The 72,089-nt window shown below is 42.2% G+C and overlaps 2 protein-coding genes across 2 annotated transcripts; one reads left to right on the top strand and one right to left on the bottom strand.

The window, feature by feature from the left end:
• The first annotated feature begins 3,825 nt into the window (after nt 1–3,825).
• GPR26 (G protein-coupled receptor 26) lies at nt 3,826–10,704 on the top strand. Its single transcript, XM_075258611.1, has 3 exons — nt 3,826–4,673; nt 6,504–6,617; nt 10,033–10,704. The coding sequence occupies exons 1-3, from the start codon at nt 4,006–4,008 to the stop codon at nt 10,262–10,264; spliced, it is 1,014 nt and encodes a 337-aa protein (XP_075114712.1). The 5' UTR covers nt 3,826–4,005; the 3' UTR covers nt 10,265–10,704.
• A 4,794-nt stretch (nt 10,705–15,498) lies between these two features.
• On the bottom strand, nt 15,499–57,647 carry CPXM2 (carboxypeptidase X, M14 family member 2). The gene is made up of 15 exons (XM_075258357.1): nt 57,334–57,647; nt 56,729–57,059; nt 47,969–48,067; nt 43,495–43,604; nt 42,901–43,040; nt 31,590–31,674; nt 30,292–30,442; nt 28,383–28,471; nt 28,084–28,207; nt 26,213–26,409; nt 25,816–25,995; nt 24,991–25,288; nt 23,282–23,421; nt 22,859–22,958; nt 15,499–16,574 (listed from the first exon to the last, which is right to left on the bottom strand). Exons 2-15 carry the CDS (start codon nt 57,039–57,041, stop codon nt 16,324–16,326), a joined length of 2,277 nt encoding a protein of 758 aa, XP_075114458.1. The 5' UTR covers nt 57,042–57,059; nt 57,334–57,647; the 3' UTR covers nt 15,499–16,323.
• Between the last annotated feature and the right edge of the window lie 14,442 nt (nt 57,648–72,089).

Below are 72,089 nucleotides of genomic sequence, written 5' to 3'. Positions count from 1 at the left end.
TGTATATAGTGCACTGTGTATATAGTGTACACTATATATAGTCTACAGTGTATATAGTATATTACTTATATCTGTCCTGTGCATATAGTGCATGTGTCAGTAGTGTTCTCTATAGATATGCTTGGTGCAGGGAGAGGGAGTAAATAATCTGTGACATCATCTATTGTCGGTAGTGGTTGAAATGGTGGATCTGCAGTGTTATCTATAGAGGTGTTATCTTCTATTGTAATTCTTTCTGTAATGCCAATTCTGTAGAGATTTTATTTGCAGCATTTACAAGTGTCAGTCTATTATTAGGCTTAGTGGCCAGGTTGAATATTGCGCAAAGTAGTACTTTTTTATATAGATAGATAGTGACATAGAAAATTAAAAAAAAAAAAAAAATCATCAAAAATTCTTAAATATGTTTGGAATAAAAATGGTTTAGGCCAGGGCCGCACGTGGCGGAAACCCATGAATCCCATGCCCACTTTGCAGTAAGACCCACATTACAATGTCAAGGTATACTATATCATTATGGTTGCTGGATGGTTCATCTGCCAACACCCAGCAATCCTGATACCATAGGGACAGAAATTCTTGCACGCTACTGTGGAAGAACCCTTTTAAGATTTAAGTTCACCTGTAGTCCTATGTAAAGCCAGCTAATATATTAAGAGTCCAAATGAGCTCCTTATCTGTTACATCTGTAGATAAAGGTTTGTATGGCGGCACAGCACAGTTATGGCAGCACAGCAGAGACTGATGGTTATAACATTTATTGGCAATACTGGACATGATCCGACTCCTGACAATTCTATATTCAGTTCTATCAGTCGGTACAAGATATATTATTGTTTCTGAAAGATTCTCCACTCCTTCCATCTGATACCAGTGGGTTTAATTCCCCGCTGCCCTATTACACACAGTGGCACCATGGATCCCACTGACTGCTGCTATTTGTTGATTTAGCTGGCATATAACAACATGCAGAGGCAATTTGGAGCCATGCTGTCCGATGTAATGCCAACTGTGTGATGCAGATGGTAGCGCGGTCCTGGCACTGATGAAGCAGATTGAGTGATGCATGATGTCTCTGGGGGGAACGCTTCCTGTCACATCATAATCTGGTGACTTTGCAGTCTTCTTTGGAAGCTGCAGTACTTCTTATACTTAGATCTGGAGTTATGTGCGGGAGTAATTCCATTATACACTGATCGGCCATAATATTACAACCACCTGTTGTAGGTCATTCCTGTGTTATAGACCAGCTCCAACCCATTGAGATTCGTGGCAACCCGTGGACTCCTCAAGACTTCTGATGGTGTCCTGTAGAATCTGACACCAAGAAATTAGACCCTTTAATTTGTCCTGTAATTTGCAAGGTGGGTCCTCCTTCCGCTTGATTTTCCAGCAGATGCTCATTTGGACTTGGATTTCGGAGGGTATCTCCTTGAAAACTATCATGCTCTTCAGACCATTCCTAGACCATTTTTGCAATGTGGCAGGGACATTACCCTGCTCTGCCATTAGGGGACACCACTGCCACGGTATACTTGGTCTGTGCTAATGTTTAGGTATTGTAAGTGGTACGTGTCAAAGTAATATTAACGTGAAGGCCGGGACCCAAGAGCAACACTTCAGAGGCAAGCCAGTTTGTATTCTACCTATAGTGCATCCTGTGCCATCTCTTCCCCATGTAAGCATTGCACTAAGGGTCAGATCACACTGACTTTTTTGCAGGTGGATTTTGAGGCGGAATCCACCTCAAAATTAGCCTGAAAAAATGCTTCCCATTCATTTCAATGGGACTCACTAGCAGTTTTTTCTGCTTTTTTTCATCTAGCGGACAAAAAAAGCGACATGGCATATCTTCCACTTGTAAAACACAATGGGACACTGAAAAAATGTGGCACTTTTTTTGCAAAAAACAGCATCAAAAACAACTAGCATTTTTTTAAAGAGAAGTTTCCAGGTCCATACCGTGTGCTGGAGCAAAAAAAAAAGTGTGAAAAAAAAACCTGTTTCCTAATTTCTGAAGCAGAATTTTTCAGCTTGCAAGGGGTTATCCACTTTCTAAAATCCTTAGGACAGGCCATCAATATTAGATCTGTGCGGGTCTAAGACCCAGGGCCCCTGCAGATCAGCTGCTGGAGGACAATGTGGCTCCCAGTAAAGTTTATATGCTCGACGTATGATGTGTAGCAGTGAATTTAGGCACCTAAAACCGCAAATACAGCAAGTGAACAGCATGTAAACATTAACAGGAGCTACACAGTCCTAGAGTAACTGTTCTGGGAGTCTCAGGTGTTGGACCCTCAGAGATCTAAGATTAATGACCCAGAAGCTCTCCAAAAACGAATCAAAGGTGTACAGCAGCAGGTTTAGGCAAGTTCTGTGCATCTTCTTAGTTCCTTTGATCTAATGGCCACCAGTTATATGGTTCTTGTGCGGTTCAGTCCCTTTCAAGCGAATGGGATTGATCTGCTATACCAGGTGCTGCTGATATATAATATACAGCTCTGTGCCTGATATACAGAAAAGAGGTGGCAGCATTCACCTGAGCACTGCTGTTCAGTAAGGGGGCCCAGGGTTGTTTCCCAATGCTCTTATACTGATGATTTATTCCAAAGTTCAGTCTTCAATACAAAAATCTTAGAAAATGCCTTTCATACCACAACCGGACTACTGCCCATGTACAACTATAAAGAGCACCTCTAACTCTGGAGCACCGAGGATACCCATAAATTACACAAACAGCAGCTCTGAATACATTCATTGTGTAATGCCTCTTCACCCCTGCAGGGGCGCTGCAGGGAAGTGAGCACTGGCTACTGGGTTGGTCCAAACTTTATAAGTGGGAAGTCCCAACATGAAGAAACGTTATCACTTGGAACCCAGACAGAACTCAGTTGTGTATCCCTTTAATATGTATACGTATAATTGTAGAACTGCAATGTCCAGATCTCCCTAAGCAAGTAGATATCGATATCTGGTGACTAGATGCAGACCTATAGCTATGTAGATGATAGATGCAGACCTATAGCTATGTAGATGATAGATGCAGACCTATAGCTATGTAGATGATAGATGCAGACCTATAGCTCTGTAGATGATCCAGCACTCAGTCAGGTGTCTGCTGGGAGTGATAGTCTTCCTAGTCCCTGCACATTGAGATGGGGAAAGTATCTCCATTGTAAGTCTGATGCATCTTGCTCTGAGATATTATATCCTGCACAGACCTATAGCTATGCCTGCTAGGAGTGATACTCTTCTTGGTCCTTGCACTTTCTGGTGGTAAGCTTGTAGGGCTCTTGAATCTTGCTGTGATTTTTTACAGAAATGATATACGGATCTCTGGCTATGTAGATACTACAGCGCTCAGTCAGGTTCCTGCTGGGAGTGATAGTCTTCCCAGTCCCTGCACTTTGAGATAGGAAAGCTCCCGTGTCTCCATTGTAAGGCTGATGCATCTTGCTCTGAGATATTATATACTGTACAGACTTATAGCCATATAGATACTGCAACACACATTCGTGTGTCTGTTGGGAGTGATAGTCTTCCTGGTCCCTGCACTTTGAGGTGGGGAAAGCCCCGCTATAGGACTGGTGTATCTTGCTATATATAAACACACACATATATACACAGCAGTGAGATATGATATATAGATCTGTAGCTATGTAGTTACTACAGCACACATACATTCAGGTGTCTGTTGGGAGTGATAGTCTTCCTGGTCCTTGCACTTTGAGGTGGGGAAGGCTCCTCTGTAGGACTGATGTATCTAGATAAACCCTCCCCTATCTTCTCTCCACAATAGGCTCCATGTCTGGTTGTGCAGGGAGGGAGTCAGATGCCATGAATATTACATAAAGCTGTCACCTGTGCTGCTGCTGCTTCCTATGGACAGGCTCCTTGTGTCAGTGCCTTCACCTCCAGGAGCACCTGTACCTGTGGGCTAGGGGCAGAGGGCAGGATGCGGTCGGGCTGTGGACCCCAGCATGTCTGATCTTGTGGGCTCCAGCAATGGAGCTGTGGGGGATTTTTGGCTGCTCCCTTCTGGTTGCGCTTATTGCGGCTGCGGCGCTGTCCAACGGCATGGTGCTGATCTGCTTTCTGGGCTGTGCGGACATCCGAGGGCAAGTGCCAGGCTTGTTCACCCTCAACCTCACCCTGTGCAACCTGCTGCTTACTGCCATCAACATGCCCCTGACCCTGCTGGGGGCTGCCCGTGGTCACCAGCTGGGGGGTGAGGGGCTCTGCAGGGCGGTGGGCTTCTTGGAAACTTTCCTGACCTGTAACTCTATGCTGAGCATGGCAGCCCTGAGCATGGACCGATGGGTAGCTGTGGTGTTCCCCTTGAGCTACCACTCCAAGATGAGGTATCAGGATGCTGCTGTCATTCTCCTCTACTCCTGGATCCACTCCTTGTCCTTCCCTACTGTGGCTCTATGTCTGTCCTGGGTGGGCTTCCACCACACCTATGGTTCCTGCACCCTCTACAACAAGAACCCTGAGGAGGGGGCTTCATTCTTGGCTTTCATGGTCCTGTTCCACCTGCTCAGCTTCTTTGTGTCCTTCCTGGTGTTATGTGTCACCTACCTGCAGGTGCTAAAGGTAGCTCGGTCCCATTGCAGGAGGATTGATGTGATCACAATGCAAACCCTGGTTCTGCTGGTGGATCTGCATCCCAGGTATCACTGCTATCCTCTATCCTCTATGGAGGGTTCCTTAGTAGATGTCACAGTGAAGGTCTAACTGATCCTTATCCCATGTTATGAAGGAGTTAACAGAGCACATGTTTTCTGGCTGCATTAACCATAAGTAGTTGGCATAGTGCCTGGTATGTAATATTTCAGATGTAAGTAGCTGCTGGGTCAGGTCATAAGAACATTAGGAAAGATTGGTAGCTAGAAAGAAAGACAACTTGGGAAAGCAGCTCCACTGGGTTATGTAAGGGCTGCATGTTAGCTGCCTGACTACAATGCTTAATATAGAGGCAGTGCTGCTGTCAGTACTAGGTGGATGTACACTGGGAAACTTTGTCTCTTATTAAGTAAGTGGATAATGGATGAGGTTGTAGATTGATGTGTGTTCTACTGTAGGTTTAGGTAAAGGTAGGAAGATGTTGGTCTGAAGTGGGGATACAGCAAGATGAATAAACTAGCCTTAGAATAGCATAGTATGTATTATCAGTAAAGACGTGTGTAGTGGAGAGTCATACAATGAAACACGTGTCAGGTCTACATACAGCAATGCATCTATGTGTAAGTGGACAAGGTGTGAGTCCAGACAATACTGAGGAATAACATCACAGTTCCCTGCAACTTTCTAAGTAGTATATCTATCCTATCTATCTATCTATCTATCTATCTATCTATCTATCTATCTATCTATCTAGTCTATCTATGTACCTATCTTTTCATATCTATCTATCTATCTATCTATTCAGTCTATCTATCTATCTATCTATCTATCTATCTATCTATCTATCTATCTATCTCATATCTATCCATCTATCTATCTATCTCATATCTATTTATCTATCTCTCATATCTATATATGTACTTATCTTTTAATACCTATCTAGCCATTGATCTGTCTATTCTATCAATCTATCTAATTGTCTATTCTGAAATTTCCCCAAGGTGGGACTATTAAAGGATTATCTTATCTTATTCTACTTATCTCTCTACCTATATCTATGTATCTCATATGTCTCTTTATCTTTGTACCTATTTTTATAGCCATCAATCTATCCATTATATCTATCTGCTCTATTCTATCTTATCCTATCAACTATATCTAATTCATATCTCTATTGATCTATCTCACAAGTATTTATCTATCTACATATTTGTAACTATAATTAAAATTGTCACCCAGAATTATAATTTAAAGATTATTTCTAATAGCACAGGGTAAAAGCATTACATGGAAGCCACTGAAAAAATAGACTTTTGGGTCCTTCTATATTACAAAGTTGCAGCACCCAGCACATCTATGCATTTGTTCGGGGACATCTCCACAAGCAGAATAAAAGTGCATTTGCCTTTAAATTGCATTAATTTCCTCAGAGATTGTTCCCTCTATTATTCCATAAAGAAAGGAATAGTTAGTTTAGAAAACAAGAACTGTTCCTGCCCACAAAATGATTTTTAGAACATATTTGGTAGATTATTGAGAATTGTAGTGTGTTATATACCAAGCAGAACCTTCTATCGTCATGCACCTTACTCTCACTTTATCTTTTGGACATGTCCAGTTCCAGTATTTGTATGTCTCTTTTTTATGTTTTTATTCTCACTTTGAATATGAGGAACACAAATAGAAAATGAAGATCTTGTGGACAGATGAATGAATTTTTCCGAACCAGGGATCTTTACAATAGTATCTTTGTCCCAATACACACTCTATAAAACCCTCTACTCCTTGGTAAAGCTTCTGCTTCTATAGTTTAGGCTTGCTTTCTCTTATTTCCTGTATATATGTTTCTTACAAATGCATTGCGGTTTTCCCCTTAGTGTCAGACAAAGATGCCTGGAGGAGCAGAAGAGGCGGAGGCAACGAGCAACCAAAAAAATCATCACATTTATTGGGACATTTCTTCTTTGTTTCACGCCATATGTAATCACCAGGTAGGTGTGAGGAGCACTTCAACTACCCCAACACCTCTAATGGGCTTATAATATATAATGCAAGGGGGAGTCCACTTTAGATGTCATGATGTCGCACTAGTTATTAGGAGATTCTGTGTTAATAGAGGGCGAGTCCTGGTCCAAGCAAAGAACATCTACAAAGAGCACCTGTAGCTATAAAGGACCCCAGTATGTTTTTGCACTGCAAAGATATCCTATTGGTTTCAATGGGTATGTTGTAATGCTTGATTCGTCCTGTGGTGGTGCTGCAGGGGAATAAACACTGACAGGTCTCTCAGAGATAACCGCCAATCGCTTAGGGTCCCGGCCTCGGCACACCAGTAGACCCATCAAATAAAAGGGGACTGTCCACAACATACAGCCCCTTACTAATTTAATTTCCTATCATGTGACATAGAATTTAGAGGATTAAATGAACACACCCTCTTTTTACAACAAAACCAGTCCAGTAGTCATATAAAGCATGATATCTCCAAGAGAAGTTGTGGATAGCCATATAATACTTCTGATATGGAGTTACATGATGGCCATTGAAATTTAGTCTACCAAAGTAAGAGCTAATACTTTACTGTCTTAGTAAATAGTCACCCTGAGCTGGGTCGCCCCCCAACCCTATACAACTCCAGGTTCTCTAAGTTTTTTATATGTGTATGTGGCCAGCTGTGTATTCAAGGGAGCGATTACATGGTTAAAACTACCCCTTACCTCTTTTAGGATAAGTTTGCACCTATAAAAAGTCCAAGAGCTCCAACAAAGTGATTGAACAGAGCACTCCTTAATCATTATGCATCTATAACTACTCTCTCTGATTAGGCAGATTGCTCCATATTACCAGCCTAGTTTTGTTCACAATATTCTTCTCAGGTTAACAGAGGGGGTATGATGTCCTTTACATGAGGGTTCTCCAGTTTTCTAGGTGTTTATGGTTTTCCCTTCATGACTGAGCAGGGTACCCTGCCAAATCATACATAGAACTGTGCAGGCAAAGTAATAGATGCAGACTGCTCTGTATTTCCAGCCAAATTTTGTCCACACTGGTTAATAGAGGGGGTATGATGTCCTTACACCCTTTAAATGTGGACTGTCCAGTTTTCTAGGTGTTTGTGTCCACGGATAAATTCAAGATGACAGTTACATACTTAAAACCACCTGCTACTTTCTGCAGGAGCTATCTTTGTAGAGGGAAAGCTTATTTATGTGCTAACGCTCCTGAATCTATCTGCTAAATCATAAAGAGAACTATGAAGCCTCAGTGTTACAGTTGCACAATCCTCTCTCATATCTCCATGTATTAATCTTTATGATCAATGCAGGAAGGAAACAAGAAGCTGAACCAATATTGCCCTACTAACACGTGTTTGGGACTGGGAGACAAGTGTTCACCCTCATGGTACAGCAGTATTAGTAGGACAAGGAGGGTAGGAAAGTGTTTTAGGTTGTTAATATAGTCATCATTGTTAACAGTATGCAGCTTGCATTCCCTTCCTGAAACTGCCATACAGTGATTGACATAGTGCTAACGTCCCAGTATGTGAACAGGTGTTGACCACCCTGCATCATCTGTGAACTTTACAAATATTCATGAAATGAATCTCACAATCTCACTCTCCAGTTTTTGTTTTAGACTAAACTAGTTAGGTCCGAACCACAAGTGCTGTTATTATTCTCTGGGGTCTCTTCAAACCCCAGACTATAAAAAAACAGAGGCCCAGGGGAAGTGTGGAAACATTGATGTTCACCTTTCCTCGTCTCTCCTGTGCTCTATCACTGTTGTCTTTGGTCATCTTCCGGCCTCCTAAGTGACACCAGGGGCCCCAGGTGATTGGGCCTCAGCAGTCTTGCGGGGCACATGATGTCCCCCAAAAAGCCACAAGCCTTTTGAAGAGAATTGTGAGGAAGCCCAGGAAAGTTGAGGGAAGGTGAGTATTAGTTTACACACCTTCCTTGGGCCTCCACTTATATATACTCTGCCACTTCTACCACCTATTATCTTATTAATATTATAAATGTGAAAGTTTGTGTTTGGATGTTTGTTACTGAATCATGCAAAAACAGCTGAACGGATTTGGATGAAATTTGGCATATAGATAGTTTGTAACCTCGATTAACACATACTTTTTTATCCCAGTAAATGACATGGTTTCACCACTGTTATGAATTTATGTTCATATACTACCGTGTTTCCCCGAAAGTAGGACACCCCCCGAAAGTAAGGCATGCGGGGGAGGTTTTGTTGAATTGCCTAATATAAGGCACCCCCGAAAATAAGGCATGCCCAAAAATCATTGCAGCCGGCTGAACACTGCGATGTGCTCCATGTGCAAAGGAAAGCCGGCTGCTGTCTGTGCTATGGTATCCACTGTCCCTGCTGCTGTAGGATGAGCTCTCCCAGCTCATCCCAGAGGCAGCAGCCGGCTTTACTGTGCACACGGAGCACAGAGTACAGCATCCAGCGGGCTGTAATGCCAGTGAAGTGAGGCTCTCCATCACAACCACCGGAAGCCTCGCTAAGCCCCGCCCACTGCTGCCGGGACAAACAGCAGCAGCAGCGCTACTATGAAGATGGGAAAGTTAAGTAGGATACCTTCCCCCCTCCCCTACACTACCTACAACTGGCAGTCATGCCAGCGCTCCGCTAAGGAAGTGTCGGCATGACTGTCGGTTGTCATAAGACGTCCCCCGAAAATAAGACAGGTCCTATATTTAGGATGACAATTTAATATAAGACCCTGTCTTATTTTCGGGGAAACACGGTATATTAAACTGCAGGAGATTTCAGCCATTTGCAGTTTTGCTGATAAAGCCGGCTTTGTTATCTCTCTATGTAAGCACACAGATAAATCAGAAGATGCTCAGACACTGAGATATGAAAACCCCTTTCATCCAAATTGCCAGATGTAGCAGAGCTGAATATGCACAGATCTAGCACAGCTGGGTATGCTGTGCCTATGCAGAGATGTAGAAAAGTATTGAGTGCCCAAAACGTACACGTACTGGTGGAAAAGAATATCTCATACAATGTCATTTATAGAAGTATATTAACATAACAACATGTGTCAAAAAAATAAAAATAAAATATATATATATTTATATAACTTTTGCGATTACCCTATCAAATACCTAATGACAAAGGCAAAACTGCAGCTATTTGTCTCTATTACAGCGCAAGCAATATGACGGGTGAAATTTTTTTTTATCCCATTCATTTTTTTTTTTTTTTATTCCTCACCCATTTATCATTTCTCTTTGGACCCAATTCTGATATTGAATATTTTTTTAAAAATACTTGTAACAAACCCAATATGCTCCTGTTTGAGGTTTTAAAAAAACAAAATTCTAATTCTGTTTTCGGTGTAATAATCTCCTGTACTCATTTGTTCTGTCCACATTTCAGATTGGTTGAGATCTCCTCTTCCACCACCATCAGTCCTCAGTGGGGTATTATCAGCCGGTGTTTGGCCTACAGTAAAGCTTTGACAGATCCCTTTGTATACTGTTTGACGCGGAATCAATACAAAAACTGCTGCCGGGACATGGTCAACAAACTCCTCAAACGTAGTTCTGGTAACTCCGTACAAAGGGCCAATTCTTATACAGGGAACATGGTGCCAACAACCACTGAGTAGAAGAATTCTAAAACATCAAGAGGACCAACGTTTGTCCACTAATGTAAGATCTGGTATAAAGAAAGGACAGCTTCTTACTTTCCACCTGCTGAAGTTTATTGCCTTAACTTATTACGAGGGTTTGGATTGCCCTTAAAGCCTCTAGGTTGCTCTTTGTAATATTCAAGAGCCGCCTCAATCCTATTTCCTGACGTCTACAATTCCAGCTCAAAATTAATTTCCAGGACAAGAAGATAAACATATCAGATTGAATAAGGGAACCAAGTGTAAGTGAACCACATCTGTCAGCAGAAGGTCAGCGGACCATGAAGAGATCGGAGCTAGTGCTCAGTAGATGTTGATCTGATGATCTTTTCGACAATCATGTACATACAAATAGATGTCACATATTTGGAACATGTGTCATTATAAATTTTACTATGTAAACCTCAATTCTTCAATGGAAATTATTAAAGTCTTAGCTTTTTTTTAAAAAAGATAATATATTCGACTGATGATCTACAGCAAGTTGGATGAGCTTCTTAATAAAGTGCATATAATGGAGGTACCTTCCTCAAGTAGCGGTGATACACCCCAAATGGTGTACAGGATGCAAATTTGTCAATATTAAAGAGGATTTCAACCCAAAGTTGGGTTGTACATTTATTTCCTAAAAGTTTACCTACTCATGGTCAGTACTGACATCAGTAGGGTCTCACAAGAGAACAGGGTTGTCAAACTTCAACATGCCCACAGTCTAAATACACATTTTCTATAGGTTTTCCCAAAAGCATTAGGCTTGATAACTTCTAAACCCTAACTTCAGTGTTGGACTCGCCCCATCAGAGTACCAGAAGATTCATTAGAGGGCCTAGGCTTCAAACACAATAATGGTCCAGCAGAAGGGGCAACACGGTGGCTCAGTGGTAGCATTGCAGTGCTGGAGTCCTGAGTTCGAATCCCACCAGGAATAACATCTGCAAGGAGTTTGTATGTTCTCCCTGTGTTTTTGCGTGGATTTTCTCCCATTCTACAAAGACATACTGATAGGAAAAAAAAATGTACATTGTGATCCCTATATGGGGCTCACAATCTACATTGAATGAATGAATGAATAAATAAATAAATAAATAATGGTCCAGCAGAAGACCACATTTTTTAAGGTACTATGGTCTACTTCCTAGGGGTTGTTGGAGGGTGGGCCTCCAGATTCAAAGTTCAGTCTGGCACTGTCCAACCTTCAAAACTTCCTCACCTTCCAGGAACATATCTTCTCATCTTTCTCATCTACAGGCTCTCTAAAGGTTCAGGAACCTCCATACTCCCCAAAATATATCAAGAGTAAATAGAAAAGAAGGAGGGGGTACCGCCAAAGTTATTTTCACTCAGCATGGAGGACACTAGGTAGGTACTCTATACACGTTTAAGGTCACTGTAACGATGGTAGTGGACCTTTTGAGTCATGATGCTGCTTAAAAGGGGGTATTCCAGCACCTGAAAAATTGAGAATACTACTAATAGCACCTCCATGACCCACTGCCAGGTCCCCACTGCGTCCTTTTCTGGTGTATCTTGATAGACAAGATATCACTGACAAGAGTGGTGACCTGTATGAGCCAGTGACTGGCTCCGAGCATTTCATGTGTCGGGATTGTGTGCCAAAATACAATAAGATTTACATAACTGAAAACAGTTTCTACATCTGCGTGATGGATCTATGGTATGTTTTATGCTTTACTGCTAGTGTAGTGTTAATGCTGAAGGTAAATGTATGTACAACATATTCAGCCTTGACCCTAGAAGTCATAATTATAAATACATTATATAGATATTTTTATTGTATTTGTTATACAATTAAAAGCAAATCAGAGCATTTGTATTAGGTGAGGCAAGGCCTATGGAGGTCAGAAGTCTATGGGCAGTGGTTACATGCAACTTCCTCTTCCGATCTTGATCTTTAGAGATTAGCACAGGATAATGTTACATGCACACAACATGGCACATGGATGATGTCTATTCCTTGTAATGCAGGACCTGTCCCGAGTTTGTATCTGGGCTCATGGACCCATATTAATAAATGAGCATGTGTATGGAGCCATATACAATAATGGGTCAGTGTGCTAGCTATTGCAAATGCAACTAGCACACCTTCATGAGCATGGAGCCTTAGGGTAAGTTCACACCGCCTTAGGTTCCCAACCAAAATACAAGTAGCTGTGACTGGATGCCGATGCAGTGCACCAGCATACAGTCGTGCACTCCTCTCTGCATTAGGCCCAAATGAAGTCGGGAGGGAATGTATTCAGGCGGATGTCGTGAGGCGATTCCGCCTGAAAGAATGAGCATGTCACTTTTTTTCCGGGAGCTGGAAAAAACGGCCCGGAAAAAAGAACTGACAGGCTCCCATTGATATCAATATGGATACAGCCTCAAAATCCTGACCATAAAACCCCGTGTGAACTTACCCTCAGGATGTCTGTGGAGCAGGAAGGTTCTAATACTGATCACTATTACATGGACAGTAATGGGGATATGCTGCCCATTCATAGCCAGGAAAGGATGCCAGTGAAGTGTTCACCTGCTTCATACCTATTGCAACCCTAGATCACCTATTAGTTACCAATCTATCTGCCCCTTCAGTTAAATATTAAATTAAACCTGAGTACTCCTAACACAGTTGCTGCTGATGGTTAGATAGCTCTTGTTATATAGTTATAGCAGAGGAGATGACAATGCACAGCTGTGTACATGAAGAATAATCACAATGACCCCCCCAACAGGCAGAGATGGTACTGGCTCTAGCTGCCCATGTAATGCTGTGCCAAAGCATAACACACAGAAAGCAGGAGAAACTAAAAATCAAGATGGAGTCTTTTAGAAGAAGAGACGAGATTGCACTGCAAGTAGATAGCACAGCATGTATAAAAAGTTCAGAATGGAATATACAAGTGGGTAGGCAGAAATGGAAACATGTACACTGGAGGTTTTCTATAAGATTTACTTGAAGTTTTTTGGAAAAAATTCAGTGACTTAAAAACAAAATCTATAGCGTTCTCATTTCCATTAAGTTTATGAGTTCCTTCTGTGAGCGTAGGAGGTGTTGCTTGAATCTATTTCGCAATATTTTATCTTACATAATTGAGTCCTTAATCTGGCATGAGAAACGCAGTATTGCATCCATTCTCCTTCCTCTATCGGACTTCCTAGTAAAAAGAGGTTAACTTGAGACATAAAAAGTCTGTTCTTTCTTCAGGATGGGAAACCGGATTAGTTCCACACCGAGGTGCGCCAATGCCAGCACATCTGCTGAGAGTTATTTCACAGGAGGGGGAGCTCATTCGGGGTGAAATTCGAGCAGCTGCTTTCTACACGGTGCTAAATCTAGCAGCGAGGTAGAACTATTAAATTTACCAGTGCATCCGAAGGATCCCATGGTAAAGATGTGTAGCTACAGTAGGTTATGTGTGCTACATTCAGTGTATGGCGGTGTCCTATATAAAGGCTAACAAATACCGTAGACACCATTATGACTGCTATATAGCACTATAATGTTATATATTATACTTCTAGGGAATATGTGTTACTGCCTCATTGCTGTTTCTATTGTGTATTTGTAGACCGGAGATGACTCTCGACTTTCTAATTGTCTAAAGTGCCATTTTTATGTTAATTCCTTTCCTAATATTAGTGTATAATGTTATTACACATTAAAGAAGACTGATCAGTGTATTACTGTAAGGACAGCAGGTTACAACTACAGGTCCATTCTTATTGTAGCCAAAATGGTACCAACATTGTGCAATTTGGCTACTAAGCATTTATCTAGTAGAGTGGATACATACAGAGTTATGAGTCCATTGTATTCATAAGGAAAGTAATCCTCCCTATCTGCACGACAGATAGGTTGTTGTGTATAGATGCATCCCCGGCAGCTTATCAACCGTCACCTTGATGGGCAAGGACGGACAGGAGAGATGTAGGTGCCCTCCATTAATTCATTGGGCTCATGAGCTATGCACACACTATATCCTTCTAGTGTTTCTATTAGCCAAATTGCAGCAGGTTTTATGCTATTTTGGCTACTAGTGCAGCACATTAGGCTTACAGATCCACTTCACACTCAGTAATATCTGTTTAGCTCCTAAAGTGATGGCTGCAAGCATCAAGAACTTCATAATTTACCTCTCTATGCAGGTAATTCAGACCTTAGTAGCATCAAAAACAGTGGTTATATGGGCATATTAAAACATAAACTTTAAGCAAACTTTCTTATTTTTTCATAAATAGTGCAAGCAAAGGGAACAAACTTTGCAATAAACTTCACAAAAAAAAAAATGGCTGTCTAAGTATTACCCCTGTCTGTACTACTTAACTGAGTGATTTCAGCCCATACATCACACACAAGCAGTGTCAGTTTACAATGAAGTCTATGGAGAGGAAAGAAGGGAAGAGACAGAGATATGATTTGCTAGAAAGTAAGTCCTGATAACTCAGCTGTGTTGTCAAAGAAGACCATCTCTCTATAGTACGGATGTTTCTCTTCCTCTCCATAGACTTCTATAGCACAGATTTGATTAGCAGCAAAAGGAGGCAAATAAGATAAGAAACGGGTTATTTATTTTAATAACGTTTGGTGAAAAGTTTATCTTCACCTGATTTAAGGGGGAAAAAAATGAAAGTTAAGAAATTTACAGGTTGGCAGGGACGTGAGAGTAGGGAATCGATCAAGTAGTGTTGCTTTTACTTTTTTACTTGTTCAGGCCCTTTTGTTAAAGAAAATTTACCCTCTGGACAACCCCTTTAAGATTCTTACCTACAATATAAAAACTGAACAGAACATTCACTTCACCCGCATAAGTGACTTAAAAGCCATGCTCCGTTTTCCCAGTTTCATTGTCTTTATTTCTAAGATATCAGACATGTATTTTTATATAAAGCACAAGAATGTAAGTTTCATGTAGGAAACGCTGTAAGGCCGGGTTCACACGGAGTTACGTGCCGCGAGATTTGGCACGTGTACGCCGCGTGACCCTTTGCGTGCCGTACACGCTCCCATTCATTTCAATGGGAGCGGGGAGCGTATGCGCCGCGCTAGTTTGCGGCCGTGAATAAATGCACGGCCGCAAACTAGCGCGGCGCATACGCTCCCCGCTCCCATTGAAATGAATGGGAGCGTGTACGGCACGCAAAGGGTCACGCGGCGTACACGTGCCAAATCTCGCGGCACGTAACTCCGTGTGAACCCGGCCTAAGGTGTGGCCAATAGCTAGCAGATTATTGCCTAATGGTCAAGTCCAAATACAATGACTCTAGGATTGCCGTCGGTACTAATTTCTTATTTTTCTCAGATTTTCCAGCTTTCTTGTGAAATTTGACATTTATCGTCTGCACTACCTCGATGATAGCAATTTGTAGGTCTTAGAAGTAATGATGGCACTGGTTTAAGGTGCTTGACTACATTTTTGTAGTCTAAACCATTTTTGGCTTATCCCACAATCCCTTGATCCAGTCGCAAACTTCCAAGCATCACTAAGGCAGGAGTATGCCAATCTTTTTGGAGGAAACACCTTGTCCAGCTAGGTAGCTGGATACCAGCATGGTTTCTTGGTGCATGGAGTAAATTGAAGCAGGTAGGAAGCAATAGACTTAGAGATAAAGAGTTGGGGTCGTCAAAAGCGTAAAGTAATGTTCTAGAGTTCTTGTGAAATTGTAGCTAGAGGTGTTTTATAACACAAATATTTATACAAGATTATCAAAGACTTCTGAAGATATACTCTTAGGGTTCCGATATATTCTAAGTTAGTCTTGCCATATAATCATGGTGAAAGTCTATAATATAACAAGATCTAAGGGTCCTTGAGAAATTCCTACAGCTCTAAGAGGAAGGAGTGTTCCATATCTTTAGACTTGAAGCTAGTGCTTGTCATAAGGTGCCATAACTAGAGGAGGTTCTTAGAAGATCCTATGTATTAAGATTATGGAGATCAAATCCTCACCCGCCTTAGTCCGTTCAACCAAGTGGCCAATGTATGTTGTTTCCAACTTGACTTTTCGCTCTACACCCAAAGCCAAGCCAATTTCTAAGTATGACGACTTTGTCTGACTCTGACTCTCCTGCGTCGCATGGACATGCTGACTGGCTGCTTCCCAAACCTCTCCATGATTTCCCTGATCCGTGCCAGGTTGGACTTGGCTAGGATGAAGTCACACCGTGTGGCTCCCATCTCATATCCCACAGCACAGTTCTTGGTAGAGGGTGTAAAGCCTTCAGCTCGAGCCGTTACCGCATATTCTCCTGGATTCAGAAGTCTCCAATAATCCCCATCGCTGGCTAGAAAGAAAAAAAACAAATGGAAGGAATTTTACAACTTCAGAGTCACTAGTGTCATCACAAAGTGGAGGCACGCCTACAAAAAGTGTCATCCCCTAAGGGCTCGTTCACATCTGCGCTCGGGACTCCGTTCTGCAGGTTTCTGTTTCCAGCACAAAACAGGGGCAGGAGACCGAAACCTGCCAGCATCTTTCAAACCCATTCATTTGAATGTGTTTGAAAAGTGTCCGGCCGTGATCGCCAGTGAGCGTTTTTTGCTCTCCGCGACCAAACCATTTTTTTAAACCAGACACAGAGTCGGACATGCAGTACTCTGTGTCCGATTTAAAAAAAAATGGTTTCGCCGTGGAGAGCATAAAACGCTCACTGGCGCTCCCGGCTGGACTCGGCATGACAGGTTAATAATAACGGAGTCCAGACGCTGGTGTGAACCCAGCGTAAGTCATAAAAATAGGTTAAGACTAGAGATGAGCGAACAGTAAAATGTTCGAGGTTCGATATTAGTTTCGAGTAGCCCCTCAATATTCGACTACTCGAATCGAATATCGAACCCTATTATAGTCTATGGGGGAAAAATGCTCGTTTCAGGGGTAGGCAACATTTGATCAAATTATACTTACCAAGTCCACGAGTGAGGGTCGGGCTGGATCCTCCGAGAAGTCTTCTCCGTGCAGCGTCCCCGCGGCATCTTCCAGCTCTGAATTCACTCTGCCAGGCATCGGGCCTGGGCAGAGCAGACTGCGCATGCCCGCAGACTGCGATGCCTGGCAGAGTGAATGAAGAGCCGGAAGACGCCACAGGGAAGCTGCATGGAGAAGACTTCTAAAGGTAGGAGAAGAACCAGCGTTGATTGGCCGACCGTATAGCATTCGGCCAATCAATGCTGGTTCTGCATCGAACTTTTCCATTCGAATAGCGAGTGGTACTCGATCGAGTACGAGTATTTCGAATACCGTAGTATTCGATCGAATACCTACTCGATTGAATACTACTCGCTCATCTCTAGTTAAGACAACTTCAAAGTCATAAATGTCATAGAAGAAGCCCAAGCCACTTTTATATGTTCCTAAAGAAAATAAATGAAGAGAAGATGGTACCCATAGTATATCTAGGTACAAAGAGGTGTAACTGAATTCAAAAGGATTTTCCAGAACTAGGATATTGATGGCCATCAATATCCGATCATTGGGGGTCTCCAAGAGTTGAGACAAAATTCCATATCACCTTCATAATGCTGATCGACAGGGTTGTAAAGAGTCAGACTTTCCCACCTCTGGTCCCCAAGACATGCCATAATGTACTGTTCCCCCCAGGCCAGGTGGCTGCATACTGGATGGAGCATGTGGGTGTCTCCATGCAAGCTCATGGAAATTACTAACAGAGCCAAGAAATATCCTGGCCACCTTGCCTGGTGGAAGAATATAGACAAGCATAATACATGACACAGACTAGGCTCAACCTGCCCAAATAATTATAAATATGGAAAAGCGCAACTATACAAAACACTAAAATAAACAGATCTGGTGATGGAAATGAAAAGCTGGAGAACACAACAGATCTCTTCATCTTCAGATCTTGGAGCAGCCGTGGGTAAGATATCGCTTCTTCACTTTTGTATGTAATAAAGAAAAAAGTAGAAGAGAGAGCGTGGGTGGTTTACACTAATCCTGGCTGCGGATGCGCTCGGCATGTGGTGGCTGGAAGCGGTCCCAGGATTACTGTAAGTTTCTAATTACTGAACTGTTAATTACATAGGGAAATATACACTTAATCCTGAGCTCCACGGGAGCCTGGTGCCTGCCTTACCATGAAGGGACAAAGAAGCACTTCAATGACACACGTCCACATTCCATTTGTGAAGATATGCAAGCACAAAAAAAAAAAACGGGCATCAAAAAATGTAGCTATTTAAAGACATCCTGTGACTTTGTATCACATTGTGTAGGTGTTTTGATGGAAGACATTGCTGTGTAAGGCACCAAAATTCTCTTACTTTTTAAGGTTCATTAAAGGTTTGCCTCATCGACACAACCCCATTCAAAATGGCAATCCAGCATGATTGTGAGATGGCCATGTATGCCTTGAAACCAACAGGGGTACTAATATGGAAAGGGGTAGCCGAGATGAGAAAATTGCTTTCACCACCTCCATCAAATCCAACTCTTGCTCCACTGATGTCTATGCAGGATTTTTTCCTTTATTCTCCACCATTTCTGAGTTATTAGCTCTTAGCTGCAGCACCAGATATGATGATTAGACTCTCTATTGTCAGACTGGTGGCACTGGTCTGGTGCAGATAGTTTGAGACTGCCAACCTGACCGTATAGAGCCTAGACAGTATATTGGATGATGAAAGTAACTACATGAATTGCTCAGGAATGGTAGGGACTGGAATAAAATTCTAACTGCGCGAGAATTGTAGTATGCAAAGTACTGGAGATGGCCAAAGGTTCTATTTAACTAAAATTAAGCATGCAAGGAAAAAAACTACTAAAACCTACAGAATATAAATCTTATAAAGACCAGAAACAGTGTTACTCATGTACACACAATGGAAACCCAGACGACGGTCGGCGAACTCCATTCTATGGGGTCTGTGAGTAACCACTGTTTTAGTGGGTCAGATTTCTATTCTTCAGGTCCCCCAGCAATCCCAAACAGTGGAGAGCCCCACGCGGGTGTGAACCAAGCCTCATACTTATGTTCTATATAATTTAGGATATTACATTAGCGATCCTGTTTATGGCAAATCTTTTACATGGTCACAATAAAGTGGAGTCAGTTTCTAGAAGAGATCTGGAAAAACACACAATGTTTCCTTGATATGCAAAAATAAATCCTGCGTGCTTTTTTTTTTATTCCTTCACCTTCCCTATTCTTTGACATTAGACGGACATCGGTCACAGAAGGGAATGTATTACGGCATCGCTACAAGAGTCAGGTCTTATTATGCAACAGAAGGGCCTTCAAGAACCGTATGCTGCAGAGGAAGCCGTCCGTGCCAGAGGTGGGGTACAGGCTGGGAGTGGAGGAATATAGCTTTCCATAAGGCAAAGTCATTAATATGTGAGATATTTCCAGAGAAGTTGTAACTCCAGGTCCCAGGGGTTCTGGAGGTCGGAGGGGTAATAAGCTGTAAGAAATGTTTTCACGTGCCAGCACAGGCAAACAGGGCTCCAGTTGTGTATCCTAGCAAATATTAATAAGTGTAGCATGGAAACTGGGATGCTCGGATAGTATAAGAGGCACAGATAAGGAAAAAGTAATGGAGAAGAATTCACAGGGAACTCCATAATAGTTGTACAGATGTTTGGATACCAAACACACACTGCAGATGTTAAAAGGAACCTGTCAGGAGCCCTGGGACACCTATATAGCCAGCATGCTGGGATTGAGGGCCCAAACCTATGTCATTTACTGACACCTGTCTCTGGAATGAGTAAGAAAATGAAGTTATAACTTATTAGCAGATGAGCCTTGGGGTCTGAATTGATGCATGTGCCTGGTGAACTCCTTGCTGCAGTGTGCAAGCTCTATAAAGTGAAGTGTACTGACCTTAACTTCGTCGGGCACAATGTGTCAAAGGGCTGATGTGAAATCCTAGACTTATGTGAGGGGTTGGAGTTGTGCAAAGTTTTCATGGATAGTAATTTAGAATTATAAAAATAAATGTTCAGACAGCCAGCAGCAAATCCAGGTAGGAGCAATATCCTGCAAATATTGGAGGTTGCTAAGAGACAAATTCATGGCCCTAGAGAGCGAGGCGTGCCTCTTAACATACGAGTTTCCTGGAAAGCTATCCAGCCGACCTCCCAAATTGGGCCAACACTGGAGTAAGGCCACATGAGTAATGTTGGTAGTTACACAGTAGAAAGCATATAACCTGCTGAATGGAGAACCTGAGGGGATTTGTCCAATATGGTTTCTCTACTTGTTACTTAAAGGGGCTCTATCAGCAAAATCATGCTGATAGAGCCCCACATATGAGTGAATAGCCTTTAAAAAGGCTATTCAGGCACCGTAAATGTTATATTAAACTACCTCCCAGTTTTAAAATAAAACCCTAAAAAAGAATGTGAATTCACTGACTTCTCAATGTCTAGTACTTTTCTTTATACAAAATTCACTGAAGGGAGAGTGATCCCAAAAAACAAGTACCAAAAATAAAAATAAAACTTCACCTTTATTTTTTTTGCAGATAAAAAACAACAAAAAAGGTAAAAACACATCTCCGGCAAACCAGGCAATGGAAACGCCAGATTTTAACTGGGTGTGCACTAGGTAAAGTTGCAGTAGTTATATGTATGTCTGGGAGCTATGGACTGAATCCTCCATACCCAGTGGTGTAGTTTTTCCGCTATCCCTTCCTGTTGGTGTGGCGTTAGGCCAGTATCCTCAGGGAGGAAGTGGATACTCCCACTATTTGCACTATAATATTGGGTTTTGGAGGTTGATACTATTTTGAATTCAGTTCCAATATACTCCGGACATACTTTGTATATTGTAGGGAGGTAGGATTTCCTAGTATAAGGGCTGAATAGGTGAATTTAAACTACATTTACTCGCCCATATTTTTCCTACCCTCCGAGGGGATGTGGCACAAAGGCTAGTGCACACCCAGTTAAAATCTGGCGTTTCCATTGCCTGGTTTGCCGGAGAGGTGTTTTTACCTTTTTTGTTGTTTTTTATCTGCAAAAAAAATAAAGGTGAAGTTTTATTTTTATTTTTGGTACTTGTTTTTTGGGATCACTCTCCCTTCAGTGAATTTTTTAAAAAAGAATGTGATCTACTTACCCATCGTGCACGGTGGGCGGGCATTCAGGGTCTACTGTCTTCTTCATCCACACCTCCTCTTCCTGCGATGTCCTCGGGTCCCCTCTAAGTCGCGAACTGACATTGCTAAAAAATGGCCTGGGCGCATGTGCAGTAGCATGCTGCTTCTACTATGGCTACTGCACATGCGCCCCGGCCATTTTTTAGCAATGTCAGTTCACGACTTAGACGGGACCCGAGGACATCGCAGGAAGAGGAGGTGTGGATGAAGAAGACAGTAGACCCTGAATGCCCGCCCACCGTGCACGATGGGTAAGTAGATCACATTCTTTTTTAGGGTATTATTTTAAAACAGGGGGGTTGTTTAATATAACTTTAGCGGTGCCTGAATAGCCTTTTTAAAGGCTATTCACGCATATGTGGGGCTCTATCAGCATGATTTTGCTGATAGAGCCCCTTTAAAGTGTCTGTCCAGTCAGGAGCTGAAAAATTATACGTAAGTCTGTACCTATAGGGGATATTTACCTGCTGTTAATTTTCCTTACATTCTGTTGTTTACCATTTTTTAGCTCTTATCTATTAGGGCAGAACTGTCACCTGAGACTACAGAGTAGCTACACAGTGCCCACAGGGAGTCTGAGGTAGTCCAGGACACACCCCTGTCTCCTCATTGGTCCTGGCTGCTGCTCTCTCCCTCGCCAGCCTCCTCAGATTGGCATCCTTGTATAAGCACAAGTAGAGATGGGCACACTTTGCAAGACTCATTTCAGGCTTGGACGTTCAGAAGTTCATGAAGTGGATCCCCTGCCACTGACTACAGCAAGAAGGGCGGAAGACTCTATGGAATAAGACTGGACGCCACAGCGAGCCCAGAAAAAGTGAGTACAAGTGACTATCGGGTGCTGAACATGTATAGAGACTATCGGGGGCAGCACATATACGGAGGCAAATAAGACTTATAGGTATGGTATGGTAGGGAGGTATTTTATTTCACAATACAATTTCTTAATACAATAAATAAGTCATTATGACCTTAAAAATGTCCTACCAAAATGTACTCCCAGAATCAACATATGGTCACAGATCAAGGAGACAGAGAAATAATAGTGGGGAAATAAGTACTCAACAACCAACACCCTAAAGTGCTGTAAGCTCCACCATAGTGTACTTAATATTAATCTTCCAAAAAACTGCAGTAAAAACGTCATTAAAACTGAATGTAACCTTTCTGCAATGCAGTTTTGATAATCTAAAATGCACCCGTAAAAGGAACCCATCAGGATGATACGGGCCACAAACACCCACCGTCCCACAGTCACTTGTTGTAAAACTGTCCACACCCTTTATAAAAAAAAACAAAAAAAAAAAACAAAAAACTTTCTACTTCCCTACTAATCATGCGCAAAACCTAGGGTTGGTTTAGAGTCCCATATCAACATGACAGGTTCTGTTTAAATTGTCCCAACCAAGATGTTCAAACATGGCAATCCCCCCCGGAAGAAATGACTGACCTGTACGTATATCATGACTGATGCCTTCCACGGATATAACTGCATTTCCTATACTGCGTCCATGTATATCTCGCACTATTCCTTTAATTCCACGGTGAACCTAGGAAATCATAAGAAATCAAGACCAGGATTATTATCTTAAATATATTTAAAGAGCAATGTTAGAAGATCCTTCGCAGCCAAGACTGTAACAGATGGTAATTGTCATGTGTAAGCATCATCTAAGCATCATGATGTTGACGCACCCTTGGATTGGGCCTCAGTAGTCCCCCAGAGGTACGGAGGTCATTGTGGCACTGAGGTGGTGAAGTGGGACTAATATCAGGCATTTCGTCTTTGGTTTTTAAAAGATACTAGTATACAGATATATTAGGAATATTCTAAATTGTAGGATCTTCCATTATATAGGACATGGGCCCAAACCTGCTCCATGAAGACAATTAGGGATTCTCGGTTATTCTCCCACTGTTCTGCCAGTTCACTTTCATGCGGATACTTGTCACAATCCAAATATATGGAGATCTCAAAGCAGTTGGTATGCAAGTAGCTAAAATCATTGATACCTGGTGATAGGAACACACAAACCAGTCACATAAGAATACATAAGTATATGCTTAGACATGATTTACGTCACTGAGTGCCATAATATATTGTATTACAATGGGCGGTAAGAGGGGACAATATTTTTCTAAATGAAATGCAGCTGAAACGTAAAGCCTGCCTGATAAAACAGTAGAGAGCACAATGGGGCAGATTTATGAAGAGTGCCGCTTTCATTGGGAGATTGTGCGTACTCTACACTCTGCTGGGCGCCTGCACTGAAATCTGCCCTGGCTTGCAGGGATCATTAGGCAAGTCAGCTGGTGTAAATGACCATAAACCCAGCAGGGTCCAGATTGCTCAAAATTTGCAACTTTTTCTTTTTTCTTCCCTTATGTAGATTGTGAGCCCCACATAGAGTTCACAATGTACATTTTTTCCCTATCAGTATGTCTTTGGAATATGGGATGGAAATCCATGCAAACACGGGGAGAACATACAAACTCCTGGCAGATTTGAACACCAGGACTCCAGCACTGCAAGGTTGCAGTGCTAACTACTGAGCCACCTTGTGGCCCCAAAATTTGCAACTTTTGCATGCCATATAGCCCAGAAAACAGGCATGATAAATTCCCCCACTGTCCCCATAACAGAGTTACCCAGCCTATAGGAAACTATATACAGTATGGGACAGTTGAACTGCAGGGAGCTAGCCTTATAGATCATTATGATGCAAGGAGTCCAGATCTCCAGACCACAGTCAGTCCAGGAAATGTGGGCAATATACAGTATATTTGTCCGTGTGCGTGGGACCTAAAAGCCCAATATTGTAAAGTGACAACATATTGGGGTTCACGACTGTGCAGAAACGTTACACGCCTGAGGCATGTACCAGTTTCTTTCACAACGCTTTGTAAACATATGTAATGCAGATGATGTTTAATTCAGCCCAGTCCCATTGTTGGCGTTTTATTGGCGCTTTGTTGACTCGGCGATGCATATGTTAGTAATAATAACCGCTATTTACTCTACCGTTACATGTAAATAAGACAATTTATGGAGGGAAATTTCCATTTTGTCAGCTCTTTGCCTGGATTCGAGAAGGCAGCTCATTTCGTTGCCTCGCCAGGTGGTCCTGTGTAGTACAGCAATTCTTTGTCTTACTCTGATTCTTCTGTTCATGCCTCATTGTGATGCTTGGAATTCATTTACCATGAGCCCCGCTGTCTATAAAACCACCCATTAACTGGGAGACATCCCAAAAAGCATGAGAATGAAAGAACATAAATAATAATCATCATCTGCTGAAAGGAATTACAGTAAAAGTAATAATTCTGCAAACTGGAGCTCAGCGGGCACTGCATTAATGTCTATTGTAAAGTACATAGACTACATTTATAGGAGGGTCGGTGCGGTCCTTGCTGCACAGCTTAGGGAGAAGGAGGGGTAAACCCTAACCCTAAAAATACCCATACTACCAAATATCTCTTTATGACCAGGGTAACATCACACATTGATACAAATGCACATAAATGGCTTCTGTAATACTGGTTATTGCATCATAGGAGAAAGGAATTAAGAGAACAACTCACTTCCAGCCACTGTATGCCAGGATGCTCCATTCACAGAACCCTCCTCCTTGTTAAAATCCTCAGTGTGACATGGCCTCCGGCTGGAGTCTGTCATATGCCGATGGGTGGAAGCATAGGAGTATGCCAGCCAACGAAAGACATGGTCATCAGGTGTTCCTGTATATTCTTGGGTCTTCCATGGGGAGCGCACCATGTCAAAGGGATAAGACACCACTAGCTCTCCTCCCTGCAGATTTCCACCCAGAACAAAGGGAATCTTTTCCATCCATGTAATCAGAGCGCGAGTTTCAATAGCAACCTGAAGGAACAAAGGAACATTGGATCAGAATCCAAAGAAATTGTATTGCAATTTTCCCTGATCAAGGATAGGTGATTTTTGCACCCCAACTGACTGTAAAAACAAAGGTCCTGTGTTCCATCTCTACAGCAGTCAGCTATATCTAGGTGCCTCATAGAGATAAATAGTGCAGCAGCACACATAGGCGGACAACCATTCCATTCACATGGTTCTTCCATTCTAGTGAATGATCAGACCCCCCATTGAACAGTTTTCCCCTACCTTGTGGATAAGGGATTACTTCTAGTAATTCTCCTATACCTTTAAGGAGAAATGGTAATTCGTCTAGTGCACAATGTGCCTACAGATCGATAAGATAGAGCTGGACGGTCTCCAGGTGCCACCATACATAGTCATCTCATAGACACTGTTGTCTTTGGAACCAGCAGATCAGATCTAGGTAAACTGAAGAACCTACAGTCTAAAACATGTCAGCCCTCTGGTGGGACTCTTGATTTTTTTTCATGTGGTATATAAGTTAAACTCACCGTGGCGTTCTCATATTGATACCAGTCAGGAATGGGGATGTGATTGTTAGGGACTCTGCGCATATTCCGAGGACGATCCTCTGACTCCCACAATAATGAATTCAAGTCCGGAAAATTGTTATTAATGTCAATTCCATCAGCAGTCCAACGACCTAAAGACCAACCACCCAACTCAGATCCCTAAAAAGAGAGAAAGATATCCTGTACCAGGAATTCAGGAATAAGATTGTAGGATATTACAGCAATGTTCTCTAACGTTCATGCCATGATGCAAGTTGGAGCTGGAGAGCCACAGGTAGAAACTGACAACTACCGGAAGTGACCCCCAAAGATTCCAACTTGGACAGTCAGCCTTGAGAGTGGTTTCCCACTTGTGTATCTAAATATCACTGCTCACCAGTTCAGCCGCCTTTTCATACCCGTCTGGGTTGACAGATGGAAGGAAATGAAGACGTGTATTGGTGATCAGGTGTTTGATACGTCTGTTGCCGGCCAAGTACTCCTGACACAGGAACTGCATCAACAAGAGAAGAAGTTCACGTCCTAAGACTTCATTTCCATGGGCTCCAGCCATGTATCGGAACTCAGGTTCTCCTGGATAGATGGAAACAGAGACACCGCAGCAGTATCTCATCATTACACACAACATAAAAGACATAATAAAGTAACCAACTGCGAGATACAAATACATATCTAATCACTGTAGTCTATTGGTTCCGTAAAAAAGCTTTATTGATGTTGCTGGCTAATGACAGATCTTCCTGTAATTTTTTTTTTTTTATTAAAGGGAGTCCATTATCAAAGCCCAGCATGTCAACCCAGCCCAACAGGTCGATAGGTTAGGGTCATCTGAATCAAACAGTGTTTTCTCCTTGTAAATCGGGGCCTCAATTACCGAGATATCACTGTTTTTGGCGAGTTTTTTGAGCAACCAGGACACTGCCATTGCTCCAGAAAGTTAAGCAACAGCACCCTCCAAAGCTTATTCCTATCTATCTGATCTCCTTTAACTCCTCTAATTGCCATCTCGCCTGCACCAGACATGAGACATAATAAGGGAAGAGCTGAAGTCATAGGGTGGAAATATCCATTACAGTGAGCTCCAATCAATATGGTGTCCCATCCTTTGTGAGCTACACATCATTATCTTAGCATGACATATGTCAGTCAGAGATCTGTAACAAAGACATAAGCAAAGAGAAGAGGATGTAACAGCACAGATGATGGGTAAGGAATCATATGAAAAAACACAAGATCCAGAGGAGAATTGGCGACAACCAATGATAATTGTAACTAAATGTCAGGCTAAGGACACACAATCAGGTTTTTTGGTGCCGTTTTTGAAGACAAAACCAGGAGAGTACTGAAAAAAGATATAGCAGTATGTCTCATCTGTCTTTTATGTTCTCAACTTTTATGATCCACATCTAGTTTTGGCTTCCAGTACTGCATCAAAAGACCTAAAATATATGTTCTTACCTTTAGGCTTACCATAATAGACCATAGGTATGGATTAGAGAGGGGAACTGTCCAGGGACCTCCACCATCCAGTTTCCTCCAGTCATTTACAGACTGACTGTGAAGGAAATATGGCTTCCAATGACATCTGAAGACCATATAATGGAAAAGCGTGGCTAAGTATCTTCAAGGCATATGCCCTCTGGTTTGGGGGAGCCTAACTAGCCAAGGTGAATTTCTATAGTCATCCCTTTTCCGGGTTTCTTGCAGCAATTCACATCTCTGGCCTTCACAGAAATATCTAAGCATGTATGTCCAAGTCTTCCATGGCCGTTGACTTTAGATCGTGATAGGTCGAATCCTGTTCCTCTCAACCCTCAATATATAAGAAGACTTTGCGTGATTTTAATAGGGAGAAGCCATGCCAGACAACCAAGGCAGTCCCGTCTCAACCATTAATAGGCCATGTTGACTTTTGGATCTGCGTGCTGAATCGTCTGTGCTTTGACATCTGCCATGAGGAAGAGACAGGAAACCACCATAGACATTTCATGACTGGCCAGTCTACCTGGATCTGTTGGACGTAATTTTTATTTTAGGGAACTAAGATACCTGAATATTGTACAAGATCTGACTAATCTCCTGTTGCTGGCCAAAATGGTTAAAAATCGTAATCGACCCCCTACTGCCAAGTCTCCCCTGGTGAAATCAAAACATCAAAGCCAAAACGGATGATAAGATTGAGAGCAGTTGTAGAAGGGACAGGCGGGAAGATGCAGGACATACATAGAGTGTGTTTATTCTCCTAACCAACTTCGTGCTCCCCGGGGTTATCAGACATCTCCATGGCGTACAGCTTGAGCCCCTCATGGCTGCGGCCAATGTTATACACACGAGTGATATTGGGACACATCTCATTCACCACTTTCATCAGCTAGAACAAAAAATATAAAAAGAAAAAAAAATATTTTAGGTAAAAAAAAAAATTTTTTTTTGGACGGATATAAGTATTTACAACAACAGACACGTCAGGGAAGTCGACAGGTTAGACAGTACAGCCAAGTATGAGTAAAGGGTACTGTGACAAATGCCAATTCTTCTCCCCATACCTGTCTCATTTCCTTGTAATTGTGATGTCGGAAATCCAGGTTGTCAGATGTTGTCAGCTCATTCCTTCTGTAATAATAATTATTGGGGTCTAGATATAATGTAACAGGAATAATATTAATAACTGCAAAATAGAATACACTGTATGGTGCTTTCTCATATGTAGACTTCAGGCATATTGTTTCCCATAAACATATCAGGGGAGTTAATACTTTATCGTGAAAGTAAGTATCCAAGATGCATTGTACAGCAAAAGCAGTAATAACTACTGCCAGACAGTAGGTTTCTAGGCTCTCATGCAGTACTTGCCAAAATAACGCCCTCTGACTGACATCACTTCCTGCTGGACAGCTATTGGCTTAAGCAACACCACTCTCACTTCCTGCTCAGCCCGCCCCTTACTGGTAATACTCAGGCCTCTTCTCTATTTTAACTACTTTCTCCAGCATTTGTACCACGAGGGATAAAGATGAAAGGGCGAAGAGTGCTTCAATATTTACAGCATCCGGACATTTTACATGTTGTTTTAAAACTTATTTTTATGTGCCCTGTGAGAGAGTGAAGGTTGTAGTCTGGGAAGACAGGTATATTCCAGCCAGGCACCTAAGGGGTGTATGGTAAAGACCCACACCAGGGAGGTCAGCTGACTAATCAGGCCCTAATAACAGCCTGAGTGTGATGACTAGCAGGGTGGCACCACACTGTTGAACTGTCCAGACCAGACCTTCAAAGCAGTTACTGTGCCACCCATTGCTATTGCCAAGGTGGGAGACTGGTAGCCAGTCTCCTGTATAGTCAGGGAAAAGGTTCCTTATGTTTAAGTTAGTTTCTCAGCTGAGAAGGGTTTTGTTTTGTTTATCCTGTGGCATTGCAAACGCAGTGTATGCACTACAAGTGAATAAAGCCTGAACTTGTGTGCAATCCAGTGTCTGTGTCCCTGTTTCCTGCACTGCTACAAGCATCTACCCGAGCGATTCCCCACAGCCCTGTGTTCTCTATACAATAATGTTAATTCCAAAAAGATATTTTGCGTGGATATATATGCATTTATATTAGTACATTTTTGGAATATAATAGTCTATATTTTCTTAAGTAAATGTACCTAGAAAATTGTAAAAATGGGCCTCAATTTGGCACATTTATAGTTCAGCCCCTAGCCCTTCCCAGCTCATTTTTTTTTTTAATAGTGGGTAGAGTGGGGCGGTAATCTATACAGTCCTTCACATCAGAGCCTCTGGGGAGTCTTGCACTTGTCAGGGAATCAATTAAGACCAGTTTAAGAATCACCAAATTATTAAAGGGGTTTTCCAGTTAAAAAAAATATATTATTATTATTATTATTATTATTAATAATTGTATTGACCTTAGCTGTGACATTTCATTTGCAAGCTCACTACCCCTCCCGGTGTTCAGTTCAGCCAGCAAATGAAACATCACAGCAGCATGTGACCTTGGATGTGGGGGTGATTTATTACCTGTGATTTGATTGCAGGGCAAAGTGTAGAAGGGAGGGGCACACAGAGAGTGAGAGCAGGCAGATGGGAAGATGAGAAATGTAGTTTGTCCACAGATTCACTACGTGTAAATAACAGTGATACAAGGAGCAGCAAGTAAAATAAAGACAAGCAAAAGGTGCACAAGGAAGGATTTGACACTGCTGTGGATGTATTTTTTGCAGATAATTTTTGAAAGCTGGATAACCCCTTAAGTAATTACTTCAATGGGATGTCCAATTTTTGACTGTTTTCACAGATGCAGTCTATGGGGGTATCAGCCTATGAGGGGGGGGGGGGGGGAATCAGTGAAAACTGATGCTCCAAGGATGCAAAACAGACATGAGGAGATGGCCATGAAAAATGGGCAAACGGTCCATTACTTTAATATAAAGGATTGATTGTCTAAGTGACTGACCTGGTAAAGGGCATCCCAGTATTTCCATCCTCATGCATATACTGCCCTCTTCATACCATGAGCGTGGGTTGATACGTATATAGCGGCCCACCAACGGCTCTAGGAATTCATTCAGGACTGGGATTTCCTTCTCGCTATTCCCTGGGAAAAACTATGAACATAGAAATGATATAATTAAGATACAGAAAACAAAGTAGCAAAGACGGAAGATTCTAATATTTATTCCATGTTCGATCCACGGGTCATTTTCCTTTAGTTTGGTTTATCTGGAGTAACCGTTTACAATGTATTCATGAAATGTGCAAAGAAAATGGCAACTGCTCTCCAGTACCTGGGCAGCTTAAGAAACCCCGACATGTCTGAGTATCACAAGTTCCATGAATTTTGCACCAAATTTATGACATAATTGCATATTTTTAGTAAATTATGGGTGGGCTGAATTTTTATTTTCTCACTTTGGTGGGGGGTTTTTGGGTCCACCTGCTATCCCAGCACTAGCACATTATTCTTATTCCCTTCTCCTATGGTCAGATACCGCTGTCAGATAAGCCCTGCACTTCACGCGTTCTTGGTAATTGGCTGCTGGCGGTCCGTGACGAGTGGATCATACATCGCAGCTAATTGCCAGGCCGCTCATGGATCTCATATGTGTTGGGTTTTTTAATGGCTGACCTGGCAACCCCATTTATCCCATCTGTAAATCTTTCAGGATATAAGATTTTCTGCACTCGACCATTTCTAGTAAAATCATAGTAATGAAGGTTTATGGAAATCGTCTTGCTTCCAGATGAAACTTGGCAGGGTTGCTTTTATTTGAGGTCTTGTTCAAAATTCCATTCAGCATTTGTGAATAACTTTAACCATTTGTGTATCGGAGATTACAGCGTTATATTCCTAATTTATCAGTTGGCTGAGATAAAGAGCAGCCACAGAGAGCTTCCGTATGTCTGGAAGACGCAGCAAGACGTTATGTAATGCCTCATTTCTTGGATGAAAATATTAAATTTAATGTGCAAAATCTTACAGAATATGTGCAGAGATGGAAGGAAGGATAGATACATAGGTAGATAGACAGAGATACTGTAGATATGATATAGGGGCCAAAATTCCCATATTCTCCTGATCAATGGTGGTCTGAGCATTTGCCCCCTATCCTATGGATAGGGAACAACTTGTTATATGGGAAAACCTCTTTAAAGCTAAGGCTTTGGCTCAAAGAAACGCAGCACAATCTGTAACAAAAAAAACATGATTCAACAACGTGGGTCTTAGCCTAAGGATTGAAAATCTTCTCTTACCAGATCTCCTGTTTGATTCTTTGCGAAGACCCAGCTGTGACTGTCATTACTGACCATGACTCGAAAAGAGGTGACCCAGTCACTCCTAGGAGGGGAATAGTGACCATCAGAAGACATGGACAAAATACAAAAGATCCAAGACATTATACATATACATATACCAAATATGATGTGTCAGGGTCTGGGGTTGCTAGGTGGGGTGGCATAGACACACAAGTCCAATTTCTTTTGTCCAAAACAAAAGTAGAGTTTTATTTTCACTAAAAAAAAAAAACGTAGGGCAGCAACAAAAGGATACAATACAAAAATAAATCCCTGCCCGGCTAGGCTCTAACTAAACATAAGAATAGGTTACCTCACCTAGGATAACAGAAATCAAAAGCCAGTAGAATCATTCAGGACACAGCTCCAAAATAATGACCTCTCTGTCAGCTCTCCAGCCAAACTCTGCCCCCAGTGTGCTGTTGGAGATGACTTCTTAAGCCTCCTTGACAAGGAGACTCAACAGCTGAGCCGCTGCAGGAACATCCCCAAAGTCTGGACTGGAGGGGGGTGGAATGACAGGTCCCACTACCAACCTACCTGTCATTCCTAAAATTCCAGCCCAGTAACCGGAACTCTGAAATAACCCTCAGCAGACAATAGTTATCTGCTGAGAAACTTTCTTTCTGGAGTTTTCTCATCTTACCCACCTTAGTAGTCTGGGTGAGATGTACACCCCCCTCCATTACCTGACCAGCCATCGGCTTACAGATGCTAGATGATGATGACAACTTCCGCAGTCAGATATGACTTTGAATCACATACCACCTACTGCGATTGAAGCAAAAATTGTACCGTGGATTTTGCAGTGGCAACTTTCAATAAAACTTGGTGGAAATATTGTAGGGAGGTTGCCCCAGGTTGCCCCTAAGACTCTTAGGCTCAGTTTGCAGTGTGTTTCAGTATATGTTAAAAGGTATATGTTAGGAGAAACCCCAAATATACTCCAATGGAAACGTCAAACATTTGGCACTGTTGTCAGGGGTATGTGTCAGGTGATACCCCAAATATATACTCCAGTAGAAGCCTCCAACATATAGCCCTGTTATGTCATGGTGATATATCAAGTGATATCCTCCAACATATACTCCAATGGAAGCCTGCAATGTATTGCACTATAGGGTAGAAGTCAGGTGATACTCCCCACCATATACACCAATGGAAGCCTCCAATGTGACACTGTTACATTATGTGTGAACTCATATCTCCAATGTATGGCACTATTGTCAGGGGTATATGTCAGGTGATACCCCCAACATATACTCCAAAGAAAGCCTCCAACGTATGGCGCTGTTAAGTGACTCCTATTAGAAAAATATATACCGAATAGGTTTTAGGTGCCTCTGTGATGAGTTGCATACTCAGTCATGTTATACCATGCAGTGATATATTACTCTGCTATATGCACAAAGGTTATACATTGAGTTTATGGGACCCTATGGATATGCTCAGTGTATGCATCAGACACTTACCTGGACTATACTCTGCAAACTGCAAATTACATTTTTTTAAACAAATTGCTAAAATCCCAGAAACTTAGGGGTCAGTGATACTTAGGTACAATAGGAAACCATAAGACTATAGAACTAATAATAAATAACATTTAGAAGTTTTCCTCTTCTCCTTCAAATAGACGTCCAGTGTCCTGGCAGATCAGGGCCATCGTGACACAAGCATAGGACCAGCACCGGGTATGTGTGTGTTTTCTCATTTGGGTGTCACATCTCTTGTCTGTTGTACAGAAACAGCCGGTGCCTTGTAAATAGAAAATGTGAGAGAGACAGATACCTCCCCCGCGACACCTGCTCTCCCCCTCGCAGAAGGCTGCAGAGCATTTCATAGGAAAGAGTCATTACATAGCGAACCGAATACAGCAGAGGAAGAGTTAAAATGAGGCAGGACATCTTCCATCTGCCTGTTAAGGCAGCGCACAGGAGACTGGCGAGCTGAATTCTTGTTGCATTTCATATGTACATGGATTCACAATGCAATGACATTTTATGTCTAGTACTATCGCATTGATATGCCTGGTGTTCCCATATTTATCAAGCTAAATAAAACTTCTGGCAATGGAAACCCAAAATAAAAGCTTTCAGTAAAAACCATTAAAGGGTGTTTCCAAATTCAAGAAATATCTAGAATTTTTTTGTAACGTAAAGTAAACTATAACTAAGTCCTGAAGCAAGTGATCAGCATTAGCTCATCGTATCTGGCAATGCATCAGAGTTTTTTAAATTATTGCACGTAAAAACCTGAGCAATGCTGAAGGGTATCAGGTGCAGCACTGTATACAAGAGCAGGACGGCCATGTCCCCATATAACCACTAGCTTTGTAAATATCATCTTCATCCAGGCTGAGGCTTGCTGATGGTCTCCACTGAAATAGTAAAATATCCCAATAATCCATGACACCATAGCCAGAAGTAACAGCACATACATATGGATCATTCTGAGCAGTGTTCAAGACTGAGACCCACAATATATTTGAAGTACCTTCACTCAATAGTCAAGTATAATATGGGACAACATACTTATGTAGATCAGATAACATGTATACGCTTGTAGAGAACAAACTTGGTGTTATCTGTGTGTTTACATGGAGAGATAGCAGACTATCAGAAAACTGCAATTAGCTGAACTGATTGTCCTGCCAGCAGAGCAGTGAGTGATGTCACTTGTCCTACAGGACTGTAGTAATGGTAACTCTGTGTAAACAATGGGATAAATAATTTCACATAGCAGGCAAACAAAGCAGCATTTCTAAAGCAATATATTTAGGAAAAGTCTTCAACTTACATAAGCTACCAGTATAGATAAGATCCTTGAGATGGGACACCTCCTTTAAGCCTGTCGAAAATTCACAAGTGTACTAGGGTGCAGGGGCATAAGTGGAAGCTCATGGGCCCAAAGCAAAATCCATAAATGGACCCTACCTTTAACATAGGGATATATTCTATGCGGCAGATGGACCTTTGGGGCCCCTCAGGTTGCAGTGCCTGGTAGCGACTGCTATCCCCCTATATCTAAACCCCTGATAGGTTGTGGAAACAGAAGTGATGACCACCTGCTCATTTGTGACTGAAGAAGTTTACGGTGTGTGCTATAACCTTGGGTATGAATATTACAGGTCCTAGGTACCTTCTCTGCAATTTGGGATACTAAATTTTTGCTGCCTGTATAGAACAACGTCTGGTGGTTTTTGCAACCCGTCTACACTATGCCACCATTATGTGCAGGGCATGTTCAGAGGAGACAGCCATCAGTAGTACAGTCCTGGAAACCCCTTTCAGCATAACTATAGAAACAAATGGAAGATTTGCATGTAAAATATTTAGAACTCTCATAGTGAAACCCGAATTTGTTCTCATTTCTAGCAGTCAATCTGCTCAGTGTGAGTTAATTCCGAAGAGATATATAAAGTGTTATCTACTGAAAAAAATACACAGAGGTGTGAAAGGAATGACAAGGTGCAAAACTGCAGAAGAGGACGGCTCGGGGAACAGATGCATCCCGCTTTAACAAGCCATGTATGCTAATCTGTGCTCATTGTTTCCTCCATTCATGTATGCTATGTTGGCACATCACAATATTATCCTGGATAAATAGCACATAATAGTTTTGTAGTCCTTAAAAATAGTTTTCTATATTCTCATAATATTTTTGTGAGTTATAAGGGTTTTTTTTAAAGGAATACTCTGTGTATTTGTGATGCCTGATATTACCCAATCTCTAAGGTACCTGATCCAAATATCAGACAAGTGGAAGACAGAATGTGCCTGGGTTGTTATATAGCAGTCCTGGAATGCTCTGGCGACTGCCCCCTATACTGTGGATGATGTAAGGTTATTGTCAGCTCTACTCTTTACTGCCACGGGCTGATCTTTGCACTCTCCACTGCATTCCACTTGTATATAGGTCTTTATAGTATTTTGGTCAAAGTCTGGAATTCTATAGTTTTAATGGTCTTGAGGTTTGTTCAGACGCAACTTTTGCACCCTTAAGCTATGCTGCTATGTTCTTTTTTGAAGGAAGAGACTTTCTGCTGACAACCCTTCCATATAAGACATACTTGTTCAGTCTTCTCATTGGAAATGGCCTTATCACACTTCCCAAACAAATAGGCAGTAACAATTGCTTCTCTAAGATCATTGCTGATATCTTTCCTCCTTGACATTGTGTTAGCACATGGCTAAATGATCTAGACCAGCAAAATGCTAAAAATTCTACGTTTATATAGGTGGTAAGATTTGCTCATGATCAATGAAACAAGGCATTCAATTGGCAGCGTAAGAACCAATAAAGTTTATTGATTTTTAGAGATGCTTTGGGTGAGTGCCCTGCATTTTTTCTTATTTTTTTTTTGTCTATTTAGCGGTTGAGCACCACCCGTTCTATTAGTAGTGTCTATTACCATACAACAAACAATGAGTTTCTCCTATTGTGAGATGCGCTGAATAATACCCGCATTTACAGTGGTGCCACCTCATACTCTCTATTGTGTGTATTCAATCAGCAGCCCCTCTTAATTCCTATGGAAGCCACTGGGGTGTAATTTTCCATGTTGCCTAAAGTTAGAGATTGTATCGGGGGATAGAAGTACACGGTTATGAGGGTTATATTACGGATGATGGGAATTATATCATGTATCTGAAGTAGTTTCCGGTTAATAATCAACATCTTTCTTGCACCACCACTCACCATATCCTCTCCCCGCATACTTATTGGCTATATTTAGGGCTGCTTTAACCATAGGGGCAACGGTGTACTTGTACCAGGCCCTATGATAGCGGGGGCCTGTTGGGAGAGCTGGCATAAGCTGTCCTGCTGGGCTGCTCCAATTGCATAGAATGCTTCACCATTCATCCCCTCCTCCCTTGGAGATGTAAGTGCGATGTAATGACGTCACTTACATAGCGTCTACAGCTCTCTGAAGACTCAGGACCGAGACAGCAGGGGAGCGAGGAGTGGTGAGTATCAGTATTATTATCAATATTATATTTGTGTGGTAGGAGGGGGACATTAAACTGTGGGAACACTTCAGGGGGACTTGAACACTTTCCTGAGTGGCACTTTAGTTGTTACTAATGCCAATTTCTCAGGCTTGGTTAGGGCTATAAATAGAGATGAGCGAGTAGTGTTCGATCGAGTAGGTGTTCGATCTAGCTGTTCGAAGTTTAAAGTTCGATGCAGAACCAGAGTGGATTGGCAGAATGCTCTACATTTTGCCAATCAACGCTGGTTCTTCTCTTACCTTTCCTAAGTCTTCTCTGCGCTGCGTCCCCGCGTCTTCTTCCGGGTGGAATTCACTCTGCCTAGGCATCCGGCCTAGGCAGAGCCGACTGCGCATGCGCGGGCATGCCCTCGCATGCGCAGTCGGCTCTGCTCAGGTGTCGGGCCGGGCAGAGCCGACCGCGCATGCGCAGTCGGCTCTGCCTAGGCCCCGATGCCTAGGCAGAGTGAATTCCAGCTGGAAGACACCGCGGGGGCGCTGCGCCGGGAGAAGACTTCAAGCAGAATCCAGCCCGACCGTCACTCGTGGACTTGGTAAGTATGATTTTATCGAATTTTGCGTACCCCATAGACTATAATGGGGTTCGAAATCTGTTTGAACAGTCGAACAGCGTGTGGCTGTTCGAATCGGATTTCGAACCTCGGACATTTTAGTGTTCGCTCATCTCTAGCTATAAAGAGAATCTCATCTTCAAAATGATACCAAGATCATCATGAAAAGTTCCATCAGTCATATAACACATTGTCACCTATTGAATGTCACCATATAAAATCCCAGTTTTTAACAGGTTTCAGATGGGTATAATAGTGGGTGGTGATGAAGGGGCCCACTCATGAAGCCTTTGCACTGGGCCCACCAATGTGTTAAAACGGCCCTGGCTATATTAATGCACAATGACGTATTTTTAGTACCGTGTCATGTCACAACACCTCTCACTGATCCTTACTAGGTGCATCAGATAAAAGCATAGAAGTCAATATGACCTCTTCTTTGCTCATGAGACTTAGTTCTTCTCCAGCATTGAATTGTTTCTTGAAAAAAAAATAAAAAAAATGAAATAACAGATGCAGACAAGCTGATATTTTACAGTTCAGCATCAATAGGATATTTTATCACACATTGAATAGAATAAATTACGCCACTGAAGAAAAGCTATCTGTAGGAGCAAACCATAAGTATCTCGATGGCTATAGATGAGAGGTGAAATATCTTCCCATCCTTGAACACCTATGAGTTTTGGGCAACTTGCCATAGATTGTATGTTACACATCACCCCTGTCCTACATGGCTCCAGTCTTGCCAGGCAAAATGCTCATACCTGAATGACAATGGTAATGGTATCTGGTCCATAGCAAGTCTATGGGTTCACCAGTATACCACTGCTGGCCTATGCATGATTGATGGGGGTCCAACCCAGGGACCCCCTGATATATAGACTTTCAATGTTTGTGCAGGCACAATCATTCACCTCCATTTGTGGCTGTGTTTCCCCAGAAAGCCTCTTGAAAGGGATTATGCCACAAAGTATATTTACTCTCTATCCCTAGGGTAATGGGAAGAATATGCAAATCTGCCTTCCATGATGTAATTAGGAAGACATTGCCTCAGTCATGCAGCCCAATAGAGGGCACTCCCTTTAACATCATGCCTGACCTTCCCAGTGGCCTTTGCTGCATATGATGTGGGATTTTACCAAGCCAGTCTTCTCAGCCTAGGACAGCTGTTTCAATCTATTTGGATCTCTTCAGCCCAGCGTAGAGAAAACTGACTTGGCAGAGATGAGAGGTTTCTAAACAGAGTTAAGGGGATATCATCACTCCTTAGGGAGAGACCACCATGTAGGTGTGTGGAGTCTTATTAAACCATAGACACTCCACTGTAAGGGATCATGGGAAGAATATGCAAATCTGTCTTCCATGATGTAATTAGGAAGACAGTGCCTCAGTCATGCAGCCCAATAGAGGACGCTCCCTTTAACATCATGCCCGACCTTCCCAGAGGCCTTTGCTGCAAATGATGTGGGATTTTACCAAACCAGTCTTCTCAGCCGAGGACAGCGGTTTCGATCTATTTGGATCTCTTCAGCCTGGCGTAGAGAAAACTTACTTGGCAGAGGTGAGAGGCTTCTAGACAGGGTTAAGGGGATATCGTCACTCCATAGGGAGAGACCACCATGTAGGAGTGACGATATCCCCTTATCCATAGGGTAAGGCATGCATATCTGAGCGATGGGGGTCTGCTGAGAGTGCACAAATCCTAAGAAATGAGGAGTGTTTTCCCCTGGCTGTGAATGCCAGCAGGTATAGGCGTGCCCCTGCTGGATGAGATGCATCACCACTCCCATTCATTGCGTTGTGAGCACTGTACATAGCTCTTTATTAGCTCAGTCTTGACTTACATGGAACTGCACTGTATGTGACTGATGGACATGACCTCACGGTCACTAAGAAGAAGCTGTAACACTCACTCAAGCCCCTTTCATCAGCTGATGGGTTGTATGTTAGGTGTCAGACCCCCACCTATCTGATATTGATGGCCTTTTCTAAGAGTAAGCTATTAAAATAGAAGTCTTGGAAAAGTGATTTATGTTCCAGCCTTAGCATGAGAATAGATCTGCATGGCAATATCTGCTGGATGATGGTATACACCATTGCATGCTCTTTATATATATTATTAAAGCACCGGAGTATACCTATGGTTGCTTAAAGACTATAAATGCTTTGCAACCATTTTAGCAGCTTACTGTTTTATGAATACAGCTCCCATACAGATCTAAGTCTCTCCACAAGGGCATAAGTAAGGGCTCTTAGGCCCCTGGGGAAAAGCTTACCTACCCTGTTTCCCCAAAAATAAGTCATCCCCCAAAAGTAAGACACAGCAGAGGTTTTGTTGAATTGCCTAATATAAGGCACCCCCCCCCCCCCCCCGAAAGTAAGACATCCCCCAATAATACGGTAATAATCTTTCTGCGCAAAGATTGTATGAAGAAAAACATTGCAGCCAGCTGATCACTGTGCGCAATGTTCTGTGTGCACAGATATGCCGGCTGCTGACACCGCTGCAATACGTTGTATCTACTGTTAGAGCACCGCACACAGCGTTCAGCCGGCTGCAATGTTTTTCTTTATACAAGATTTGCGCAATCTTAGCACATAAGACATCCCCTGAAAATAAGACATAGCATGTCTTTAGGACCAAAATTTAATACAAGACACGGACTTATTTTTGGGGAAACAGGGTAGCACTTCCCTGAACAACTCAACCATCAACCATGTGCCAACTGTACATCTTTACAGCATTCACATTTCCTTCTTAATCTGGGCCTGGACCCCATGAAGACTTGTACACAACATGTCCATGCACACAAGCTTCCCCTCCCTCACAGAATCCCTCCTTAACTATATTCTTACCAAATGCTACTTTTGGCATTAAGAGGGTAATTTATTTAGGGCTCACAATCTAAATTCCCATACCAGTATGTCTTTTAGAGAGTCGGGTACCAAGAGGATACCCATGAAAAAGAAATTTAACCAGCCCTCACATGGTAAGGGTGACCTGTGAGCCCTATTGGTTTATGGGTCCAGTTTCAGCTCCGACCACTGTGGCCCCCCCCTAGTTACGCAAGTGTATATGGCCCCCAAGACCTATGTTCACAGCTCGAGAATTGAAGAGCTTTATCTGTAGACACAGTAGATGATGTGGACTACCATTGCAAGTCATCTAGGCAAGGCTGCCGCAAAAAAAACTCAACATGGAATGCGCTGGGTTTTTGACTATCCAAAAAGCAGAGCTGCCATACAGATGGTAAAACTGCGAAGGAAGATGCTGAAGCTTTTAACGTGTCCACCAAGAAATCTCAATATGTGTTTCCAGTTATCCACTTTACAGACATTTACGATTCTCAGCTGAAATTCTATAAATCTTTAGGAACTTTTATTGTGCCCAAAGCTTGGGATGTGGAGACAGTCTATAAATCATGGCAGTGAAGAGCTCATAAGCAGAGCCTAAAACCATATGTAGTGACATCCACGCACCAAGTGGAAAGAGTCAGGACAGCTAAAAAGCAAAGTAATGCTGGAAAATTTTCTATAAATACTAATGGAGTCTTATTTCACAACTAAAGAGTCGGGCAGGAAAAGGTTTCCCTTCAAGCCAATTCCTTCTAACCTCAACCTGCTGTTAAAGCCACAGATATCTCTATTATAACCACTGGAAATTTACTATTACTCACTTTATGTTTTTGTAATTTAAAAGGTGTTGTCGGAAATCAAATAAAAACTGAGCCTATAAAATAGTGAAATAACCTATACTGACCTTCAAATGTCCCTTTGGTTGAGTGCCGCCAATCCGGTCCTTGCCGTTGGCACATGAAGTGGAGCACGAGGATATTAAAGGGGTTGTCCCATGAAAAGCATCCTATCTATACTGCTAGTTTATGTGGATTTAAGACTTTTCCTAAATACATTGCTTTATCAAAACTGCTTTGTTTGGCCGCTATCTTAATTTATTCACTTCATTGTTGACACTGTGTTTCTATGGCCACGGGGCTTATCTGCTCATTTCCCAAGTGACGTAGCTGCCTGCTCTCAGGGGGAGGGGGGATGGAGGGGCTGAGTTCTGCTTATGTCTGACAAGTAACGGAGCTCCTCAGATAGGGGAGGGGGGAGGTGAGAGCTCCGGGATTACTGTGCTGTCTATCTTCAGCTTTTCCACTTATCAGCTGGTTTAATTGAATTTGGCTGATAAGGGCTGAGATAAGGAGTCCGTTACCTCTGTATGTAATACAAGCTGACTCAAATCCAGCTCTGCTACATCAGTTTCCACATCAGCTTTAAACTGTGGTCATGCATTTACAACCAATCCCTCATTACTGACTGTAAACATAGCAGATAGAGCAAGTGAAACCCCACCCACCAATGTGCTGAGAAATCCAGGAAGTGAACAGAGCACAGAGCCTTCAGGCTGCAGAACAAGAGTTATGGGAATACCCCTTTAAGGAGGCAAGTACAGGTTCTTTTATTTGTTTTAGTGTTTATAGGGTTTCACTGTAACATAGCAGTGTAGACCCCCTGTGCCAATGAATATGTTTAACTGAGGGCATTATCTACGTTGTCCCCTGGTCTTCATCCTATAGCCCCATACAGGAATCTAATCTTCTCTGCATGGGAACCAGTAGATCACTAGTGAGTTGTAGTCCCAGTACAGTCATGGCTGACCCAGATGGGTAAAAAGACACTGATGCATGGCACAGAAGGGACAGACATGGACATGTCCTATAGACAAGCTGAAGTCAGGACAGGTGGAGTTATTTCTTAACAGCACACCAGGCAAAGGTCAGGGCAAGTGGAACAGGTTCAGATATGGGAAAACAGACAGAGGTCAAGGCAAGCAGAACAGGTGCAGATGCAGTTAAAATGGTAGGAGTCCAAACATTTGCAAACTAATTAGAAAACAACTTCACAACTTCCAATGAGGGGAAGATGCCCCAAATAAACTGTGTTGCAGGGGATTGGCCAGGGATAAAATGATGGGTGCACTCGCTGTCCATTTAAAAGATAAGCAGAGAGTTTGCATGCCAAAGGGGTGGAAAAGGGGACTACAGCAGGACAATAAGTAATGGAGCATTGATGTTGGTGCCAATGTACCATTGACTCTACATTACCATTATAACTTTTAATAAAAATCTTAGACAACCACTTCAAGCATCTCAGAGAATGTGCTCAAGAACCCTTTCTATGTGACTGAGCATCTGAAAATGAAAGCTATTGGCTCCCCAAAAAATAATAGGGATAAATTTCCTTGACGGCACAACCCCCATAACTAATAATTCTCCTAACACGGAATATAAAATTGCTTTCTCTCTACCCAGGAAAGTGCGGGAAAGTTTTCATTAACTCTGTTTTAAGGAAGACTTTCACTTTAACTTTTATGATTTGACTTGGTGGTCAGAGTCCGAAAAACAGGAGAGCTCCGTTCTGTATATTATCCTTGTATGCACCAGACAATAGCTGGAGGCCATGGTACAGCCGAAGGCAATTTTGTAACAGGTATCAATGTATATTTTTAGGAGAATGAGAAGGGATAAAAATGGTTTGTACTTCAACCTGCAAACTGAATAATTACAGACAAATAATAATTAGCGCCGTAGCTATGGAAACTGGTATTGGATGTAGGAGGATTTGATGTGCTGTAGATCTATCCAGGGAGCCTGTTTATCGAGTACACAGGGATGTAATATGTAAGTGATCTTATACTTACAGCCAGAGTGAGTTCCTGCCTTGTGTAATGACCCCGGTGAACTTGGTGAGTCTTCGAGCATCTACTTCCAGCCATTGCTGCAGGTCACTTCTTCCAGCGCACCAGGCTCCATCATACAGGTCATTCTCGTTCACCCCGGCCTGTCATATAACACACACAGTTCAGGATAATGTCTAAACGATGTTCATATAAACCGTGCAACCACAAATACATACTTTCCATTGGTAAAAAAATCAGGATGTCCAGCTCCTTAGGATTGCCCCCAACCCACCTGGATGCATTTTTGCAAGAACCCTTCCCCTTTTTTGGCTTAGTTGCTCAGAATTGGCAAACTATTCATCATATACAATAGTTATAAGCCCAGGTGATATATGGGAAAGTTAAGTCTCAACTGGTGCACCAATTATTCAGGTATGGTGGGGGCTATAGGAAAAATTCCAACTGTGCCAGAATCAGAGAAGTGGCAACCATTAAAGGATGGAAAGAGTAGAACTTGGTGGAGGTGGTGAAAGGTCCTCTTTAAATAATACACCCCCTATAAGAGTATATAGAGGAGATTACAGAAGCATTAGACGATCAGAATCTGTAACCCACCTGGATGTTGAGGCGTCCTCTGTGGGCCCCCAAGCCGTAACGTTTCACTGTTGAGGCATGGAACTGGAAGTCTGTTACTTTTAAAGTCTCCAGGCCTAGAGGGGGACAACCTGTGGGATGGGGCACAAAAGGAGCTAAAATTACTCAGTGGACATAGTAATATAATACATAGTACTCAAATATACACTCAGACTGCATGTGATGAAACCGGATATAATTATATAGTAATGATCTATCAGGGGTGATCATATGAGCAATGGCTGTACCACCTAGACGTGCAGAATACCGTCAGTACCCCCGTGTGATCTCTACAATTAGAAACAATTTAGTAGAATCTACTGTATCCTATCACAGGAACAAATACAGAAATTGACATCCTGGCCACACATAAGACCCCATGCACTCGGTGTGCTTCCAATGTGAGGCCAAGTTTGCAGCAGAATGCACTTGTATGTTCTGAATTGTGATGCGCTCACCTGTCACTTTTCTTGCACAAATTATTGCTTCTTCTGCACCCTGCTTGCCACTTTTTTTTGCCGCTTCCCACCCCCAATGACTATCATTATTTACACCATATTTATGTATTATATTTAGAAACTTGGTAGATCTTTGGAGTTTTTCCTCATTTTAAGGTTATGGTCTGACTGCGAGAGCTCTGCGGCATCTATTGTACACGGTCTAGGATTCCCACTAATTCCAAGTGGCGTCAAAGCTGACATGTACGTATAGGGTAGACTAGTCCTGCAGGCAGCTATGTCACCATGCCTGGAGAAAATATATCTTGAGTGATTAGTCTTTTCCATCAAGTAAAATAATGAACATGTAAGCACCTGTTGCTGCAGGCGTCGAGGCCATGAATTCTGGTATCACGTTCTACCTTTGTTTCTGGAGTGTAAACATTGAGGATCGGAGGGATTATCTGTTCATTCGAGTTACAGATAAAACATAAAGGGCGTAAGATATGGGATGCCATAGTCACCAGACTGCCAGTTATGTGCCCACACCTCCATTATGAATCATATCACCTGTGACGGTCTTCGTTGGCTGCATGGACTAACATTGTAAAGTGTTGTGCAATCACTATGATTATTCATAGAGAAAAGTGGCCCCTTAGCAGTGAACATGAGGGCCATTATCTGGCAATAGCCTTGCATGAATCTATTATAGAGCTTCTGCCAATTTTGACTTACACAATAGAAGAACATTGGCTGACAATTTTGGTAGGAATGGACAACCCTCTAATATGTATGGTGGTAGCCGTACTGGAAAGGACTAGTAGTGGGTGGAATAGCTAGGGAGACGGGGAAGGGGTGTGAGGGAGTGAGAAAGGGAGGAGGAGGGCAGTGGCGGATCCAGGCTTTGTGGGGCCCTGGGCAATTGACTTTGGCGGGCCCCTACTTACCGAGGGTCTGGATTTTTTTTGAAAAAATTAGCCCTAAAAATCCATTTTTGAGGCCTTTTTTTTAATTAGTTAGCTGTGTCTGACCAACTTATAAAGTTGACCTTATTTGTGTACTATTATAGTAGTTTCTAATGTACTAATTTGATCAGTTGGCACTATAGGTAGTACGCATTGACTGAATTTTTTATACAAAATAATGCATTTTCTGTGTATATTTTCATGTTTTAGCATGCTGAAAATGGTTAGCTAAACCCAAAAGCAAAAGTTGACATGGTTTATCATACAATATGCCAATAGCAGGTCAAAACAGTAAAATATAGCCAATATTAATATTTTCTGCCAACGTCACGATCGCGAGAGGCCATTGTAGATGTATGTAAACATACGCCGACTCACACAATCACTACTACATACGTGAACAGCACTACTCAAACACGAAAACAAAAGACTGGCGCGATGTGAACTAACTCCGTCCTCTACTCTACTCAGTCGCATACGTGACACGGAGAGTGAATCGCCAATGTGTGTCCGTATGTGTGGAGAGAGGGGTTGGGGGAGGAAGGTTGGGAAGGGCCCCGCACTTATGAATCAGCTTTCTTTAGACCTCTGCGGCTCGAATTGAATATAGAATAAAAATATTCCATTCTATATTCAATTCGAGCCGCTTTAGGCCCAGGAGGGCTCTACAAAAAAATAGCAACAATAAATACCGGATTGTGGTTTTATTTAATTATTTCACATTGATTCACTCTTTGCTTGCTTATGGGGCTGGTTAAGAGGTCGCGCTTCTAACCGACCTGCGTTTTTCGGTTAGGTCCGGACCGCAGGGGCCCACTGGCTCGCCCGGCCCATTTTTTGTAGGCTTAAGTATTTCACACTGATGCAATAATTTCGGAGTGAGAAATTTCAATATAACAGATTTCTATGTCTCTTTTACTCTTTGCTTGCTTATGAGCTGGTTGAGCTTAAGGGCCTTGCGCTTCTAACCGACCAACGTGACCTGCGTTTTTTTAGGTCCGGGCCACGCCGCGGGGCCCCGGTCGGTTGCCCGGCTTTGGATCCGCCCCTGGGGGAGGGAGTGGTAGTGTGCGCCAGCTCTGAGTGAAGCACAATGCATCATGGTAGTTTTAGGAAAACAGAACAGGAAAATACCCATGTAAACCAATGTAGAAGATGCCAGGACCTAGAAATCACTCAAAACATTGCTAAAGGTTGCACTTATTAGCCTAATAATATCAGTAACAGGCCTTTATTGAAAAATTTATTTTTTTACCCCGTAAAGGCATTTGGAGTTACATGAGCTCATAGATTTCCATGGATGCCACACATTACACATGGGAAGAATATGCAAATCTGTCTTCCATGATGTAATTAGGAAGTCAGGTGCCTCAGTGTTGCAAACCAATAGAGGGTGCTCACTGGAATGTGCAAGCCTGTCTTCCCTGATGTAATTAGGAAGACAGAATCTCAGTGAAAATAGCCCAATAAAGGATGCTCCCTTTAACATCATGCTCGACCTTCCAAGAGGCCTTTGTTTTGCAATGATGCTGGGATTATTACCAGGTATAGTCTCTCAACCGAGGACGGCCGTTTCGATGTTATTGCATCTCGTCAGCCCGGTGTAGAGAAGACTAACCTGGTAGAGGTGAGAGGCTTAGACAGGGTTAGGGGGATATCGACACTCCTTGGGGAGTGACCACAATATAGGTGTGTGGAGACTTATTAAGCCTTTAGCACTCCACTTTGCAAGGGACCATGGGAAGAATATGCCTCTCACCTTTACCAGGTGAGTGCTAAAGGCTTAATAAGTCTCCACACACCTATATGGTGGTCACTCCCCAAGGAGTGACGATATCCCCCTAACACATTACACACTTATACACATCCATATTATAGACATGTACAATAAGGTCTAAGTCTAAATAGAAATTTCTTAATACCCATCACCCCATATACATTTCCTGGAGTAATGCGCACATTTGATACAACCTTCTCGACACATAGAATGACTTCTAGGATATACTTTTACACTTTTTCGACAGTAAGATTGGTAACACGAGACATTATTATATATTTCATGTGGAAGCTATATATAAAAGATTCATACGGTTCTCGCAGCGTTGTAGATTACAAGTCATTATCACCAAGAAACGCAGAATGAAGCTAAACCTGCGCTATAATCCATAATCCTCTAGGCAATACGAGCAGACAGAATACAGAAGACAGCCGTCATGCTCATTCATGTTGTATATGGCAAGAGGCATTTTTTAGGAGACAGTAACATTTTCCATTCGCACTAGATCTGATCTCGGCTTATACGTAAGATAAACTGTGGAGTAAACTGTGGAAAAGATTCAGAGATTCTGCAGCCAGGACCTGAAGATATATTTATATAACAAGCGAAAAAACGAGAGTGCACGGGAGATTAGCGATACGGCGGGGTCATTAATCTCTGCCCCCTTAAAGGCGTCAGTTTCCTTCTAAGTGAAGAGGATAAGTGGTTGGAACTCTTGTAATGTTGCGTGCGTCTCAAGGTGTTGTCTGACTTGCAGGAAAAGTTGAACAGTAGTTTGGGAATTTTATAAGGTTAAAGTCTTAAGATCCCCGCTCTGGTGTTGGCAGCCCAGTCCCTGGCAAGTGATGACATCACACTTCATCTGACCACTACAGCCAATCATTGGCCTCATTGGTGTACACCAATGGCATGTGACTTCTGAGGCCAGTAGGTCACTGATAAGGGTAATATTAGACTAGCCGATTTTTCTTGAACACTGAACGACTACAAAATTGGTCATCAACATGAGATTGGTTGGAGTTAACCAGCTATTGAACCACTGGATCTTCAGTCTATGAATCCAGAAGCTTTGTACACTATGTAGTTGCCATGTCATATTCAAGCGAAATTTTTTATTTTTTGCAAAAAACTAAAAAAAAAAATCTGTATATATAGATCATGTATACAGTAGACTGTAGATGTAGACCGGAAATCTCCGCTGTGTTCACAATAATGTTACAAATACAGAAAGACAAACGACAGATACAAAACCAGAAAAGAAAAATATTCTCACGAACTTTCTCTGACATCTTGGGTCGTCTTCTCCTCGCCTGTTCCAAACACAGATTTTTCAGACGTTTTCTTGTTTTTCTCGGCCTTCTTGCTACTGTTTTTGGCTGAAGAAAAGAGAGACAGTTGTCTTTTTACAATGTTTGTCTGAGTAACATCATATTAAACAAGACTGAGAACTGTCGCGCTCCGCACATCTGCCCCGGCACAAAACTCTCTAAAGGATCATAAAAATTAGGAATATTACAAATCTCTCCAAGTTATACAGAGACATAGAAGCCAAGATGGCCATACTGGACCTCTGTATACTGCAATGATATGGAGGCATAGGGGTATTTTTACTGACAAATTCCTAAAAGAGACAACAATTTGTAGCCCGTTCCATTCAATGCCATACTGAAATAAGTGAAAGGCATTCAAGTCCATTGAAGTCAACAGTTTACCCGTGTAATACAGGACAGGACAAGTTCTACCCGAGGGACACAATTTATTTTTCACCCTAGTAAAGACAGCAGGAGGTTTATTAAATTGGACAATTTTAAAGGGTAACTCCACTGACCACTGATCATTTTTGGGGGGGTTCTGGGATATGGAAACTTCAAGGTATGTACATAATGATAACTTTCATTTCAGGGAGCAGAGATATCATCATAAACCCAAGCCATGTAATAGATTTTGGGCAGTTCATATAGAGTCCAAAGTACCTCACCCCTCAAACATCTGACTCCAGGGTACTCCAAATAAGGACAGCATAAAACAAACCTCATCATGCAAGTTGTTGCATCCCAAAACCTCAACATGCAGACTGTTGCAAGCCAAAAGTCAACATGTAAATTGTTGCAAGCCAAACTTCAACATGCAGGCTGTTATAACCCAACCCTCAACATGCAGGATGTTGCAACCAAACCTTAATATGCAGGATGCTGTAATCCAAACCTGAACATGTAAATTGCTGGAAGTCAAACCTCAACATGCAAGCTTTTATAACTCAAAACTTCAACATGCTGGATGTTGCAATCAAACCTTAATATGCAGGTTGCTGTAACCCAAACCTCAATATGTAAATTGTTGGAAGTCAAACCTCAACATGCAGGCTGTTACAACCCAACCCTCAACATGCAGGATGTTGCAACCAAACCTTAATATGCAGGATGCTGTAACCCAAACCTGAACATGTAAATTGCTGGAAGTCAAACCTCAACATGCAAGCTTTTATAACTCAAAACTTCAACATGCAGGATGTTGCAATCAAACCTTAATATGCAGGTTGCTGTAACCCAAACCTCAATATGTAAATTGTTGGAAGTCAAACCTCAACATGCAGGCTGTTACAACCCAACCCTCAACATGCAGGATGTTGCAACCAAACCTTAATATGCAGGATGCTGTAACCCAAACCTGAACATGTAAATTGCTGGAAGTCAAACCTCAACATGCAAGCTTTTATAACTCAAAACTTCAACATGCAGGATGTTGCAATCAAACCTTAATATGCAGGTTCTGTAACCCAAACCTCAACATGCAGGCTGTTACAACCCAAACTTGAACATACAGGTTGTTGCAGGCCAAAAACTCAACATGTAAACTTTCACAACCCGAAGCAGAGTATTTCTGTTATTTTGCACTGAGGTGGTTTGGTTGGTGTCAAGGTCAGGAATGGTCACCTTTGCAATGATAATGAAACAGGATACCCTTATCAGTCACTGTACAATGATGCCATATCAGAAGCTGAGGCATGTTAAAGTAAATTGTAGTGAAGTTTTGGCAGCTATAGAGCTGTCACTACTCCGGAAATTCTTTATTGCCTAATCCCTTGAAGATATTATTTTTAAATTTGCTATCACATTGGGCTGACACCGATACCGGCGCTGTCAATCTAACCTCTAATGTGTGTGCTAAATATTATACACGCTTGGAGACCTTCATTCTTCCTAATCACATGCTTTGTCATCCATAATTATGTCTGCTTAAGAGACGTGTAGCTCCAAGCACTATATAAAGGTAGCGCTAATGTGTTCTCTATTACAGCTATTTTCTATTATACAGAAGATAGATCGATAGATAGGAGAATAGAATATAGAAAGGAGATATATATATATATATATATATATATATATATAATAGATAATCTGAAGGAGAAAGTTTGCAGCAATCTGTAGATCCAGTGACACATAGTGGGACTTTCTTAGGTCATGTAGACCAAAAGCTTGTGTGTGTGTATTTGGTCCTCCACGAAACAGGTCCATGGGTTACGTCTAGTACTGCAACTCAGTTCCCCTGATGTGAATAGGAGTTGCAGTACTACACACTTCCTGTAGTCAGGTGTGGTGCTGTTTTGTGGGGGCAAAATATGAGAATTTTTATATCTGCAAATGGGGGATCCATCAGACAACCAAAGAGAGATTGGCTGGGCATCTTTTTTTATGGAGGGAGAAGGGGGGGAGGGGGAATCTCCTTTCTATAGTTCGCCTTAGGCAGCAGAGAGGCTAGGTTCACCCCTGGGTAGAACTATTGACATATCATACATGGTGCCAACCCAGTCACCATGAATAGTATGAATACTGTGCTGACTCCACTTTACTTGCAGGCTGTAATCCTCGCACAGCAGGAACCAGACTGACTGAGTTAGGATATTGCCTTAGAATGATTTACTGCTCTTCAGTCATCGCTCCACTTCTACTGATAGGATTATGTAAGAGATGTGTTTGCCGCATTCATCTGTATTTCATTAACTGGATTCAGGTGTTTTGTGCAAGAGCGAAGTGTATCGGAGAAAACGTGTGATCTGGTTGGCTGCAGATCTGTCCTTGGCCAGGATTGCAGCCTGGAAAATGATAGGACGTTCACTGTCCTGGAACAAGAAGCTGCAATAGAGTTTAACATCCCGATCCCATTATTATCAGGGAACATGTTCATTGAGATCTCGGTTCCTCCTTAGGCTTGGCACAAGTCAGAAAAATTGCATAATAGTGTATGTGTGGTCACCACACCTGAGTATATGGAAACAGTGGGATATAAAAAACCCAAGGTTGGCACCACCAACACCCAAGAGACTGAATCTTTGCCCCAGGTGTTGGAAAGCCTCGTTACACGTGGCACTAGGTATCTGTATAGTAGTTGCTGTGCGGGGTATATGTGGCTCTGTAGCATGCACAAGTGCCATGGTCCATTCCAGAGACTGATCAGTGGAGGTGTCAAGAATAAAAATCACCACCAATGTTATATTGACCTACCCTAGAGAGCTGGACTATGACCTAAATCAAAATTATAATTAAATCAGGCTTTTTACCTTGATTACAGTTAATGGTGATTATTTAGTTTACACTTCTTCTAAAAGTAGGAGTATGTGTTGGGCGAACCTTGCGAGATTCTCTTGGCATTTTCGTTTGTCTACCCAAGACAGCCATTAACAATAGGAGTCCAGAGAGAAGTTCTGATCCATGACTGATAGCTATTTCTGTATATAGGGAGGCAGGGCATCACCACGTAGGACTCCTAAGCCCAAGGATACAGGATATTAACCAAATAAAATAGAAGTTATACTGAATCTATATATCCGTCTGCTCTATAATATGCTGCCTGCAGGGTACACAGTATCTTCAATATGGCAGGTTCCCTTGAAGAGCTAGAACAACTTACATAGTGTATTAAGACTGTACACCATTTGCTTATGCAATGCAAAAGAATCCCCCGCTTACAGTACATTTATTATATGACTTCACACCATCTTGTTTCAGTTTTCACACTTACATAGAAGTGATTTATCGTGCAATCATCAATTTACAATAGTGATATTCAGACAATGTAAGAACTGGAGCCGGTCCTGGCCACAAGGTCCTCCATATACTTCCAGAACTCTTTGTAGACATCCTCTAAAGAGTGTTCACCATCTGGACCTCTAGACTCACTTGGCGACTCATTAAGTCATTCTCTGTGATGTCTGCAGCAGATGCATCCTTGGCAGGTTCTGACTGCACAGCATTAATACTTCACAGATTTATGGGGTCGCTATTACAATTGCCAAATTGGACAATCTTTTGCTTGTTAGTATAATTGATATTCAATGCAAGGCACCGCGTATATAAGAGTGGGGCGGGAGGGAGATGGCACATTAGTAAAGGAAAAGTCTTGTTTCCTATATATTAGATCCCCTGTAGCTATAGTAACATTGCACCAGTCGGTATACAGTGCAAGTGCTTTGGATTCTGCAGAGATTTCTGTAGTATCAGTTTATGGCAGGGGACATTATACATAATATATATATATATATATATATATATATATATATATACACACACACACACACACACACACAGTCCTATGAAAAAGTTTGGGCACCCCTATTAATCTTAATCATTTTTAGTTCTAAATATTTTGGTCTTTGCAGCAGCCATTTCAGTTTGATATATCTAATAACTGATGGACACAGTAATATTTCAGGATTGAAATGAGGTTTATTGTACTAACAGAAAATGTGCAATATGCATTAAACCAAAATTTGACCGGTGCAAAAGTATGGGCACCTCAACAGAAAAGTGACATTAATATTTAGTAGATCCTCCTTTTGCAAAGATAACAGCCTCTAGTCGCTTCCTGTAGCTTTTAATCAGTTCCTGGATCCTGGATAAAGGTATTTTGGACAAACAATTCAAGTTCAGTTAAGTTAGATGTTCGCCGAGCATGGACAGCCCGCTTCAAATCATCCCACAGATGTTCAATGATATTCAGGTCTGGGGACTGGGATGGCCATTCCAGAACATTGTAATTGTTCCTCTGCATGAATGCCTGAGGATTTGGAGCGGTGTTTTGGATCATTGTCTTGCTGAAATATCCATCCCCGGTGTAACTTCAACTTCGTCACTGATTCTTGAACATTATTCTCAAGAATCTGCTGATACTGAGTGGAATCCATGCGACTCTCAACTTTAACAAGATTCCCGATGCCGGCATTGGCCACACAGCCCCAAAGCATGATGGAACCTCCACCAAATTTTACAGTGGGTAGCATGTGTTTTTCTTGGAATGCTGTTTCTTTTTGGACGCCATGCATAACGCCTTTTTTTATAACCAAACAACTCAATTTTTGTTTCCAAAATGAAGCTGCCTTGTCCAAATGTGCTTTTTCATACCTCAGGCAACTCTATTTGTGGCGTACGTGCAGAAACGGCTTCTTTCTCATCACTCTCCCATACAGCTTCTATTTGTTCAAAGTGCGCTGTATAGTTGACCGATGCACAGTGACACCATCTGCAGCAAGATGATGCTGCAGCTCTTTGGAGGTGGTCTGTGGATTGTCCTTGACTGTTCTCACCATTCTTCTTCTCTGCCTTTCTGATATTTTTCTTGGCCTGCCACTTCTGGGCTTAACAAGAACTGTCCCTGTGGTCTTCCATTTCCTTACTATGTTCCTCACAGTGGAAACTGACAGGTTAAATCTGAGACAACTTTTTGTATCCTTCCCCTGAACAACTATGTTGAACAATCTTTGTTTTCAGATCATTTGAGAGTTGTTTTGAGTAGCCCATGATGCCACTCTTCAGAGGAGATTCAAATAGGAGATCAACTTGCAATTGGCCACCTTAAATACCTTTTCTTATGATTGGATACATCTGGCTATGAAGTTCAAAGCTCACTGAGGTTACAAAACCAATTTTGTGCTTCAGTAAGTCAGTAAAAAGTAGTTAGGAGTATTCAAATCAATAAAATGATAAGGGTGCCCATACTTTTGCGCCGGTCAAATTTTGGTTTAATGCATATTGCACATTTTCTGTTAGTACAATAAACCTCATTTCAATCCTGAAATATTACTGTGTCCATCAGTTATTAGATATATCAAACTGAAATGGCTGTTGCAAACACCAAAATATTTAGAACAAAAAATGATTAAGATTAATAGGGGTGCCCAAACTTTTTCATAGGACTGTATGTGTATATATATATATATATATATATATATATATATACACATACACACTTGAAATCTATGCTAGTGTCTAACTAGTTCAAATTTCAGTCCTGACACATGGCCCTCCTATTGTACATCTGGTGCACCACATGCCGGAGAATGGAATAGGAAATGCCAGTCTTAGTATACTCCCCTCCCCAACTGTGCAACCCTCTAGAGCTGGAGACTGCAAGGTACTACTTGGGCACTTCTGAAAGCATGCAAGTGCTTCTGTAGCTCCCCTAAAAAACATGCAGTGGTCACATGAATTTCTAAGACTTCTATAGAGTGCACCTGTTGTTGGATTGGTTTGTCTGGATTTGGTTTTATGGTGGCTGCCATATCATTATTTTGAGTGAGTAGGTGATGGCTCCTGTAATGTACTAGTGGCCTCATTATTCAGCTCATAGGTACAATATCATGGGCACTAAATACAAGTATTTTTGGACATATTCTCTAGATATTGGGCATCTATGTCATGTGATTGCTGTCTGACCAGCAGTCCAAAGTGTGCTCTCCTTGTAGACAGGTCAGCCTTCCCCTATGTGGCTGGTTAGCTATGAACTATAAGAATACATCAACTCTCACCCAGCAGCATTAAGAACCTTCCCCAACCCAAACCAGCTCCATCCTCCTTGTTCCTCTGTATGTCCCTAAATTTCTGAAGATTCCACTTTGCATTGATGATATAGGGGAAGTCCATACAATTATCACTTCCAAAGCTGTACAACTCCTCTGATCCACATAGACAGTCTATACCATCTGTGTGTCCTGTGTGCAGAATCCACAGTGTACATTTAAGAAATGCAGCTTCTCACTCCTTTGCCTCTTGCTTGTAAGAGTTGACAGGGAGAAATCTATCACAAGAAGGAGGCAGGGGAGACAGGCTGAAGCTGCATAACCCAGGAATACAATAAGACTCTGCAGGGAGAGTACAGGACAGCCATTCTATGGAGGTGATCCATCATTCCCATTACTCAAAGCAAGTGCAGTGTACTGAGACTCCACATGCTATACAGTATACTGAGTCTCTGCTCCCTATGCCTCTGTAAGTAGGCTGCATTAGGGGAAACATATTGGAGGAGCCACATCAAATAAAACATGTATGAGTAGACCATACACACATCTACATTATTTTTTAAAGGGATTCTATCATTAAAACTGCATTTTTTCTTGCTCACACATAGGAATAGTCTTAAGAAAGGCTATTCTTCTCCTACCTTTAGATGTCTTCTCCGTGCCACCGTTCCACAGATATCTCGTTTTTCATCGGTATTCAAATGAGTTCTCTCACAGAACGGGGGGAGGTCCCCAGCGCTCAAACAGCACTCGGGGCGACCCCAGTGCTGCAATAGAACTCTCCAGCGACGGCCTCTTCTTCCTCTGGAACGCCCTTTCCGCGACGTGTTCTTCGAATAGCTTCTTCTGGCTTTAAATGGGAGGCATGCGCAGTCGGCCCTACCATGCCTGCGGCCATTTTCTTGTGGCCGCTTACACAAGTGTCCCGTTTAAAGCCAGAAGAAACCATCCGAAGAAAACATCGCGGAGAGGGCGTTCCAGAGGAAGAAGAGACCGTTGCTGGAGAGTTCTCTCGCAGCACTGGGGACCGCCTCCAGTGCTGCGAGAGAACTCATTTGCATACCGATGGAAACCGGGATATCTACGGAACAGCGATGCGGAGAAGACATCTAAAGGTAGGAGAAGAATAGCCTTTCTTAAGGCTATTCCTACATGTTAGCGAGAAAAAAAATGCAGTTTTAATAAGAGAATCCCTTTAATAATAGCTTGTATAGTAAAACAAAAACAAAAAAAGTTACTTTAATGTTTCTTTAGCGCTGAGCCACACCACATTATGTAAGGACTGATTCTTATCATGTATGATCCTAACTAGCCATTACAAATAATGATAAGAAAGTGGCCGAATCACAACCGGTCTCAAGAAATCTACAGAAAATAATGCAGAAAATACTGAGTAAAAAATGTTGCATTAAAAAAAAAAAGATTTTTTTTGTGTCCCCCCCCCCCCCCCATTCTATTTATTATTGTATTTCGATACTTGGGACCTTGGCAATGTTGCAGAAAGCGGCGTTTTTGCTGCAGATTTTACTGAGCCCAAAGCCAGGAGAGGATTTAGCAGAAGGGAGAAGTATAAGAGCTTCATTTATATGTCTCATTCCTTTCAAAGCCATTCTTGGCTTTGGCTCAACAAAAATCACAAGAAAATCTAAAACAATAACTACAGCTTTTCTGCAACTTGTGGCCTCAGCCTTAAGCAGTAACATATAGTCACAATATAGTAGGTGCATTGTTATTACATAGGTAGTGCAGGTGTGGCCTTACAAAGGTTAAGAAGTGACCTGTACACACTGTCATTGCCTCCTTGACTGCCTGCAGCGATTCTTAAGTACTAAGGAGGGAAAAGTATGTTGTAAACAAAATCTTAGAGAATTGCAACATACTGTATGTCTATCTCAAGGGCGAACATACCATAGAAGGTGCTATGGTGCCCTGAGAGACAGAAAGAGGGTCCTGCGCTGGTACATCCCATTTACTACTCAAAGAACATTCACAAGACTTCCAAGGTGATAAGGAATTGGGCCAAGGGTGATAGAAAAGCTTTGGAGGGGGAAACAACTTAATAAAATGAATAGCAAGTCATATCCCAATATTAGACTTGTCGGAAGTACCGTGATCCCTTAAATACACGGTAGGAGTAGTAATTTGGTTCTATACCCTATTATTATAGTATGACAGACTAAGCCTATATCTTCTATGTGTCAGGGCTATAAGATCAGTAACTTCTGTGGACTAACACAATCCATACCTGGCTTCTGAGGCTTCCCCTCTTTTACATTCATCTTCTTAGGTTTGATGGTCTCTTTCTTCTTCACTGGATAGATGTCTTCTCGAGTGTCCTGGCTCTCATGGATCACTTCCACCATAGGGTCTGGGGGTGCTTCCTCTTCTTCTGGCTCCAGGGGGGTCTGCACCTCCTCAGGGTCCGGATATGAATAATAGTGATCCCTTGACACAAGCTCTTGATGGTAATAATCCTGCTCATCCGGTGGTCTTGCCAGAGAATGTTGCATAAGAAGGATCCCCAAGATGTAAACCAAAAAATCAAGTTTGTGTGTCATGTCTTGAGCTTGATAATTCTGTGGGAAAGAAGTAAAATTGTGAAATTTGTAGGTGGATATGGATAGGATGCAAAGTTCTGAAACAGATAGAAATCCATTGAAGTTAGAAATAAGTCCATTGCAGCTTATTACATAGACCTGCTGCAGAATGACAACCTGGTGTGAACGGTGCCAATTACATATAATACATAACATAGCCCGATCATCTACTATGTAACACCCAGAAATAAAGGTAACGTTCTTTATAATGCACTAAAAATAATGGCTATAGATATAATATGTATGGACTTACCTACTGCTTGGTCCAGAGAGGTCTCGTACTCAGAGGTCACTCACTCCTCAAAACAGGTAGGTTCCTTTTCAGGAGGCCAAAATCTAAACAAACACAAAGTCTGTCTCTTATGAGACACTTCTGCATCTTCCAGTGGACCCCCCAGTTTAACTCTCACTCTTACGCAAGAGACTTTGTGAAGCCCCAAGACACTGCTGGAACGGTGCAAAGACTGGATTGTAAAGTGGCAGATTATTTCCAGAAGTAGCAGCTCTGTGTGCACAGGGGCTGTCCTGTATGTGAATGGTGCACAGGACACAGCTATGTGCAGGCTGACTTACCAGGGTCTGATTATGGAGGAGGAAGAAGAAGGCTGCTCCTCCTGTCAGGGGCTGGGACAGGCTCAAATCTCTCACTAGATTCTGTTATTACAGATAAGGGAATAAGGGAAAGTTGAAAGAAGGAGCAAAAGTTCCATAAGACTGAGCAGAGGGATAATACAATCTAGAAACACAGGAATAGACACAAGGAGTTTACTTGTTTCATTGTTATTTTATTGGTTAGTTGATTCGATGTCTATTATCTAATGTAATATTATTACTGAATTATCAGCCCTGGCTACATAAAAGGAGATTTCTCTGCAAATAACCATATTGAAATTGGTAGAAAATTAGTGACTTTTGTCTTGTTAGGTTGTTAATGGGCAAAACCATGAATGTAGGAACCTTCTATAGTCTGGGATTTGTTAGAAATGCAGCCATGTCATCCTTCTTGTGGACAGGTTATCAGGCAGGGACACTAGATGTAGGAGAGGATAACCTGACCACAATAAGGACATCATGGCTGGTTATCTGGAGGACACTACATGTATGAGAAGATAACCCGGCCACAATAAGGACATCATGGCTGGTTATCAGGACACTACATGTATGAGAAGATAACCCGACCACAATAAGGACATCATGGCTGGTTATCAGGAGAGGACACTACATGTAGGAGAGGATAAACTGACCACAATAAGGACATCATGATTGGATTTATGACAAAGCCCAGACCATAGAAAGTTCCTACGTTCATGGTCATATCCACTGGAAACCGATCAAGATTAAAGACACCACTAAGATGGTTAGATAAGGCTGTCATATATCTGCGCTTGGTCACCGTTCGGACATTCTGTCCCCCATTCCACTTCATAGGATAGGTCATCAATTGAAGATCCTTGGGAGTTCAACACCCAGGTTCCCTGTTTATTATTAGAGATGAGCGAGTACTGTTCGGATCAGCCGATCCGAACAGCACGCTCGCATAGAATTGAATGGACGTAGCCAGCACGCGGGGGGTTAAGCGCGCCGGCTACGTCCAAGCGGAAGTACCAGGTGCATCCATTCATTTCTATGGAGTGTGCTGTTCGGATCGGCTGATCCGAACAGTACTCGCTCATCTCTATTTATTATCTGTGTGAAGTGGTTACAGCGCTCTGAGTACTGCTTCCCCTACACAGGCCATTTAGCATCAGTTCAATTACTCACAAGGCGAGATCACAGCTCTGTCCCATTCAAGTGAATGGGCTGAGCTGCAATACCAAGCACGGCCAATATACCAAATGTACATCACTGTGCTTAGTAAGTACCGCAAAGAATGTAGTGGTCATCTGATCGCTGCGGTGTCTTTAAACTGCTGATCAGGCCGATCTTTAATTGATGACCTTTCCTAAGGAGAAGTCATAAATTAATAATTACCGGAAAAAAAAAAAACGTAGACTAAGGCCACACATAGTAAGCTGCAGCCAAGAAGTGCTGCGGGAAAAACCATAGTAGAAACGCATCGTATTTTTTAATTTTTTTTTTACTCCAGCATTTCTGCTGCGGATTACTTTAAGCAATGTGTGGAAAAGATTAGTCAGAATCCCATCTACTTTGCAGGGACTGTAAAACGCTGTGACTAAATTATGTTGTTTAGGCTATGTGGGGCCCCGGCTTTAAACTGCAGTTTATCAAGCTCTAACCCCCATTAACTTTGTCATAATATATGGTAGGGCTCAGCTCACACGGTGGGGGTCAGCAATGACACAGTTCACACAGTCAGCGGGTTCCAAACTCCAAGGGTGCTTTTATTCCAATGCTTCAGTACAAAACAGCATGCACACAAAATAAACCTAAGCATGTCCGGCTCTAACTATACAACAGGATACCTCACTATCCTAGTGCAGGCCTAATACCTGGCACCAAATACATTAGTAAAACTGACCTTAGCCGCCCCAGAAGCGCTCTCATCATCAGGGTACAAACCTGTTAGCCTTCTTCAGGTTTCATTCCTCAGTAATGAATATCAAGAAGCCTCACCTGAGAATACCCAAGATTAGGGAAAAACCCAGTAGTGGACTAAGAGTGTGGACGGGAACAATGCAACTACCAACGTCTTCTCCAGTCCAGGAACTCTAGCCCATCCAATTTAAAGAGATCTAGCAGACTACGTTCCACTAAAGCAAACTATATCCTTCTGGATTTCCGCTTCCTTGCCTGGCTGAGGAAACCAGGTAACATATACACCTCGTCCATAACTTTACCACAATACCTTGACAATTTTTCATTATCTTTCATGCTATTGTAACAACAGGGGGCCCATTTTATAGCAATATAATACAATGCCGTCCACCAGAGTTGCTTTTCGCTGTTTTGGAGGATTGTCCCTGTTGACAAAGTGACTAACATCTGAGGTACAGCTTGAGGGAGCCTTCACACGGAGTAAACGCGTGTGTATTTTTGCAAAATGCACGTGTAAAAATACACGTGTAAAAATCAGACTCCCATTGACTTCAATGACATTTTACAGGTGTATTTTTACATGTGTAAAAAACATCATTGAAGTCAATGGGAGTCTTATTTTTACACATGTATTTTTACACGTGTATTTTGCAAAAATACATGCTTGTTTACTCCGTGTGAAGGCTCCCTTAGACAACAGAACATATACAGATGGGATATAGTTTATTAACAAGTGGCGGTAAACGTGTTCCACGTGACGGGCTTCTTGCACTCTGGGTGTCACAGTGGCGATGAGTGAACGACCAGCTCACATAATTCTGCAGAAGAGCCTGATCCAAAGAATATAAACATTTGCAGCTCACATACCACGTGGAGACAACAGCAGCGAGCGCACAGCGGCCAGCAGACTACTTCCAGCTGCTGTTCATTAGACAGAACGGTCCGCTCCAAGCCCCCAGAACCAGCCGGCGGCCAAAAGAAACCTTTACCGGACTACAGTCTCCGGCTTTGATAAGCCAGCTGCTCCAAACGCCATTAAAAATACAATCACAACAAAATTCCCCAGATTCTCAAAAATAAAACAAAAACTCCCCCAGACAAATTTCCTGCCGAGAAGTTAAAAAGAACACATCCCTGTATGGAAGCAGAGAGGCGAGCGCTGCTAGGGCAGCCATTTATAACCATCACGTATGAAAGGCACATGCTGTGCGAATGTTTAGATACTTTCTGATTTATCTTTGCGGGATCCGAGCTGTATATACTTTTGAACTTATCTACAGTATGTTGTTAATATATAAGTATATGCCTTTTAGTATATAGAGGAGTCTTAAGGTTCTGGTCCTTTAAAGTGTAACTAAACTTAAAGACAACGTTTGATTTTCTGGCAGTATTTGTGTTCTTAATAATTTTTGTAATATACTTTATTAACAAATTTTGGCTCCTTTCTGTGAAATCCTGCATTTGTTTCACTCTTTTCCTTGTTTCTGTATTGAGAGACGTTCCTGCCTCTCACTGAATGTTACAAATACTGCCAGAAAAAGCAGTCATAACGTTTAGTTACACTTTAAAGGGATTCTACCATTAAACTACCTTTTTTTCTAATTACCACGTCGGAATAGCCTTAAGAAAGGCTATTTATCTCCTACCTTTAGACGTGGTCTCCGCCGTGCTGTTCCGTAGAAATACCGGTTTTAACCGGTATGCAAATGAGCTCTCCGCGGCAATGAGGGCGGGCCCCAGCGCTGAAACACCGATGAGCGCATCCCCATTGCTGGCCAGAGCTCTTTCCTGCGCAGCCTCCTTGTTCTGCAGCAACTCCACCTCTTCTGGCTTCTCTTGCTCTTGTAGTTCTATACAGGAGCATAGAGAGGCCACCCCAAAATGGCCGCCGGCCAGCTCCTGTATTGAACTGCAAGAGCAGCTACCCAAAAATGGCCGCCGGCCATAGAACTGAAGGATAAGATTCAGAGGCAGGGACGTAAGTTGAGGGTGTAGTCGCACCGGGGCCCAGGAGCCTTAGGGGGCCCATAAGTACTGACATCAGTATTGAGCTTGCAGCTTCCATTTGGCCCATAAGCCAAGGAGACCCACAGATTACCCTAACCACACTAAGGCTGGGTTCACACGGAGTATTCTGGCTCGTCATTTGGTACAAAGACGCCGCGGGAGGATTTGCGGGCTGTATACGCTCCCATTGTTTTCAATGGGAGCCGTACTGTACACGTGGCGCTATTTTCATGGCTGCAAAATAGCGCTGCGTGTACGGTACCGGCTCCCGTTGAAAACAATGGGAGCGTATACGGCCCGCAAATCCTCCCGCGGCGTCTACGTACAAAATAACGAGCCAGAATACTCCGTGTGAACCCGGCCTAAGGTGGATTAAACTCCTTAGCACCCGTAACCATTATCAAGATTTGGCTGTAGGTATGAGGTAGGGGGCCCCGGACAAAAGATTACACCGGAGCCCACAAGACTTTAGTTACGTCACTGGTCAGAGGCATAACAAAGTTCCAGGGCGCACATTGCAAAATGTGTACCAAGCCCCCTAACTCTAATAGGCTACTGGGCCCAGATTCCACCACACCCTCTGCACCCTGTGACTGAAAGGTCCTCTTCAGCACCCCCGCCTCACAATTTTGGTGTAGTGGGTTAGACAAGATGTTCTAAACCTCTATCCTGGCTGGAATATCGTGTCTGGTGGGATCGTAATAAAAGGAAACTAATGAAATCTGAAACTTACTCACTTGTTGGATAATATCATGTCTTCTTTTCCTACCTCGGATTGTAGACTTTGCAGTGAAAGCTGGTAAATCCTAAGGGTGACCAAATCAATGAAAATTAACCTAGCAATGACCAAGATGGCTGACAGGAAGTAGCTACTGCATTTCCTGTGCTAGGAAAAGGAGAACTCTGAAGCACAAATGGCTAAGGCTGCGGTCACATCGATGTCGGAGTCTCAGTTAAAAAGAGACACCCAATGGATTCTGGATAACAGTGAGGTTCCACAGGGTCTGTTGATGTCCATTATTTTAGCAGTCCTTTGTCTTTTGACTAGTTCACACGGGGGGCAATGAGACAGATTTTGACAGCATGATGTCTTGTACAATGCCACGGTGGAGGCTAGGTTCTCTTCTCTCCAGGCATTACAAGTGATTGGAATATGACCTAAATATTACTGTAGCACATCTGTCCTGCAAGGAATGGGAGTAGAAGAAGAAATTGGAAGGCACTAAGCGACACCAAGAGGAGGGCGTGCGGCTGGCTGAAATGACAGATGATATCCTCATAAGACTCATGGCATTAATAGAACTTGAGCAATCATAAGGCATGAGAGAGAGACGACTTGCAATGATCAAGAAAATTCTGACCATGACAGAATTCTTACAATTATCCCACACAGTGAAACATTGAGCTTGAGGGAGAGCCAAACTGGCAGGATATTGACTCCTTATGGGAAAAGTTGCAGGGAAATGTATTCTTGCAGTCACTTACGAAAGTGTTACCAATTTCCTCCACAAAGTTATTTGTAACTCTAGAAAACTGTAAGAACAATTTATACATAGCCAAAACCTCCAAAATACTGTAGTCAGCGTCCTCTTTACACAGCCATTATAATGGTCACCATTTCTGTCTTCTGCATTCACATGGAAACAGGCACAGGGCCGCACCTCTAATGAGGCGAGGTGAGGAGGCCGCCTCAGGCAGCAGCGAGGTTACATTCACCCCTCTAGTTGTAAAAAACTTATACCTTGCTGTAGATTAGATAGGTAGAGGACGAAGGAAGGGCTCTCATCCTGTAATTTTTTTACATCCCCACCCAGACCAAAGCAAACCTACAATAAACCAATATATCTACATGGCCGACGAATATCTTACTGTATCTCTCCACGTACAGTAGAATTGTCCTTCCAAGTTTAATAAAGTTCACACTTGTAAAATGGAAAATTAGGACATGGAAAAAAGTACGAGGCTCCTGGTACTACCTTACTGTTCCCCTATGAGATGGATTTTATATGGTCAGTTGAAAAAAATTCTGTACTTTTATTAATATCTGGCAGTTTATTCTAGAAAGTCCTTATTGGCAAAGCGCTGGTTAAATTCCTCATCTTCTCTGAATCATGGCCGAGAGCTGGGCCTGCCAGGATGATGTAGTGAAGCTCAGGCTGGAGCTGTATCAGAGCGGAGATGTGAGACGGTGTTAGTAAGATGGACGCGTACACCTGCGATTCTCCCGACCTCCGTTGCTTCACCTGGGAAAGATGGTCAGATCTCTGACAAATACTTCACATAACTGGAGGTCCATTCACTTCAACTCAAAGCATCTCACAAGAATAACAGACTGAAAAAAATGAAGAAAAACACACACATTCCTCACAACGGAGGCGTAACGTGAAAATCTAGGACCCCAGTGCAAAATAATGGACTAAGAGCCAGTAATAACATTGATGCCTTTACATATGGCAGAGGGAGTCAGGTTTATTATATGATGAAATATAACCATTTAAGGCTTCATGTGATTTTTACCAAAAACACTGGTAATATATAGTAAAATAACGATGGCCATAAATATTCGTCATAAGTCGCCTCTGATGCTGACACTCTATTAATGGTGGTATCCTTAGAATCAATGAACCCATCATCAGTGTAAGCAATTATACCGCCCTATTGTCAATGTTACCAACTATACCGCCACATCGTCAGTGTAAACAACTAAACCCGCCCCATTGTCAATGTAACTTGAAAAACCCTCTCTAAAGTTCCTACCACTAGTTGTCGCCCTTCCAGCTAATATTACTAAATTAGCCATGCTGCTGTAACACACTGAATTTCTCCATGGTGGGGCTGTTAAAGAGTTATCTTATCTTTATTGTTTGTTACTAAGCAAACCCGTCCCTACATACATTTCATTCTGTCTTGCTTATTTCAGTGAAGAAAGGTCCCTTTATCTCTTCACACAGGTTGATTCTCCTTGGAGCCTGCACAGACATGTCTGCAAACTATTGCTGTGTGCAAAGGACTGAATATTCTGCAAATCTCAGTTTTCTATGTACTGTATCTACTTCTGGCTACTTGTATCATTATAGATGAGATTTGTTTTTCTCTTGTGTTTTTATCTGGTTAGCTGCATATATGTGCAATGTATTTACAGTCCAGTGTTCCTTGGCGTCATCCTCCGGCCGCATGCTGCGGCCCAGGAGACGTGTCCAGATGTGATTTTTTTTTTCTCTTGGTTTCGTCTTGCATTGTCTGAACACTGTGCTATTTCCTCACCTTGGTAATTGATTTTCCACCACACCCATTTCCTTTACCTTGGTTTCCCTCTGCTCCTCTGCCCTGTGATTGACAGCCTATCCTCCTATCAACTCCAGGGTGGGTTCTTCCTCCCTATTTATTCTTGGCTCACATTCACATTGGTGCTTGCTATTGCCTTGTGTGTGCTGGCTTTTCTCTTTCTGTTTATATGTTATTCTTATTCTTGACCTCTGGTTTTCCCTATTGACTACTCTCTTGGATTTAGATTTGGTACTTCATTGCTCAACTGTTACTGGACCCTTGGCTAGCTGACTTCCCCTTGTGGTTGTTTGTCTTGTCTATGTTTTGTGTTTTCACGTATATAGGACAGGCCTGTCGCCCAACTGCCGCCTATTACATAGGATAGGACCAGCAAGCAGGAAGGGACAGCGGGGAGGGGGGGAGATGGGGGTTTCAGCTCATGGCACACTGTCTCTTTTGCCCCTTCCCCCAGGGTTCACCATTAGCTACTGGGAAACTGATGTCCTAGCACTTCGCTAACAGTTAACTTGGGCTTTTCTCAGGTATTTGTTTGCTATTGTACAGTTACTCCTAGCAGTATGGTAGAACAGTATCAGCATTGGTTTGGAAAGGGGGCAGCCTGCCCCTTATTGTACATGCCCACAGCCTCAGAGAGAAATATAAACTGTTTCAGCTATAATTTGATTGTTAGCAGTAGAACAACTGATAGGACATCACATATAAAGGCTTCTATAGCCTGAGAAGAGACTGCCCAGCAGGATCCAGGGCATTCACTTCTGCAGTGTGTGAATAAGGCCTTATCATGCTTTTACATAGTACATTGGTTTATATAAATCCCATCCACATCTGTGCACCAAGTAATAAATACTCTATACGCAGACATGTAAATGAATCATAGAAATCTGTTTCCTGTGACTATAACAAGACGCACTACTGTTTACAGAAGGATTGTGAGACCGAACATATATTCCTGTCACCCAATATTTATATACACTATCTGGCAGTGTGGGCTGTGGCATCCTCTATGAGCAATGACTGTCTAACAAGTGTCTGATGGGGGTTTTACTGCACTGCTGGGAGTGATGGCCTTGCTTATCTTATCAGTACAGCTCCACATCACACAGTTTACCTCCTCCTCATACCCTTTGTCACACAGTCTACATTTATTTTACTTAATTTAACCCCTTTTCTTCAAGTATATCAGCTGCTTTGAGGCAAAAAAAAGAGGCCCATTACTAAATAGAGGTGAGTGATAGAGGATGTAAGTGGGCATGGGACAGAATGTGGCCCAATTCTAAAAGTTTTCTTTGAAGCCCTAAGGTTACTCTTGCTTTGTGTATTATCTCTGTGTGTATTATCCCTGTACTGTGACATCACTGTGTGTATTATCTCTGTACTGTGACATCACTGTGTGTATTATCTCTGTACTGTGACATCACTGTGTGTATTATCTCTGTACTGTGACATCACTGTGTGTATTATCTCTGTACTGTGACATCACTGTGTGTATTATCCCTGTACTGTGACATCACTGTGTGTATTATCCCTGTACTGTGACATCACTGTGTGTATTATCTCTGTACTGTGACATCACTGTGTGTATTATCTCTGTACTGTGACATCACTGTGTGTATTATCCCTGTACTGTGACATCACTGTGTGTATTATCCCTGTACTGTGACATCACTGTGTGTATTATCTCTGTACTGTGACATCACTGTGTGTATTATCCCTGTACTGTGACATCACTGTGTGTATTATCCCTGTACTGTGACATCACTGTGTGTATTATCTCTGTACTGTGACATCACTGTGTGTATTATCCCTGTACTGTGACATCACTGTGTGTATTATCTCTGTACTGTGACATCACTGTGTGTATTATCTCTGTACTGTGACATCACTGTGTGTATTATCCCTGTACTGTGACATCACTATGTATTATCTCTGTACTGTGACATCACTGTGTGTTATCCCTGTACTGTGACATCACTGTGTGTATTATCTCTGTACTGTGACATCACTGTGTGTATTATCTCTGTACTGTGACATCACTGTGTGTATTATCCCTGTACTGTGACATCACTGTGTGTATTATCTCTGTACTGTGACATCACTGTGTGTTATCCCTGTACTGTGACATCACTGTGTATTATCCCTGTACTGTGACATCACTGTGTGTATTATCTCTGTACTGTGACATCACTGTGTGTATTATCCCTGTACTGTGACATCACTGTATGTTATCCTTGTACTATGACATTACTATTTATTACCCCTGTACTATGACATCACTGTGCATATCATTCTTGTACTGTGACATCACTGTGCACATTATCCCTACTATATGACATCACTGTAATGTGATATTACTAAATTATCCTTGTACTAGAACATCATTTTGTCTATAAAACAGGGTTCACATGACCGTTGTTACAGGCCATTGGTCTCATCCATCTGCATTAAATATGATGGTAGCTTCCTTCTGGCATGTTTGTTTATTTCTCTAATGGAAGAAGAAGGTGGTGCATCATCACCCATCTCACTCCAAGGCACCAGAGGACGGGGTAATACATTTCGTATTCCCAGATTGCCAGCCATAAAAGGGATCATAAAGTAAGCTTAATACACCTTAGGTGACTTGTGCGCCCTCTATAGGTCACCAGTCACTGAAATCATTCCAGTTGTAGAGGTAAATATCAAACACCAAACAAAGTTTAACCTAGTTCTGACTTCCATACATAAGGTGATACAGGGTTAATATCTGCCTGTACTGTAATATATTGTAACTCTGCCAACATTGAATGTCTGGACTCCCTGCCAGCCATGACGCCACATTGTCCCGGTTATCAGCTGGCAACCATACTTCCGGAAACGTGGACTGAACCAGGGACCAGAGGAAATATGAAAGCCATATCTTCACCTTGGTCACAAATCATCCTGACATTTATGTTCTCCACATGTATCCGTATTATATATTGATATTTGTCATGGCTTGAAATTATACATGAACCTGTAAAGTATATACCACAGGTATATACCGAGTATATACGCAAGTATATGTCACATATACAAAGTGATATACCATATCTGGCCACTAGGGGTTACCTCCCATTAATAGACAGGGGTTACTGGGATATTATGGATATAGTTTTACCGCACCTTAGAAAATAGGCATTTCAGTCCTTTGAATGACAAGTATTTTACCCCTGTGACCTATACAGTAAGCACAAACCCTATATATCATATAATCTGTTCCTTTATGTAACCTACCTGCAAAGGTAAACTTAATGTCAAACTACGGAATGGCTTATCACGTCATCAAAACGGCCTAGTAAAGGTGAAAAATGTGAATCTATAATATTCAAGGTGACATATTCAGTGTGAACAGTGATTGTCTAGTACCATCTACTGGCCATATATCTGACAGTGTATTACATAGAACCTGACACTAAGGCAGCGACAAGGTAATAAACATGCTGCCTAAGTATTATTAAAGATATTCCCCTCAAAGGGTAGGCTGTAAATGTCCGAGACATACAGGTTCAACTCCTGGCATTGGAACTTCGCTCAAAAACAGGGGTCCTCTAAGCCCCATCTTGTGGCCATGCATGCCGAGCGCTCTCCATTCACTTCTAAGGCTGGAATTACACATTGTAAGATCACATAGGGTTAGCCGCAAATTACAAATCCCATACAGACACAATATGGGAAAAAAAGCTGCAGCACTAAGTATCTTGTACTATGGGTCTTGAACCTGCAGCAGGTTGGTCTCTTGCTATAGGTTTGTAAGGTAAACATTGAAAACCAGCCCATCTCCCCAGTAACTTCTTGCCACTGGAGGATCCACAGCAGGATATCTCACTGCAGACCCACCACAGAATACGAGCACATGTGACTCTGACCTAAGGCAGTTCCAAGAACCACCAGAGACAGACTTGGTTATTCTCAGGGCTCCTATAGAAGTGAATGGAGCGAATCACAAATACACAGCAACTAGAGATGAGCTAGTAGTATTCGATTGAATATCGAATAACATTATAGTCTATGGGAAAAAACAGGAATGTTGTTCTGGTTTCCATTGAAACCAAAGTTCGACACATTGGATCCTCCAAGTTCCGGAAGTAGCAGGACAAGGAGCATGAGGAGGTTTTTGCATTGAATTCAATGGAATTTTCCCACGTGGTATTCCACCGATACAAGTACTCGCTCATCTCTAACGGCCACCTCTCCAGAGTTGGGTGATTTCCATAGTTGAAATGGTTGAAAACCAGACCCCTAGTAGAGATGAGCAAGTACTATTCGAAACTCCAGTTTCGAATAGCACGCACCCATAGGAATGAATTAACGTAGCCGGCGTGCCGGCCGCTTCCATTCATTCCTATGGGTGCGTGCTATTCGAAGCGGCCGTTTCTCTAGTTACTAGAGATAAGCGAATAGTATTCGAAACTCTAGTTTCAAATACCTCGCTCAATAGGAATGAATGGAAGCTGCCAGCCGGCGCTTAACCCCTTGCTGTTCAGCCTTTCCCATTCATTCCTATGGGAGCGAGGTATTCAAATCTGTTTCGAATACTATTCCAATCAACTCGAGTGGTTACGTGTGGAAACCAATGAATCCCATAGACTATAATGGGATCCACTAGATTTCCACCTGAAAAATGCAGGACATTTGTCAAGCAGGATAGGAGACGGAATCCCGGACGTACCCATGTCAAAAATTCGCCATTCCTAGTTACACCACTGGCCTCATAGATTACTGTGGGGCCCTGCAGAGAGGGCTTCATGGCCATGCTGACTGCTTCTCTATTTGTATCAATTTCTATCTTTCTCTGTTCATTTATTGTGTTGAAATTGACAATTATATCACCGTATTTAGGATCCCATATTTTAATGAATATCAATAAAATGTAGTTTTATTTAGCTATTTATAGGTTTACGTTTCTAGTTGAGTCAGTATTCATAAAATAACAGTGGCAGCTATGACGACATCACAAGGCAGCTGACATCACACATTCCGCATGACATCACAATCAGAATGCAGTGTGTAACGTTGTGCACTGACACCATCTTGGGTCACTTGAGCTTAATAGCTTGAAGAGGACAGTATGACCAGGTAGACCAGGCTGGGACTTGCGTGGTGCGGCACAGAACTGAACCATTAGCCCCCCAAAATCTTGCTGACATTAGGTTCATACAAGCGTTTTCTCTTCGTTATTCAGGACGCCGGGGGACCTGAACAACAGAGGCCGGATCACTGTTTTTACGGTAACAAACGTACATGGGCAGACCCCATTGACTATAATGGAGTCCACTGGGTGTCTGTCAGGTAACCATGCAGACCCCATTATAGTCTTTGGGGTCTAAAGGCCTGCCAGCGCTGTGTGATTGTGATTAACCACTTCAGTACCGGGCCAATTTGTGGTCCAGGACCAGACACATTTTCGGGATTTTTGTATGTGCGGTTTTGAGGGCTGTAACATTTTTCTCGTACTTCTCATTCAACTAATTTTTGCGTCTTTTTTTCGGGACACCTAGGGCTTTATTTTTATGTTGTTTTTATTTTCAAATGTGTTTTAATTTTTTTTATATCCGGGAAAATATAAACAAGGGAAATTGTGTCTGGTTTTCACTTTATTTTTTTTTTTTATTTAATAACACAAAGTGTCACTGAAAAAACTTTATAAAATAGTTTTTTCTCTCCGTTACGGTAATTTTTATGTTGTATGGTGTTGTCGGGGGTGGGGCTATAACCTTTCATAATGGCGTTTTATTAGCGTATTTATTTATTTTATTTTTTTTAATTATTTTATTTTCATTTTTTAAAACTTTTTTTTTTTTTTTTTTTTTTTTCAGATTGTGTCCCCATAAGGTCATAAGAGACCTTTGGGGACATCTGATCACTCTTTTTTGTGTGTTAGGGAGGCTGATTTCCCCTATAACTGAGGCTGGTACATTTAGCCTCAGTTGCAGGAAGAATCCAGTTTTTTACAATTACAGAGCTGATCTGGGTCCTGTAGGATCACATGACCGCCGGGTTAGAGGCCGGCTGCATCATGGCGGCGCCCATAGCCGTGTATACAGTGCTCATTGAGCGATACACAGCGATCTAGAAAGCAGGGAAGGGAATAAACCTTCCCTGCCATCTCTCTGGGAGCTCCGGCTGAAGTTACAGCCGGCTCCCAGCTTCAGCAGCTGCACGATCTCCATCCAGCTGCTGTGTTCTGACTGGACGTACGTCCTGTCAGAACTAGGCAACCACTTCCTGGACGTTTATAGTACATGAGCGGTCCGGAAGTGGTTAATATAATTAATATCATATCATTATGTAATGTATTAGATTGTAAGCTCTTAAGGGCAGAATGTGTATTGTATTAGATTATAAGCTCCTAGGAGCAGGATGTCTCTTTCTTTCCTTACAGGGTCAGATCTCCAGAACAAATAAAAATATACAAATATAAAGCAGTATGCAGCAGGACAGTTTGGATCCAGGGAGATATCCGATCGCCACACGTGGGGTCAGGAAGGAATTTTTTGCCCCCCTGAGGTATAACGCTCCGGGGAGTTCGTTTCGCCTTCCTCTGGATCCTTTGGGTCAGATGGCTTTCATCTCAGGACATGGTGGTCAGAATGCAGCGAGCTCCATGGTATCCACCGGCCTGACCTCTCAGTCAGTGACACATTTATTCTATGTTAAAGGTCCAGTAATAACTTTATTACAATGTTGCTACTCAATAAAAAAAAAGAAAAAAAAAACTATATGGTGTTTTTTGTCTTTTATTTGGATCTGTCTTTACATACTAGCCATGATGAGAGTGGTCGCCGCCGCTAAGTAATCCAGAACTAGATTCAGCTGCTGATCCAAGTGTACATGGTGGCAGGATTGGGGACTATGGGAGGTGCCATATACCAAGAGTACATCACACATAAATCCTGTCCGAAGTGTTATGGGGGTCAGTCTCTGTGATGGGGACAATAACATTGCGCGTCCTCTCTTCTATACACAACATATTACCTCAAAGAAGACTGAAGACTGGGTCATCAAAAGCCACCGAACATAGAAGACACCAGGGGTCATATCTTGAATCTCAAGTACGTTTGATATAAGTAAAGGGGACTGAGCTTGTAGCAGGGGCGTAACTACCGGGGTAGCAATGGTAGCAACTGCCACAGGACCCTGCCTCCGATAATGATTGGAGGCCCAGGAGAGATGAAGGAGCATAAAAAACACTGTTACTCA

This window comes from Leptodactylus fuscus, chromosome 10 (assembly GCF_031893055.1).
Source record: "Leptodactylus fuscus isolate aLepFus1 chromosome 10, aLepFus1.hap2, whole genome shotgun sequence".
Taxonomy (NCBI): domain Eukaryota; kingdom Metazoa; phylum Chordata; class Amphibia; order Anura; family Leptodactylidae; genus Leptodactylus; species Leptodactylus fuscus.
Note: the sequence above shows the minus strand (reverse complement) of the source record. Positions and strands in the feature narration are given on the sequence as shown.

Bases quoted from the DNA above. Each gene is read 5' to 3' on its own strand.
- GPR26 (XM_075258611.1), top strand. From the start codon at position 4,006: ATGGAGCTGTGGGGGATTTTTGGCTGCTCCCTTCTGGTTGCGCTTATT. The intron at 4,674-6,503 runs GTATCACTGCTA...TTTTCCCCTTAG, and splicing joins CTGGTGGATCTGCATCCCAG to TGTCAGACAAAGATGCCTGG. The intron at 6,618-10,032 runs GTAGGTGTGAGG...TCCACATTTCAG, and splicing joins ACGCCATATGTAATCACCAG to ATTGGTTGAGATCTCCTCTT.
- CPXM2 (XM_075258357.1), bottom strand. From the start codon at position 57,041: ATGACACACAAACTTGATTTTTTGGTTTACATCTTGGGGATCCTTCTT. The intron at 43,605-47,968 runs GTTCGTGAGAAT...CCCATCCCACAG, and splicing joins GACCCAAGATGTCAGAGAAA to GTTGTCCCCCTCTAGGCCTG. The intron at 31,675-42,900 runs GTAAGTATAAGA...TTCCCCTCCTAG, and splicing joins GGCAGGAACTCACTCTGGCT to GAGTGACTGGGTCACCTCTT.